General features: G+C 38.9%; 5 protein-coding genes and 1 long non-coding RNA gene across 9 annotated transcripts in view; 1 reads left to right on the top strand and 5 right to left on the bottom strand.

Annotated features, from left to right (window-relative positions):
• Nucleotides 1–14,928, bottom strand: part of LOC103035253 (arf-GAP with dual PH domain-containing protein 1) — a 53,226-nt gene extending 38,298 nt beyond the window's left edge. For 2 of the 3 annotated variants that reach the window (XR_007427094.1, XM_049467647.1), the window contains exons 1-2: nt 14,753–14,928; nt 4,743–4,873 (exon numbers count right to left, since the gene is read on the bottom strand). Coding sequence is in view for 2 of the 3 variants with exons in the window: in XM_049467647.1 (XP_049323604.1) it covers nt 4,743–4,873; nt 14,753–14,843 (222 nt within the window). In the remaining variant the exon portion in view is untranslated. Of the gene's footprint in view, nt 1–4,742; nt 4,874–5,195; nt 5,459–14,752 lie in introns of those variants that run through there. The other variant, XM_049467648.1, reaches the window with a different exon arrangement.
• A 2,240-nt stretch (nt 14,929–17,168) lies between these two features.
• On the bottom strand, nt 17,169–28,372 carry LOC103034929 (RNA-binding protein with serine-rich domain 1). 2 transcript variants are annotated; one of them, XM_022665116.2, is made up of 7 exons: nt 28,281–28,372; nt 25,157–25,324; nt 24,811–25,002; nt 22,607–22,712; nt 22,345–22,498; nt 19,492–19,633; nt 17,169–17,659 (listed from the first exon to the last, which is right to left on the bottom strand). In XM_022665116.2, coding segments are annotated over exons 1-7 (870 nt in total). In that variant the 5' UTR covers nt 28,283–28,372; the 3' UTR covers nt 17,169–17,553. The 2 variants fall into 2 exon arrangements, with proteins under 2 accessions (XP_022520837.1, XP_022520838.1); XM_022665117.2 differs by having other exon boundaries at nt 24,811–24,996; nt 28,281–28,371.
• A 42-nt stretch (nt 28,373–28,414) lies between these two features.
• Nucleotides 28,415–36,263, top strand: LOC103030162 (uncharacterized). The gene is made up of 4 exons (XM_007232187.4): nt 28,415–28,618; nt 29,885–30,539; nt 30,640–30,783; nt 33,175–36,263. The coding sequence occupies exons 2-4, from the start codon at nt 29,916–29,918 to the stop codon at nt 34,060–34,062; spliced, it is 1,656 nt and encodes a 551-aa protein (XP_007232249.3). The 5' UTR covers nt 28,415–28,618; nt 29,885–29,915; the 3' UTR covers nt 34,063–36,263.
• A 1-nt stretch (nt 36,264) lies between these two features.
• On the bottom strand, nt 36,265–56,804 carry LOC111191063 (cytochrome P450 2K1). The gene is made up of 10 exons (XM_049467643.1): nt 56,494–56,804; nt 53,569–53,731; nt 51,785–51,934; nt 45,424–45,584; nt 45,166–45,333; nt 44,915–45,056; nt 42,686–42,870; nt 42,463–42,604; nt 40,340–41,181; nt 36,265–40,239 (listed from the first exon to the last, which is right to left on the bottom strand). Exons 1-9 carry the CDS (start codon nt 56,698–56,700, stop codon nt 40,994–40,996), a joined length of 1,506 nt encoding a protein of 501 aa, XP_049323600.1. The 5' UTR covers nt 56,701–56,804; the 3' UTR covers nt 36,265–40,239; nt 40,340–40,993.
• An 8,163-nt stretch (nt 56,805–64,967) lies between these two features.
• Nucleotides 64,968–71,465, bottom strand: part of LOC103034605 (cytochrome P450 2K1) — an 11,433-nt gene continuing 4,935 nt past the window's right edge. Inside the window, exons 4-9 of the mRNA XM_022665115.2 lie at nt 69,816–69,976; nt 69,537–69,704; nt 68,846–68,987; nt 67,516–67,700; nt 67,293–67,434; nt 64,968–65,544 (exon numbers count right to left, since the gene is read on the bottom strand). Coding sequence (XP_022520836.2) covers nt 65,357–65,544; nt 67,293–67,434; nt 67,516–67,700; nt 68,846–68,987; nt 69,537–69,704; nt 69,816–69,976 — 986 coding nt within the window. The 3' untranslated portion in view covers nt 64,968–65,356. The remainder of the gene's footprint in view (nt 65,545–67,292; nt 67,435–67,515; nt 67,701–68,845; nt 68,988–69,536; nt 69,705–69,815; nt 69,977–71,465) is intronic.
• Nucleotides 65,641–66,967, bottom strand: LOC125784351 (uncharacterized). The gene is made up of 2 exons (XR_007427137.1): nt 65,935–66,967; nt 65,641–65,810 (listed from the first exon to the last, which is right to left on the bottom strand). It is a non-coding gene; the product is annotated as an uncharacterized LOC125784351 (long non-coding RNA).

The raw sequence follows: 71,465 nt of genomic DNA, 5'->3' as shown, positions 1-71,465 counted from the left end.
CTCAGCAAATACTCAGCCTGTACTTAGCAAATACTCAGCCTGTACTCAGTTTATACTCAGCCTGTACTCAGCATCCACACACAGCCACTGCCCTCACGCCCTGATACCACTCAGAAAAACTCATACTCAGCCTGTACTCAGCAAATAATCAGTCTGTACTCAGCATCCACACACAGCCATTCACACACAATTACACAAGGGGTACTGGCATCACGCCCTGATACCACTCAGAAAAACACGTTCTCATCCTGTACTCAGTGTGTACTCAACCCTGTACTCAACCCATACTCAACCCTGTACTCAGCTCGTACTCAACCCTGTACTCAACTGATACTCAGCATGTACTCAGCGTGTACTCAACCCTGTACTCAACCCATACTCAACCCTGTACTCAGCTCGTACTCAACCCTGTACTCAACTGATACTCAGCATGTACTCAGCGTGTACTCAACCCTGTACTCAGCTCATAATCAACCCTGTTCTCAGCTCGTACTCAACCCTGTACTCAACTGATACTCAGCCTGTACTCAGCGTGTAATCAACCCTGTACTCAGTGTGTACTTAACCCTGTACTTAGGTCATACTCAGCCTGTACTCAGCTCATACTCACACACAGCCACTTACACACAGTTACACAAGCTACTGTACTCAGCCTGTACTCAGCATGTGCTTAGCCTGTACTCAGCTTATACTCAGCTCATACTCAGCCTCTACTTACCCTGTACTCAGTGTGTACTCAACCCTGTACTCAGGCTGTACTCAGCATGTACTTAGCCTGTACTCAGCCTGTATGTAGATCATACTCAGCTCATACTCAGCCTGTATTTGGCATATACTTAGAAATTACTCAGCATGTACTTAGCCTGTATTCAGCAATTACATAGCATGTACTCAGCCTGAACTCAGCTCTTACTTAACTTGTTCTTAACCCTTTGCTCAGCAAATACTTGGCTCATACTTATTCTCTATATAGCCTGTACACAGCATGCAAGCAGCAAATACTCAGCTCATACTCAGCTTATACTCAGCCTGTACTCATCTCATACTCATCCAGTACTCAGCTTGTACTCATTCCATGCTTAACCCATACTCAGCTCATAGTCAACCCCTACATATGCCGTACTCAGCCTGCATTCACGTCATACTCAGCCTGTGCTCAGCTCATACTCCTCTTATACTCAGCCTGTGCTCAGCTCATACTTCTCTCATACTCAGCCAGTTCTCATTCAATACTCAGCTTGTACTCATCTCATACTCAGCCTATTTGTTCGTCTCCCTCTCTCTCTGTCTCTCTCTCTCTCTCTCTCTCAGAGAGAAACACACACTGTGCTGCTGCTTCTGGATTGAGACTAATGACCTGCCTGATTCTCTGTGCTGCTCTGCAGGGGGAGGAGACCTGCGCCTGAGCCAACAGAGCCAAGCCTGAAACACAGAGACGGCACAGGTCCAGCAGAGATACTGGGTCAGATCTAGAACCTGGGCAATATGACAATACTTTATTATAGTTATAGTGATGCATAATCTAATTTTATTTCTAAGTTTATTGCTGTGCTTATAGAATCAACCAATCAGCTACAGGTTTCATTATAAAGCAGGGATGCAGAGAAATAAAAAGACTTGGCTGAAGCGAAACTTAGGTGTAGAAAATAAGGTCTTTCAAAATAACAGTGGAATAATATATTGATAAATGGAATCTATAAAATGGGTCTATATCTATGGCTTTGGAGAAGAGAAATAATTCTGGATTGATTCACAAATGACAAAAATGATTTTCTAGACAATAGGGCTGCAACGGTTAGTCGGCGCAATCAACAATGTCCAGGGTTCATACCCTTTTTAACCAATAATCTTCCATGGTTTTTCATGGTTTTCCGTTCCCTCAAGGCAAATTTTGACCTTGAACTTATGACCATATTAAATAACATTACATTACATTGCATTACATTACATTACATTTGGCAGACGCTTTTGTCCAAAGCGACTTACAATAGTGAAGTACAAAAATAATAGAAGTTAAAGGTAAAAACATCTTTAGATAGGGCTTAAAGGAGGTCGAAGGGAAATAAGGGGATAGAGAAGTGAAGGAGGGGAAGAAGGAAATGAGGTTAGAAGTAGTTAGTGTGTTAGAGGTGTTAGGAGAGTAAGTGCTCTTTGAAGAGCTCTGACTTCAGGAGTTTATTAAAGATAGCGAAAGATTCTCCTGATCTGGTAGTAGAAGGTAGTTAGTTTGAGGTGTTAGGAGAGTAAGTGCTCTTTGGAGAGCTCTGTCTTCAGGAGTTTATATTAAAGATAGTGTGAGATTCTCCTGATCTGGTAGTAGAAGGTAGTTAGTTTGAGGTGTTAGGAGAGTAAGTGCTCTTTGGAGAGCTCTGTCTTCAGGAGTTTATATTAAAGATAGTGTGAGATTCTCCTGATCTGGTAGTAGAAGGTAGTTAGTTTGAGGTGTTAGGAGAGTAAGTGCTCTTTGAAGAGCTCTGACTTCAGGAGTTTATTAAAGATAGCGAGAGATTCTCCTGATCTGGTAGTAGAAGGTAGTTAGTTAGAGGTGTTAGGAGAGTAAGTGCTCTTTGAAGAGCTCTGTCTTCAGGAGTTTATTAAAGATAGCGAGAGATTCTCCTGATCTGGTAGTAGAAGGTAGTTAGTTAGAGGTGTTAGTAGTGATGGGACGATACGCTTTTTTCAGCTCCGATCCGATACCGATACAAAACTGATAAAATTGCCGATACCGATACAAATACCGATACTTTTAGTTTATTAATAGTACTATGATTAAGGTTTCATAATGAGGCTGAAACAGACCACACAGCCCTTTGAAGAGTATACACAAGTGCATTTAATGTAAATGCATTCAAAAGTCATTTATTTGACATACTTTATATGCAAATACACAGTAGTTTCCTTTCAAGTTAAATGATTTAATTTTTATTAAATATTAAAAAAAGGTAAATATTAAATACGCTAAATATTAAATTCAGGGCATTGTTTTGCTACGGTTGCACAGGAGACTTTTATTTTGACAAGTAGCATAGAGGATTAGCTGCAATAGCTAATGGCTAACCGGTGGTGCTAACTGTATTTCCGAGCTGAATTAATCACTGTTTTTTAATAACTGATTGATTTCTTAGTGCTGGTTAGGGTTGGTAGGATCTGTGGTTTGATATTAGATGTGGATTATGGCTGTAGTTCACTTAATATAGTTATTTATTACATTCACAATGCCGGAATTCATTTGCTAACGGCTAACTGGTGTGTTTGTGCTGGTTAGTGTTTGTAGATCCTGTGTTTTTATAGGATATGTGAATTATAAATATAATTTGCTGTCAGTTCAGTGCTAGCTAGGCTAACAGACTGCTGGTGTTAATCTGTTTATTTGGACGCTGACTTTACGTGTACCGTTCTGCTGTACAGCGTTTTCAAAGTTAAAACTCTCCAGATAATTGAATTTTTATTGTAGACAAATAGCTAATGTTTACTCAGTCAGCTGCAGACTGAAGCTGCTGGATGTTCAGGGTAAACTGTGGATCTGGAATCCGGATCAGTAATGTGTTTCGTGTTAACGTTACGGCGGGTTTACTGTCCAGCTCAAGCTGTGGACTGGAATATGGATCGGTAAGTGGATCAGACGCGCTCGCCCGATATCCGATATGTCGAATTACGTCAATATCGGCCCCGATACCGATATTGTATCGGATCGGTCCCATCTCTAGGTGTTAGGAGAGTAAGTGCACTTTGAAGAGCTCTGTCTTCAGGAGTTTATATTAAAGATAGTGAGAGATTCTCCTGATCTGGTGGTAGAAGGTAGTTAGTTAGAGGTGTTAGGAGAGTAAGCTCTTTGAAGAGCTCAGTCTTCAGGAGTTTATTAAAGATAGTGAGAGATTCTCCTGATCTGGTAGTAGAAGGTAGTTAGTTAGAGGTGTTAGGAGAGTAAGCTCTTTGAAGAGCTCAGTCTTCAGGAGTTTATTAAAGATAGTGAGAGATTCTCCTGATCTGGTAGTAGAAGGTAGTTAGTTAGAGGTGTTAGGAGAGTAAGTGCTCTTTGAAGAGCTCTGTCTTCAGGAGTTTATTAAATATAGTGTGAGATTCTCCTGATCTGGTAGTAGAAGGTAGTTAGTTAGAGGTGTTAGGAGAGTAAGTGCTCTTTGAAGAGCTCTGTCTTCAGGAGTTTATGAAACATATGATTTTTAAAACAGTGCAGACATGGACAATAGAACCAAAAATTTACTAAAACTTTAGTTAAAATTGATTATAGTATATATAAAAAAAACTATTATAACCTACTTTTGGTTCAAGCTGGGAACATTTCAGGTTCCAAAATTAGGTGTGTGAACAGGAATGGAAAGTTTATTGTCTTTAAAAGGGTGCAATTCCTTTGTTATGATATTTTGTTATCTTTATATCAGTGCAATTAAATGGTCTTAAAATGCAAACAATATTGTTTATCGCAATAATTTCTGAGGCCTAGCGCACCATGGATTTGTTTTTTAAATAAAGGATTTTAGGCACGTCCAGAAAATACAGTAGTAATCCCACAAGTGTGTAGAAGAAAAAGATGCATTAAGATGCACTGATTAAATAAATGGTTTAATAATCACATTGCAGGTCAAAGCGGATTGTAATTTAATTGATCTGAAGGTGCCTAGAGATTCCCACAAGTAGTTGTGAAGGTCTTAGATTAAAAAAACAGTTTAAATATTAAATAAAAATTATCACAGTATTTTATCACAGGAAGCTCAGCTGCCCACCTCGACCTCTGACGCCTCCCAGGGGTCCAGGAGGACAGATTTGACCCGGCTGATGTGAGGGATGTTGCGGTGGAACCCCGAGCAGCTCTGACACATGAAGACGCCGAGGGTAAACGACGCCCACTCCGGACCTGTAGAGCACAGAGCAGAGCGGGAGAGGAATTCAGAAATACACTGGGTTTAGATTCACACTGGAGATCTTCAACATCATCAAAGCCCATCTGTTACTGAACAATCTATTATCCAAGATAATGTGAACATTAGGGTTGTGCCATATCATATCGTACGCATTAATGTCAGCAACATTTTTGAATATAGTGAACAATATTAGATCCTGAAATATGGTGCCATTTTTTTAGAGATGGAACCGATCCGATACAGTATCGGTATCAGGGCTAATATTAATGTAATTTAACGTATCGGATATCGGGTGACCGCGGCCGATCCACTTACCGATACATATTCCAGTCCACAGCTTGAGTTGGACAATAAACCTGCTGATCCGGATTCTAGTTCCACAGTTTACCCTGAACCCCCAGCAGCTTCAGTCTGCAGCTGATTGAGTCAATTTTAGCTGTTTCTCTACATAAAAATGTTGATTGTCTGGAGAGTTTTTACTTTGAAAACTAGTGCTGGGCGATATGGGAAAAATCATATATCACGATAACGATATATATCTTGATATACCACATTTGATTATGTTTTCAGTTATTCTTAGAAAAATATGAGAAAATAATATCATTGATTACTTTTTTTCCAACTTTATTTTAAAGTGACATTAAAGCAAACTTTCACAAATGAGAATTACTACCTTTTAGTGCAGCAATATATATGTATCAAATGAAAACAGATGAGGTAGATCCAGTAGCTAATTGTTTAAAAATTATACAGGTATTTCAATTATTAAATTAACTAACATTTTTAAAGTGTCCATCGAATAAGGTAAAGCAGCATCATGTCGCAAAACCACATTAGGAAGCTTTTTTTGCGAAGATGCATTTTTGCCAATACATTTCATTGTAGACTACTTCATATATTTGCATGAATAATCGATGAAATTACTGTAGAAACGATAGTTTATCATCATTATCAACGATATTTATCATCATATCGCACAGCACTATTGGAAACGCCAAACGGCTACATATAATATTTGTAAACTCAGCATCCGAGAGGTGAACAGATTAACACCAGTCTGTTAGCCTAGCCTAGCACTGAACCCAAAGCAGCTGCATTTCAGTGTTATAAAGGTATTAAACTACAGACTGGAGTAAACTATAGTCGTAATCCACTTATACTATAAAACCACAGGATCTACAAACATTAACCAGCACAAACACACACATCTGTTATTAAAAACAGAGATTAATTTAGCTCGGAAATACAGTTAGCATTGCCGCTAGCCATCTCCTTTAACATCTGCAGACTGTTAGCCTAGCTAGCATTAGGCCGACAGCTTAATTCAGGCTTTGTGAACGTAATAAATAACTTTCTCAGGTGAACTACAGCCATAATCCACATCCAATATCAGACCACAGATCTTACTCACTCTAACCAGCATTAATAAATCAATCAGTTATTAAAAAACAGTGATTAATTCAGCTCACAAATACAGTTAGCATCGCCGGTTAGCCGTTAGCCATTGTAGCTAATGGACTACCCTACGTATCAAAATAAAAGTTTAAAAACCAGTTTAAAAAATTTGTCTAGAGCCCTGTATTTAATATTTAACATATTTAATATATATATATATATATGTTTTTTTAATTAAAATAAAATGTAAATATATTTGTAAGAAAACTAATGTGTGTTTGTATATAAAGTGTGTCAAATGACTTTACTATAGTCTTCAAAGGGCTGCGTGGTCTGTTTTAGCCTCATTACATAACCTTAATTATAGTACTAATAATAAAAAACTAATAGAGCCCTTTTATCGGCAGTTTTATAAAGGAATCGGATCGGAGCTGAAAAAAGTGGATCGTCCCATCACTAAACTTTTTTTACTGTTTTTAGCAAAAGAAAAATTCAAACTGTTTTTCTTTCCTATTATATATCTACTTTATTATACTACTTATTATATCTGTCCAGTATCATTTATTTTACTTTAATCCTGGATATATGGAGATATTTGGAGAGCATTATTATTAGTATTATGACATTCTGAATCATTGACTTCTGTTACAAATTTGATACAATTCTTGTATTTTTTAATATCTCAGTTATTAGGGGTGTGTCATATCATATCTTATGCAATAATAAAATTAAATTTTCATTTTGCTGCAGTAGTGTATTCTTGAAATACCCTGCCCAATAGATCAGTTGAAGATTTTGCATTTCGGTCAGCTGGTTGAAAACCTCAAACAGTACACAGCAGAATTATCCAGCAGACTTCGTCTGAGGGTGGGATCTGTACCTACTGTACATGGCAAGTCAGCAGATGAGTGAGATGGAAAAAATTTCAAATAATTAATAAGCTTTGTGCTTCTATCGCAGTTAAGCATGAACTAGCTTGTTTATGTTTTGCTATGTGTGTTAAGTAAACACCCAGCTAGGGTTGCAACTGTATGAGATTTTCACGGTATGATAACCGTCTCAGAAAATACCGCGGTATCACGGTATCACAGTTTGTTACATATATTATTAAACTGACCCTTAAGGAAATTACAACAAAGGTTTTTTGTTCAATTAACTATTTATTGTAGAAACCCGGAACAATAATATAGATAATGTCTCCTTAAAAAAAAGAAGCTGTACACCATCAGGTGAAGAAAACCAGGTTTTTCCACTACTCTTAAGGACATTAAGGGTGTATATAAAAAAAATATATATATACATATGGATTATAATATATATATATATATATATATATATATATATATATATATATATATATATATATATATATATACATACACACATGTTACACACATTACATGTACTCTTAAGAAGTAAAGATCCTGTATTTAAAATATTCAGTACAATTATTTAAGTTTAAATTATTTAATATCTGATAAACTGAGCCTGGGTCAGTGTCTGATCAACAACTGTTGTAAACGTCCGTTTTACTGCTGAGTTGGTATATAAGCAGATACTGCAGAAAGAGGGGATTTATTTCTGACATGATCCTCACAATAGAGATTTCTATTTTAAGGCTTTCACACCGAGTCTGGTTTTAACATATGAAAAACAGGCACGTCAGAATTTGAAAATGAACGCATGTAAATGAATGGCGTCTTTCACATCCAGTCCGGCCAGGACCTTTACACGGACACGTGAATCCATCGTAGGACGCACTTCACGCCTGTACCTGCGTGCCCAAATTTCGGATAACTCAGCGCTTTTGCGGGCGCTTACCGCATGCGTTGTGCACGACTACAAAGAGGTTTTATTTAGGTTCAGATTAAAATTATAAACTAAACACATACTTCGCGCTGCACAACGGGGTGGTGTTCTCGGAGATGGGAGAACAGGTTTGGCGTATGTCCACCTTTAGCTGTGACTTTACGGCCACATTGATTACAAATCAGATAACCATCCTCAGGTGCGTTCGGCGGATATCCGAAATAGTCCCACACTGCTGAGTTTTAGTTTAGCCTTTTTTTAGGCGGACGGAGATTTGTTTAGTCTGATGCACTTTCTGCCGTTCTCACCGCTGTGTGCTGAGAAGCTGAAGCGGAGCAGAGTTGCGCATGCGCGGGTGAGTTTCTCCGCTGGCTTGCCTTTTACCGGTAATAAGCAAACACACACGGTATGATAACCGTGCATTTTAATACCATGGTATACCGTGAAACCGGTTACCGCTGCAACCCTACACCCAGCAACTTCTTATTTGCATAAAAGTGACAGAGCCCTTAAATGGCTCATTCTGAAAAGGGATTAAAACTGACAGGAATAGAGCTGGTGTTAGCCTATAGTGAGGTTATCACTGCTCTGTTGTAAACCTCACTCACAAGATAACACCTGGCTGAAATGTGTGTGGTAGGCTGGATTTAATAGACGGGTTTCCTTGAACAGATCTTTCCACACTGTTATCAGATAAGACTGTGCAATTAATCATTTACTAAAATATACAGTAGGTATGAAGAAAACTGAGGGTAATACTGTAAAAAGCTGAATCATAATATTCAACATTAAAATCAATTGACACAATTGCAGTATATATATATGTGTATATATATTTGTGTCTATATATTTGTATAATATAAATTTCTAGTGGAATAAGAGTCAGCCGGAGTTGTAAGCCATCGAACGAGCTGAAATTAAACAGCAGAGCTCACTCAGCACATGAACAGCAGAATGAACCTGAGGGATTTGTGTTGATTGTGCTGAGGACGTGCTGACCAATCACAGCCCATCCCGCTGACCATGCTTTAAACAGACTCTACTACTGCCATTACCTCACTGTGCGCTCTGAAACAATCAAATATACTGCTTCCTCATTAATCTGAAACTTACAAAATCTAAAAATAGAAATCTGAGTGTTAAACTTTATTATTCATTTTTCTACTATTCCATTAGTATAGTATAGAAGTTTCTTTTCTAGTTTATAATTTCTGCCCATGACAATCAGAATATCAAGAAAAATTTAAAATATGAATATAAGTTTATATTAAAAAAAAGTAGTTTGGACTGAACTAGAAAGAAAGAAATTAAAGAGAGGGAGATATAGAAAGAGAGAGTGAGGAGTGAGAGAGAGAGAGATAGAGAGAGATAAAGGCACTAAGAAATAGACAAAAAGAGAGAGAGAAAACGAGAGAAAATAAAGAGAGATAGAGGTGGAAAGAAAGAGAAAGATGAAGGCTATTAGCGAGAGTGATAAAGAGAAAGAGTTGGAAACAGGGAGATATAATAAAAGTGAGAGACAGAGAGAGAGAGATGGAGGCAGTGAGAGACAAAGAGAGAGAGAGAGTTGCAGGCACAAAAAAAAGACAGAGACAGAGACGAAGAAAGAGAGAGACAGGAAGGTAAAAAGAAAGAAAGATGAAGGCTATGACCAAAAGACTGATAGAGAGAGAATGAGGGACGGAGTTATAAAAAGAGAGACATAGAGAGAGAATAAAAAAAGAGAATAAAGAGAGAGAGAGACAGAGAGGTATAAAGAAAGAGAAAGATAAGAGCAATAAACGAGAGTGATAGAGAGAGAGATAGAAGGAGGGAGATATAAAAAGAAAGAGAGAAACATGCAGACGGTGGGAGAGTGAGAGAAGGAAAGAGAGATAGAGAGAGAGAGAATAAAGAAAGAGACGGACAATTAAAAGAGAGACAATAAAGAGAGAGAGAGGGGAGGAGAGAAAGAAAAAGATGAAGGCAGCAAAAGAGAGACAGTGTGAGAGAGAAAGAGAGTGAGAGAGACACAGAGAGAGTGAAAAATTTAAAGAGAAACAGAATTAAAGGATGGAGAAAAATATGAAAGCAGTGAGAGTGAGACAGAAAGAGATAAAGACAGAGAGGGAGTGAGGGAGAGGGAGAGAGAATAAACGAGTAAGATAAAGAGAAAAAATGAAGGCTAGAAAAGAAAGAGTGATAAAAAGAATGATACTCAGAAAGAGAGTATATTAACAGGGAGAGAGAGAGAGAGAATAAAGCAGTAAAAAAGAGAAAGATGACGGCAAAAAGAGAGACATAGTGACATGAATAATTAGAGTGATGGAGATAAAAAGAGATAGACAGAGAGAGAGACAGACAGAGAGAGTGATAGAGAGAAAGAGAATTAGAGAGAGGGGGATAAAAACAGAAAGATAGAAAGAGATGAAAGCAGTGAGAGAGACAAAAAGAGAAACAAAGAGAGGGAGGGAGGGAGGGAGGGAGAGAGAAAGAGAGTAAAAGAAAAAGAGAGATATAGGAGGATAAATGATAGAAAAAGAATAAGAGAAATAGAATAAGAAGGAAAAGAGAGTTGCTGTTGCATCTGTTGCTGCTGTAATGGGTTGTTGCTAAGGTGTCACTAGGGTAAATGTGCTGGTTCACAAGATGATGCAAGGTGGTTGATGTAGTAATGGGTAGTTGTGTTGTAATGGGTGGTTGCTAAGGTGTTGCCACGCTTCAGCTGCAGGGAGCTGGGCGGTGTAGCTAAGTGGTTGCTAGGTTGTTGCTATGGTAGTTATGAGATAGACAGAGAGAGTGATAGAGAGAGAGAATTAGAGGGAGGGGGATAAAAAACAAATAGTGAGATGAAAGCAGTGAGAGAGAGACAGAGAGAAAAACAAAGAGAGGGAGGGAGGTAGAGAAAAGAGAGTAAATGAAAAAAAAGGTGTAGGAGGATAAATGATAGAAAAAAGAGAAACAGAATAAGATTGAAAATAGATTTGAGGTTGCATCACTAGGTCACTAGGGTAAATGTGCTGGTTCACAAGATGTCTCAAGGTGGTTGTTAAGGCGTTTTTTTCATGTGGTTGCTTTGGTAATGGGTGGTTGCTAAGGTGTTTGTTGTAGTAATGGGTTGTTGCTTAGGTGTCACTAGGGTAAATGTGCTGGTTCAGAAGATGATGCAAGGTGGTTGATGTAATAATAGGTGGTTGCTAAGGTGTTGCCACGCTTCAGCTGCAGGGAGCAGAATAAGAATGAAAAGAGAGTTGCTGTTGCATCACTAGGTCACTCGGGTAAATGTGCTGGTTGACAAGATGTTGCAAGGTGGTTGTTAAGGTGTTTTTTTCATGTGGCTGCTGTAATGGGTTGTTGCTAGAGTGTCAGTAGGGTAATTGTGTTGGTTCACAAGATGATGCAAGGTGGTTGATGTAGTAATGGGGGGTTGCTAAGGTGTTGCCACGCTTCAGCTGCAGGGAGCTGGGTGGTGTAGCTAAGTGGTTGCTAGGTTGTTGCTATAGTAGTTTTGAGAGAGACAGACAGAGAGAGTGATAGAGAGAGAGAATTAGAGGGAGGGTGATAAAAAAAACTGAGATAGAGAGAGAGATGAAAGCAGTGAGAGAGAGACAAAAAGAGATAAAGACAGAGAGGGAGGAAGGGAGAGAGAAAGAGAGTAAAAGAAAAAGAGAGATGTAGGAGAATAAAATGATAGAAAAAAGAAAGAGAGAAACAGAATAAGAGAGAAAAGATGAATGGGGCTGAACGCCTCATCAGGTCACCTTGGGACAGAAGCTATCGGCCATCTGTTCTGCTGCAGACGTTGATTACAGATTCAGATAAACAAACCCAGAGTTAATCCCGGTGTGATCACGCCTGACTGAGTCTTATTAATAATCATATCATTAATAAACTGAATATCTCTGAATCTGAGCTGCTGATGGTGTAACTGAAACAGAGCTTCAGACTTCAGTTTCAGACGTACCTGCAGCTCGTGACAGATCACCCACAGAGTCTACTGAAATCCAGCCAATCAGGATCTACAACAACAGGTTTTACAGGAACAGATACTGTTTCTAAGAATTTAAAGCAGCTTTTCTTCCCCGAAACTCAAATCAGTATTATTCTTGAATTGGGAGGAGACAAAGTGTTGCAACACATTAGAAACCACTTAACAATACCTTACCATCTAACACCTATATCATATCAACACTTTACCAACAACTTAATAACACCTATACCACATCTACACCTTAGCAACAACTTAACAATACCTTAATATCCAACACTTATACCATATCAACACCTCAGCAACCAACTGACAACAACTTACCATCTAACGGCTATACTATATCAACACCTCAGCAACCACTTTCCAACACCAATACCATTTCAACACCTTAGCAACCGCCTAACACCTTAGCATCCAATGCTTGTACCATATCAACACCTTAGCAACCACTTAATACTGTACCATTGTACACCTACACCATATCAACAACGTAGCAACCACCTAACATCTTAACATCCAACACTTGTACCACATCAACACTTTAGCAACAACTTAACAATACCCAACAATCTAACACCTATACCTTAGCAAAAACTTAACAACACCTTACCTTCCAACACTTGTACCACAGCAACACCTTAACACTACCTTAATATCCAACACCTTAGCAACACTGTAGCAACTACCTAACACCTTAGCATCCAACACCTGTACCAATCCAGACCTTAGCAACCATCTAACAACTTAGCATCCAATACCAATACCATAGTAACACCTTATCCAGTACTTAACAACATCTTACCATCCAAAACATACCATAGCAACACTGTAGCAACTACGTAACACCTTAGCACCTGTACCAGTCCAAATACCTTAGCAACTAGTTAACAACAACTTAGCATCCAATACCTATACCACAGCAAAACCTTAGCAACCACCTAACACCTTATTATACAAAACATATACCATAGCAACAACGTAGCAACCACCTAACACCTTAGCTTCCAACACACCAATCCAAACACCTTAGCAATTGCTTAACACCGTAGCATCCAACATCTAAACCAATATAAAATCTTAACAACCACCTTGCAAGCACCTAACACCTTAGCATCCAACACCTATTCCATAGAAACACCTTAGCAACCACCTAACAGCTTAGCATCCAATACCAACACCATAGTAACACCTTATCCGCTACTTAACAACACCTTACCGTCTAAAACATACACCACATCAACATTTGAAACCACATTAGCAACTATGTAACAACAGCTTAGCATCCAATACTTATTCCATAGCAACACCTTAGCAACCACCTAAGAACACCATGCCATCCAACACCTATACCAATACAACACCTTAGCAACCACCTTGCAACCATCTAACTCTTTACCAACCAACACCAAAGCAACATTAAAGCAATTCCGCTGAACTGAGGTCACACTTGCACACAGACAGAAAGGCGTTCTGAACTGTGAATATTATCTCATTACACATCGTATCAGAGATCTCAGCCACAGGAAGTGGTTTACTCTGGGAAAAAGATTATTTATCATTATACACCACATTACGAGAGAATACATTAGGAGCCTGAAAAAACAGAAACACAGCTGATACAGACTGCAGCACACGCTACATTCAATTTGTAATGCATGTGTAATTGCATTACAAATTGAGTAATGCATTTGTAATGCATGAGTAATGCATGCGTAATGCTTAGCAACCTAGCAGATGCCTCAGCATGTAGAGTTGTAGAGGTTCCTAAAGAAGTTTTGTGATAATCCATCCCATACAGCTCCAATATTTTCTCACAGTTGGTATATGTGTGGTTTGCATTATAATGGGTTGGATGGGGTAATGTGTTGCTATGGTACAGTGAAGCCGAGGTATATGCGTTGGTTGCTAAGGTGTTGCAAGGTGGTTGCTCTTGCAGTGAGTTTTTTGCTAGGGTGTAACTACGATAGACGGGTGACAATGTGTTGCAAGGTGTGGTTGCTAAGGTGTTGATAGGGTATATGTGTTGGTTGCAAAAGTTGTGATACAATGTGTTGCTATGTGGTAACTATTACAGTGGGTTGTTGCTAAGGTGACACTAGGTTAAATGTGCTGATTCACAAGATGTTCCAAGGTGGTTGTTTAGGCGTTTCTATGTGATTGCTGTTGTAATGGGTGGCTGCTAAGGTCGATGTTGTTGTCATGGGTGGTTGCTGTGGTAATGGGTGGTTGCTGTAGTAATGGGTGGCTGCTAAAGTGGTGCTAGGGTATAAATGTTGGTTGCAAAAGTTGTGCTAAAGTGTTGCTATGTAGCTGCTACAGCAGAGGGTTGTTGCTAAGAGGTCACTAGGGTAAATATGCTGCTTCACAAGATGTTGCAAGGTGGTTGGTAAGGCGTTTTTATGTGGTTGCTGGTGTAATGGGTTGTTGCTAAGGCGTCACAAGGGTAATTGTGTTGGTTTACAAGATGATGCAAGGTGGTTGATGTAGTAATGGGAGGTTGCTAAGGTGCTTGTTGTTGTAATGGGTGGTTGCTAAGGTGTTGCCACGCTTCAGCTGCAGGGAGCTGGGCGTTGTAGCTAAGTGGTTGCTAGGTTGTTGCTATGGTAGTTATGTTTTAAGCTAAAAACTTTAGGCCTTTACCTAGAGCGACCTTGCTCGTGCTCATGCTCGTGCTCGTGCGGAGGAGGAGTGGACTCACCTGGAGCGCCGCAGTCCGCGCAGAGCTCGTTCCCGGCCAGGTCCAGCAGCGCGAGCAGCCGGCGCCGGTTCCGGTCGGTCTCGGAGGCCATGCTGGAGAAGAGCAGCTGAGCGGAACCGACAGCAGCGCGCGGGTCTCCTCCCGGTATCTCCCGGTGTCTCGCGCTCTCTGTGTTTCTCGTGCGCGCGTGCTCAGGGGAGCTGCTGGCAGCGAGAGCTCGGGACGTGCACGCGCGTCAGACCGCTCGCGACTGTCAGCGCATTGTCCGCGTGCGCGCGAGCGCCCAGCAGCAGCAGCAGTCCCGGGAGGCGGTTCGGTAAATGTTCCGGTAAAGGTTCCGGTACGGGAAGGCAAGCCGAGCTCCGGAGCGCTGAGCGCGAGGCGGGGAGTGAGTTCCGGCGCGCGCTCGTCCAGCCGGTTCCTCTCGCGCGAGGACGCGCCTCTCTCTGAAACAGAGACCTCCAGCGGTCACGCGCTCGCTCGCAGCATCCCCAACACCACGCCCCCCGAAACACGCCCTCCTCCCCCCAGCACTGATGGTCACCACAGCACGAGCTCTGGGTATTGGCCAGAACCTGCCAGTCACGATACTTACACAATACTTACAATCACAAGAAAGCGGCTACAATTACATATATATGTTTTTGTTGTCTTTTTTTTTTCATATCAAATTTTACAAGAACTAAGTAAAAGAAAAGTAAAAAATATCCAATCAGAACAGCAGAAATCATACCTTGAAAAATAAAATAAAATGACCTGTCAGACCTCTAAGGCTACATTCACATTACCAGGCTGAAGTGACTCAAATCTTATTTTTTTCTTCATGGCTGTGTGAACGTGCCAAATCCGATTTTTTCACTTTCATATGTGGTCCTAAATCATATCCCTATCCGATCCGTGGACATGTTACATGAATGTGAACGGCCAAATCTGAATTCATGCATTTTTTTTTTTTTTTTGCCTTTACGCATTAGCATTAGCGCTACATGCTTCTCTCTTATACCCACAAACACATCTATTGGGGCAGCTGTGCAGCTATTGCTGCATAAAAACAGCAAAAGCAAACAGCCTGGCCTTTCTACACCTCCTCTTTGACCTGAGCATGAACTTCAGAGCAGCTGTTTACTCTCCACTCCAACAAAAGATGCTCTTCCCTTTATAAAGCTACGAGTCTCTCGTCTCTCTAGTATGAGGGTTTCTGTTGTTGGTGTAGAAGCAGACGTTTATACAGGTTTGATACATGTGCAGCATGTGAGACGGTGTTTTTTTTTCTCCAGTTTCCAAGAGTCTTTATTTGAAGGTGTAGGAAACAGTTCTCACCGCTCTCTGGCTTCATCTGTAATTTCTCTAAAGAAAATAACTTCTACTTTTAATAGTTTTAACAGAGTCCTCTGTGTTTGTGTCTTTTTCTAGTGATTATGATGATGGAAGTGTGAATGTGCTGTAAGTGTGTAAATGATGCAGTAGAGGGTAACAGCAGTAACTCCATCTGTTCCAGCACTGATGTTCTACAGACAAAAACTTTGGAAAAATTCCTCCTTTTTTTTAAAACAATATATATTTGTTTTCAATATTTTCTCAAATACTTTCAGTTATTAGTTAATTGTTTTACTTTAAGGAGCCCCTATTAAAATTAGATACAACACTGCCATCAAGTGGCCTGGATATATATTGACATTCATAATTATGGACATTGCACCAGCACCGTGCATTGCAAAGCACTAACGTATACAACACAGGGAGAGCCGACAAAAGGCAGGTTTAAGTTCATTTTTACTCTCTACTCTACTCTGTTTTAATTTAATGTAGTACTGTCAAAATGCTGTGTGGGGTGCTGTGGCACATAGACAAACATATACAGTGATCAAGAATGACATTATGAACACAACACCAATTGTCCATTTTATCAGCTCCACTAGCACCTGGCACCACCCCTTAAACCCCACCAGAGCCCCACTAGTTGAAGATCCACCATTTCGGTCTGCTGGTTGAGAACTTAAAAAAAAATGCACAGCAAGATTAGCTAGCAGACTTCTTCTGAGGGAGGGATCTGTACCTTCTGTCCGTGGCAAATGAGCAGATGAGGGAGATGTAAGACATTTTAAATAATGAGTTTTGTGCTTCTATCACGGTTAAGCAACAGTGCATTTGCATAAAAGTGTCAGAGCCCTTAAATGGCACATTCTAAAAAGAAACTGAAACTGGAAAGAATAAAGCTGGTGATCTTTATCTTTATGTGAGAGTAAATTTGTGCAAAGAAACTCATGAATACGTTTTGTTTTCGACCCACAGATCTACAGTATTTCTAACTTGTGTAAAAAAAAGTATAATAAATACCCTTTATTTTTTTGTTCAAACAACAGAAATCTTTTAGAATTTAAAAGTAGTCCAACTAAAGTAAAGACAATACACTCAATTTGTAAAGAAACGTTTTAATTGATGATCCAAAATACAGAAAAAAATCAAGTCTCATCAGAGTTAGGTTTAACCTCAAAGTTATGTAAAAATATGATAAAATGCGAAACTTCCACTCAGTACGCACAGTAGGCTCACAGAGGAAAAGAAAAAACTACGCTCTTTCACTTCAGTGGGTACGATAATGTGATGACAGGGGATTTCAGGTACAAATAAATCCTGAAGGGGGAAAAATATGGATTTTTACGAATGACTAATCGTTTCTGATGCAACGTTAACGGTTTCTGTCCGCGTTCAGATCAGGCCCTGCAGTTTCAGCTCTGTTGGTGGTGAAGTGAAGGTGCATCGCTGCACTAAAAGCTTCGTCAGGTGTGAGAAGAGCCTCTCTATCGTGAGGAGTTGGAGCTGGAGCGTGAGCGATGGCGTCGGCGGCCCGGAGATCTGGAGCGAGAGCGTCTTCTCACTGGAGAGCGACGACGAGGCGAACGAGACCTGAAAAAACAAAATCACAGAACAGAATCACTCAGCTATGAAGATACACACATACACACACTATTACACTGAAAGCTTTACACTCAAGCTTTCCCCACTAAACACATTCTAAAAAACATTCCATAATTGCTAGTGGTGACGGACAGTTCTGGTGGAAACAGGAGAGTTGAGGTGAACATTGAATTCTGCCGTGATTTGATCAGCCGTGGTTTTATGTTTTTTTTGGATACAATCCGGGTTAGCACCCGAACATCCCTTTCAGACAGCTTCCTCTTACAGCGTCCACAGTTAATCCTGTTGGATGTGGTCGGTCCTTCTTGGTGGTATGCTGACATTACCCTGGATACCGTGGCTCTTGATGCATAACAAAGACTTGCTGTCTTGGTCACAGATGCTCCAGCAAGACGTGCACCAACAATTTGTCCTCTTTTGAACTCTGGTATGTCACCCATAATGTTGTGTGCATTGTAATATTTAGAGCAGAACTGTGCTCTTACCCTGATAATTGAACCTTCACACTCTGCTCTTACTGGTGCAATAATGTGCAATTAATGAAGATTGAACACCAGGCTGCTCCAATTTAGCCATGAAACCTCCCACACTAAAATGACAGGTGTTTCAGTTATAGTGTGACACAGTAATAGCATCTAATATTGTACAAATAGCGCTATCCTGCTCTAAAAGCAGATTTCTGTGAAGCTTTAATGGTGTCCTTTGTATAACTGTTTATGCTTTAGTATACTGCATATAAATACTTTTTTTTGCATTACATTACACTACATTATTTCTGTTACATTATTATTAAATATAAAATCTGAATCTTAGTAAGTTATTGTTAATAAAAAAACAGTAAAGATAATAGATTGGTTTGTTTATTAAATGTTTAATTGGAATTATATTTGTACTAAAAACTCAAACATTTATTTTGTTCCATTAGTATATTCTTATAATTAATAAAAATATATAATTATATATTTGTGAATATAATCTCAGAAATTAAATAAAAAAAACATAACAGATGCAGTTAAAGCACTTAATTGCCTCAAATAAAAAAGTAGATAAGGTAAGTCTCAAATAAAAAAGTATACATAGGTATATGTAATAGTAAAATTAACATTGTTGTTTTATTCTATAAACTACAGACAACATTTCTCCCAAATTCCAAATAAAAATACTGTCATTTAGAGCATTTATTTGCAGAAAATGAGAAAGGTCTAAAATAAAAAAATGGGGCTTTCAGACCTCAAATAATGCAAAAAAACAAGTTCATATTCATAAAGTTTTAAGAGTTCAGAAATCAATATTTGGTGGAATAATCCTGGTTTTTAATCACAGTTTTTTTCATGCATCTTGGCATCATGTTCTCCTCCACCAGTCTTACACACTGTTTTTGGATAACTTTATGCTGCTTTACTCCTGGTGCAGAAATTCAAGCAGTTCAGTTTGGTGGTTTGATGGTTTGTGATCATCCATCTTCCTCTTGATTATATTCCAGAGGTTTTCAATTTGGTAAAACCAAAAAACTTTTTTTCTGCATAAAACTATAGGAGTTTCTGATGTCTGTACTCCGTCCAAGCACAATCGAGCCGCTCCCCACTTTCCTGCTGGCCTGTGCTCACACTGCGCTTAACACTCTGCGCACAGTAAAGCTTACATCATCATGATGCAGCTTTTCAAGTTTAAGAAAAAAAGAAAGTGTTGCTACTGCATCTGCATCTCTCACTGAAACAGAACAGTGCATGCAGAGACTTTCACTTCTGCACATTTTATTACTCTGATGCTGAACTGGAGCGATTTTTGGAGCAAAAACACACAGAGCTCCTGACACTGACCTTCTCCTCATGCGTGGTGGAGTTCGACGCCACATCGGGGGCGGAGGCGGCATCCTGCGTGGAGGAGTCATCCTGCGGGGAGCAGGGCGTATCCTGGGGGTCAGGACAGCTGTAGCTGTTATCTCCTGACCATCGATCTGACCTATAGAATAGAAGATAAACACACATCTTATTGTCTGAGTCAATTAAGTTCATGATGCTCACTAGGGGTTTCACGATTCTCTAAATCCTCGATTCGATTTTATTTCCGATTTTAGGGTCACGATTCGATTCGATTCTCGATTTTCTTTTTTCTTTTTTTTTTTACAGCAGAGAGGCCTATGCCAGTTTTAGATTATTCTTTGGTCAGTCATTGGTTTGATTCATCAAATTTACAATATCTTATTTCAAAAGGTGGGCTTGATATAAGTGATGCAATGTGATACAAGTGATCTGTAATACACCACATTAGGCACTAATGGTCAAATTTAAATAATTTAATTAAGATATATATGTAATGCCATCTAGTGGCTTTTTTGGGTAGCAGCAGTGTGCACTATTAAAACAGCAATGTGCAACATAACAAAATAAATAATACAAAAATACAGGAAGAGTCATGTACAAAATAATAGAACAATTAGAGCCTTAACAAACTGAACTCTATCCTACTATAACAGTTAAACATGAAAAATAAGACTAAGACTTTTTTTGGTCCCTGAGAATGAGAAGTTTTTTTCTTTAATAAAGATATATTATTAACTTTATCTGAGAGAAAGATGCTCCTTAAGGTACCAAAACTATCATATTTGATTCTAGACAAAACAACTGTTAATTTTATATTTTTAAGTTTTTCTTTAAGAAGATGAGAATGTCCACATTCTCTGGAGAAAGAGCTGCTCTTTGAGCTACAGTGTGCTGCGCTATTTGCGGGAGGGATCGTCGATCCTCTTTTTGACTTCGATGCTCGAAACCATGAAATAATTTCAATCGATTTCGATGAAATATCGAAATTGTGACACCCCTAATGCTCACCCAGTGAAAGACAATAAATCAGTAATATCAAAGAATATATCGTCTCTGTCCAATGACAAACAAGAATCTCCATTTTTGTTGATTTTAAGTTTACTACATAATTCAAACTGGCAGACTGTCCTTTGCACTGTGCCCAAATTTCTTGATGAATGGACCAATAGAAATACTTCAAAATGACCTAAAATAAACTATTTTTATATTAACTTCCATTGTAAGTTTAGAATGTTTTTTCGTTCTCCCGAAAAAGTTGCTGTTTTGCAAATACTTGTTTTTCATTGGACAATATACAGTATACGATATACAGTACCAGTCATTATAATTACTGAATAGTAAAGTGATCCAGACTATGAAGGAACACATAAGGAATTGTGGTAAAATACTCTGATTATTTTATCCTAACTTTTGCTCTTCCTGCACTTTCCAGAGATAGCCCTGATGAGTGCCCGTTTCATCATCATAACATCACAATGATGGTCTTTTTTGCGACTGTACTTGAGAATGCTTTCAAATTTCTTGAAATTGACTTTCAGCTTGACTGACCTTCATTTCTTAGTAGTTTTTTTTTTCTTTTTTACTTTTCTTTACTTGAGAAGTTGAGTAGTTCTTGCTTCTCATAATCTGGATTAGAACATTACGCAAATAGAGCTTTTCACTGTATACCTGTAACTCTACGGCCCAATCCCATCTCACCCCTTGGCCCTATCCCTTATCCCTTACATTATCCCTGTTTTGCGTGTGCATACGTGTCCTTATTCTTGTTAGGCTGGACTTATAGGAGGAGGGCTTGTTATCCCTTCAAACGGAGATTTTCGAGATGCACACTTCAAACGAAAGAGGTATAAGAATCACTGATAAGAAATCCACAGATGTATTTTTCTTGTTAAAAGTGATGATTAGCACTATATTACCATAGTTTAATGTGTAGTTTCAATGTTTTATTTATTATTTTTTCATAACAAGCATAAAACGGATCGCTAGTAGTTTGTTTCAGTAGCTAGCTAGCTAGCTTATTTTCCCGTTACACCTTAAATGTTGCAACAGCCGGCAGGGGCTGCAGCATTTTAAGGCGGAATGATAAAATAACCTAAAATAAAAGCTAATCAAAGCCAATTTTAGCTCCCCATCACAGAGGTCCTAAGAAACAGAGAGTAATAATTAAAGCAGCACTAGGTAGGATTTCCTTGATTACTGATCTTTAAAGAAGTAAAATTACAGCTTGAAACTCACTGCAGCGCTGCATTGAGGTGTAATAGGAGGAATAGCGGTGCTCTCGTGTCTGTGCCGGAGCTCCTCTGAGCTCAAACCAGACTCTGTAAGTTTTCCGAGGCGGCCGCGACCAACTCTCGCGAGAACTGCGACCTGCTTTCCGACCTTTAGTTCTAACAGTTCTACAAGGACTACTGGTTCATTCTTTACAAACTAACATACAGACACTCTGGCAGAAGCTGGAAAGAGACCAAATATGTCTGTGAAAGCCAGAAAACGAGAAAGAAAAACTAATCCGCCTGAAACATTTATTACATTCTACAACTGTAGGGGGAGCCCCCGAGCACAAAATCTCAAAATCCTACCTAGTGGAGCTTTAAGAGGAAAGAAATTCAAGTAATTAACTCTTGATGAGTTCAGCACAGCTGTTAACTGAAAGCCTGACGCTACCTCATAAAACTGACTGAGAAAATACAAAGCAACATGTGCAAAGATGTCATCTGAAAGCAAGAGGAGCTACTTTGAAGAACGTAAAATATGAAACATATTCTGGTTTGTTTAACACTTTTTTGTTGATCTCTGTAGAAAAAAACTGATAAACAAATACTTTAAAAATATGCAAATCCTTCTATTTACCTCCATCCATGTGCTTCAGAGCCTTCTGGGCCTCCTCTGGGGTCTCAAACTCGATATAGGCGTGGCCCCTGGACAAGTTTGGATGTAACCGGTCTTGTGGCATATCAATAATTTTGATCTTCCCGTAGGTGGAGAAAATCTCTTGGATGTGATCCTACAAATAAACACGTAAATCAATCCGTGAATAAGTAAACAAACAAATAAGTAAATACAAAATAAAGAGATGGGAAAATAATAATAATCTATATCCATCAGATTTTACCTTCGTGACATTCCTGGTCAGTCTTCCCAGGCAAAGTTTGGTAGGTTTCGGACTCGGACTTCTCCTCTTCCTTTCCTTCTCCTCTCCCCTTTTCTGCGATTTGGACCTGAAAAGCAGTTAATTACAATTATAAAGTAACTTAAAATCCTTTAATTTTCCCCAAAACCGACAGTGCACCTTTTAATTCGGTGCTCTTTGTGTCTACCAGTCAGGTATTAAGGAGCAGTAAAGCCACTCTGGTGAAGTACAGTATTATAAGAGTGGGTTTTCTGTCAAGTTTCTCCAGCACTAAGGCTGGAGCAGCATTAGCGCAAAAAAAATGAAAAAAAGACAATAAAAACAAGGAACTTCCATTAAGTAGAGCAGGGGTCAGCAACAGGCGCCCAGATGTGGCCGCAAGCATAAAACACCCGGCCCATGAGGTTGTTTGAACTATAATAAACGATAATGAAAAAAAAAAACTAAAAAATAAAAAGCTTCTCTGGTGAGCTCTTGTTTACATTCATCCCTTGTCTCTTTGTCACGCTTGGCATGACTTTAGTTTAGTTATTTCCTTATATAGGATCAGTTTCAGTAAAGACAGACTCAGGACATCCTTTGTTCCGAGAGCCATCAGACTCTTCAACTCCTCCCAGTGGAGCCGGAAGAGAGAGGACAGATGAGGAACGAGTCTCATATGTGCTTTCTTAATCACAGCCTTTTTTTTATTTATCTGTACTGGGAATACACTTTGTATTATGTACATCTACACCCTGTGACTTTATTGTAATTTTACTGTACATCCTGTACATTTGCATCCCTGTACACTACACTATGCACCTAACTTAAATACAATACTTGTACATGTACAGGTTTATGTTTAATATTTGTCATATCTGCTGATACCTGCTATCTCCTATATTTAATTTATTCTATTACTGCACTACCTCATATCTACAACTGTTTACTTCCACATTTATAGTTTAGTTTTTGTATTCATATATTTATGTATATATTTTTAAGTCTCAGTTTAGAATTTTATTTTATAGTTTAAGAGTCTAGTATCCCGTACTCTGCTCTCTTATTGTACTACACTTATTGTTTTTACTGTGTTGCGTAACTGCTACTGGCTGCTAAATTTCCTTCGGGATCAATAAAGTATCTACCTAACGGCATTTTTTTCCCGGCTGTGTCCCAATTTACTAGCCGGGGCAGCGGTAGGTGAATTGGACCGCGACCCTGTCGATACGGGTTTAATAATTTTTTTTTCCTTTCTTCTGAGGTTTAACTGCTTTGTAGGGGTGTCACGATTTCGATATTTAATCGAAATTATGTCATGTTATGTCTCGAGCCTCGAAGTCAAAAAGAGGATCAACGCGCGCTACACAAATGGCGCAGCACACTGTAGCTGCATTGTGACTGCTCAAAGAGCAGCACTTTCTCCAGAGAATGTGGACATTCTCATCTTATTAAAGAAAAACTAAATAAAAAAATAAAATAAAATAACAGTTGTTTTGTCTAGCCTCAAATATGTTAATAGTTTTGGTACCTTAAGAAGCATCTTTCTCTCAGATAAAGTTAATAATATATTTTTATTAGAAAAAAAACTCGTCATTCTCAGGGACCGAGTCTTATTTTTCATGTTTAACTGTTATAGTAGGATAGAGTTCAGTTTGTTAAGGCTCTAATTGTTCTATTATTTTGTACATGACTGTTCCTGTATTTTTTTATTATTTATTTTGTTATGTTGCACATTGCTGTTTTATTAGTGCACACTGCTGCTACCCAAAAAAGCCACTAGATGGCATTACATATATCTTAATTAAATTGTTTAAAATTTGACCATTAGTGCCTAATGTGGTGTATTACAGATCACTTGTATCACTTTGCATCACTTATATCAAGCCCACCTTTTGAAATAAGCCTCTCTGCTGTAAAAAAAAAATAAAAAGAAAATCGAGAATCGAATCAAGACCCTAAAATCGGAAATAAAATCAAATCGAGGATTTAGAGAATCGTGACACCCCTACTGCTTTGAGATCAACTGTTCTGCAATTGGGTTTAACAACCCTCTGGGCTGGAGAGCTACTAGTCTGTAGCACTCCATCCCATTGCACTTCATTTTCAAAAAACCCGTAATGGCTTGGAAAATATCTTGTCCGTGGCCAAACCTAATTGCCGACCCCTGCTGTAGAGAAAGTGTAGTGAATGAGAATGCTGTGTACTTTGACCGTGAGCGTCTGCGGTTGTCGTGTCGGCGGCGACTGGGGCTCGGCGACCCCGAGGAACCAGAGGAACTGGAGGAGCGAGAAGAGCTGGAGGATCCAGAGCGGCTGGAGCCAGAGGAGGAGCTGGAACCACTGGATGAACCAGAGCTGGATCCAGAGCTGCTGCTGGAGCTGGAGCTGGATCTAGACATGCGAGCCAAAGAATTAAGAGAGTAAACCATGAGAAAAAGCAGATATTTAGAACTGCTTTAGGAAAGTAAAGTGCTGTAGAATTACAGAAAATGCACTGTAACCTCATTTACTCACACAGACACTAGTGTATTCTGCATTACACTGATCTCACCTGCTGCTGCTGCTCCCAGTAGAGTTACTGCGGCGTTTGCGGTTCTTGTCCCTGCCCCTCTCCTTCTCCTTCTCCTTCTCAGCACCTTCCTTCGCTGCAGCCTTTTCTTTGCCCCTTTCTCTGCCTTTATCTTCTGAACGTTCCCTGCGTTTGGTAGGTGATGGGGCCCTGTATATATAACAAAAGAATGACAAAATATGTAAAATAAAATAAGGATGAAAATGCAGAAATGTAACAGAAAGGCACGGTCAGACAGTGGACAGCATTAGAGATTAATAGCTGGTATGTCAGCAGACTATTGGTGTACATGGATGAAGATGGTGTAAGAAAATATTGCTAAAATATCGATATTGCATTAAATTGCATTGTTTTGTTAAGCAATTAAGTACTCATTTTTACTAACACTTTCAAATACCAGAAATGTGCAAAAATTTCATTATTTTAATAAGCTAAATGTTGCTATTAAAAACTTTTTTGTTTGCTAAATAATTCCTCATGTGTTTTATTAAAGTCTTCAATACTAAATTTACAATGTAAAAAATAAACCATAAAAAGAAATATAACATAAAATGAGAAGAAATGTGGCCAAACTTTTTTTTTTTTTTTTTACTGTACCATAGCTTAGCTAACAAGCTAACCATAAGCTAGCAACTCTGGCTAACGAGTCAATTTCAAGCTAAAGAACCTTTTTTTTTTCATGAAAAGCTTATTCTGCAGGTAAAAAACATATTTAGCTAAATGTGAAGTTTTTTATTTTTGCTATTACTTGGCTATGCTCTGACGGTTCCAAGGAAGTAATGTAAACCAGCTCTTAAAAAAATTAAACAATTATTTAGCTAGCTAACTAACTTTCTAACATAATCTCATGTAAGTAAACCCATATCTGCATACCATTTATTCACTCACTCTTTGGATGAAATAAAACAGCTTATTCTGCATGTAAAACATATTTAGCCAAATGTTTTATGATACTTGGATGATCTATGATTGATGCTAATTTTAATCTAGTTAGATAACCTAACTAGCTGGCCAAATAACGTTACATTAAACCGGCTTTTTTATATTAGCTAGCTAACCTACAGAAGTCTCACGTTAATTAACACTTACAGCCATATATTAGCTACACTACAACTGTAATAAAGAGATTAAAGCAGTAACTTAATTTGGTTAAAATAAACGTACATGTTCCTCCACTGAAGCTATTAGCTACAGATGCTAATCTTAAAATAGCTAGATAGCGTTAGCAAGCCAAGTAATGTAGTTTAGTCAAGTCAAGTCAAGTAGTTTTATTGTCAGTACTGCAGGACATACAGAGAATTGAAATTACGTTACTCTCCTTTCCAATTTTACAGCAAGTACAGATAATAGATATAATAAAGGAGAATGGGAGACACTATGTGTACAATACAGCAGGGACACAAATAGACATACATGAGACAAAAACAAGGTGCAGTAGTGTGGGGGAGAAATAGATATATAAATATAAGTAAAAAGAAATAAGATATATAATCGAAAAGAGTGGGAGACACTGTATGTACAATACAACAAGAACACAATAAACATACGTAAGACAATAGTGCAATATTGATGGTGATTGAGATGGAATGACAGTATAAATAGAACCCGTATAACAATAGTGCAAATGTGGTATATAGCTTAAGGCTGGTAAAGTGAATGAGTGCGTAAAGTTCTTAAAGTTCACAGTTTTTTGGGGAATTAAAGTGCGAATTGACAGTGCAAGTATAGCAGTAGTGCAGGTACTGGGTATGTAGTAGGGGTGGGCAATATGGCTCTAAAATAATATCACAATATTTCAGGGTATTTTTGCGATAACGATATACTTGACGATATAGAAAAACAGAAACAATTAATTAATTTCAGGAATATAGTCTAAGAGTAAAACAACAATCATAATGTGGCTAAATAAATAATATAGCACAAAATAATATAATGCAGCAAATAATATTGCAGAATATTTAGTGCATGCATATAAACTGCAAACTAAAACAATTATACAATAAATACACCTAAAGCTTCACAGTAAATAATAGACTACTTTTAAGACAGAACAGCCCTGTTATCACGATATGGATTTTTAATATCATGATATTTCTGTCTCACGATATATTGTATACGATATAATATTGCCCACCCCTACTATGTAGTGCAAGTTCGTTTGGAAGGGTCCAGTACTTTGTGTATTGTAGTACAGATACACAAAGTACTGGACCCTTCCAAACGAACTTGCATAATTTAACTAGATAATTTAACTGTTAAAAAGATACAAGAAAGCTAACTAACTAACTTAACTAGATAAAATACACTAACATAGGTTAATATAAAACATACATAGCTTTCATTTAATTCATTTATTCATTTTATTCATTCATTTGATTCACTGATGGGCTAAGTTACATAAAGTACAATAACACTAACGTTAGCTACTTTAGCTTAGCTTAGCTTAGCTTATCAGCTTTCTTTCTTTGGATGAAATAAATTATATTATTCGGCTTTTAGGTTTGATTACATGCAGTCATATTATAGAGCACCTTCTAAATGAAATAAACATGTAGAATAAACCTGTTATAAAGAGATTAAAGCAGTGATTTGGTTAAAAAACTTCTTCAATTATGCTGCTACCGGTGCTAATATTAGGCTAGCTAGCGAGATAGCGTTAGTAAGCTAAGCACCGTAGTTTAAATAACGTTAACCTAACGATTAGCTAGCTAGCTAGCTTAGGTTAACTAGTTAGTTAATCTACTAACACAGGTTAATAAACATTACATTAATAACTTTTATTTATTAATTTGTTATTAATTCCTAACAGCAGCTACAGCTAAATTCATCCAGCCAGAGTCATCCATATATAACTAAAGGTTATTTAGCTTAGCTGAGTGAGCTAACTATATAAACTACAATAACACTAACGTTAGCTACCTTAGCTTAGCTTAGTTTAGCTTAGCTAATCAGCCTTCTTTCTTTAGATGAAATAAATGATATTATTCGGCTTTTAGCTTTGATTGCATGCAGTCAGATTATAGAGCACCTCCTAAATTAATTAAACATGTAGATTAAACAGGGTATAAAGAGATAAAAGCAGTAATTTTGTTAAAAATAAACTCACATGTTCCTGTACTGAAGCGCACTCTCTCCGTGCTGCTACTGCGCCTGCGCCTATCCGCTCCAGAGGGGGTGTATTTCCGGCGCTCTGAGCGCTGCGTCAGCAGCTGTGCGACGCTATTGTTTATCCAGCAGGGCTGTTTCTCAGTGTTAGCAGGTTTATTAGCCGTTTGAGCGCTAATAAAGAGTATTAAACAGTATTACAGAGTCCGGGTTGGGGTAAATATATTAGTAAAAATGTGTATGTTATATGAGAAACTGTATAAATGTGATTTAACCGGCGGAGAGAGCGTACCTGCGCTTATTATTATTATTATTAATACTCCCCCAGCGTCGAATTAGGTGAGTAGCTACATATGCTAAAAAATGCTAACATGCTAATGCTAACGATCTCCTGGGTCTGTTTAGTAAACATTGCCAACGCTAGATAACTATACAGCTCTGGAAAAAATGAGATACTTAAAATGATGAGTTTTTGTGATTTTACCAAATTGAAAACCTCTGGAATATAATCAAGAGGAAGATGGATGATCACAAACCATTAAACCAAACTGAACTGCTTTAATTTTTGCACCAGGAGTAAAAAAGAGCATAAAGTTATCCAAAAGCAGTGTGTAAGACTGGTGGAGGAGAACAGGATGCCAAGATGAATGAAAACTGGTATTGAACAAGTATTGATTTCTGAACTCTTGAAACTTTATGAATGTGAACTTTTTTCTTTGCATTATTTGAGGTCTGAAAGCTCTGCATCTTTTGTTGTTATTTCACCCATTTCTCACTTTCTGCAAATAAGTGCTCTAAATGACAATATTTTTATTTGGAATTTGGGAGAAATGTTGTCACTAGTTTATACAACAATAACAACAATGTTAATTGTACTCAAACATAAACCTATAAATAGCAAAATATGAGAAACTGATTCAGAAACTGAAGTGCTCTCCTAATTTCTTTTTCCAGGGCTGTATTTATATTTTAGCTATAGTTTCCCTGCTGACAAATTCAGTTTAAGATCATTTTTTTCTGTTTGTATGTTTCATGGTATTTGATGGTTTGGGGTGTTAAAAGGATGTTAATAATACAGTAATTCTGTATTAATCTTGTAGTTTCTAGCAAGACTCATGATTTTTACTCTGGAAACTCACTTGAAAATCGGACTGTTCGTCTTTCCGATTTTCCTCCAGACTCTGCTCCCTTGATTTCCAAATTAAATGTAAAATATACTGATGATCAGTGATGGTTTGGAGAGCCATGTCACCGCTGGTGTTGATCCACTGTGTTTTACTATCAAGTCCAAAGTCAGTGACAACTTTTATGGAGATGTGGATTTCATTTTCCAGCAGGATTTGGCACACTGCCCACATTGCATACAAAAAGTACCAATTGCTCTTGATTTCTGGGTTTTGTTAATTGGCTGTAAGCCATAATCAATAATCAACAATAAAAGAAATAAACAGATCACTCTTAAAATAGATCACTCTGTGTGTAATACATCTATATATTCTGAGTTTCACATTTTGAACTTTATTACTAAAATACTGAAGTAACTTTCCATTGATATAAAATTTTTTTGAGATGCATTATTATGTCACAAACCTTTATGTCTTGTAGTTTAAGCAGACCTCAGCGGGCAGAAGCGATCATGGGCAGACTGGATGACGCTGCCAAGCGTAAGGTAGTGGAGCTGCGAGAAGCAGGCCTGAGCTTCCGCAAGATCAAAGCTGTCCTGGAGCTGGAGAACATCAAGGTGTCTGCACAGGCCATCTACCTCTTCCTGAAGGAGTTCCACGGGAGGACCCGGCCGAAAGACTCCGTCCCCGGCGGCAGTGGACCCTCACCGGCTTCGGGGCTGGCTCTGGCGAGGGAGGTGGGTCTGAGCGAAGTGAGGCAGAGCGGCTGGAACGAGCAGCAGCTGAGGAGTCTCCTGCGAGAGGCATCTCGCGTCACAAGCTACCCGTCCCCTACAGACTCTTCAGGGAAGATCGGGGTTCCTCAGGAGACCAGGGGACAGTCCTCTGGGACGGGGAAGGGGGGGCAGGAGCAGCAGCAGGAGGGGGACGGGAAGGACGAGGACGTTCGCATCGTCAGCGTCACCTCGCTGGTGCAGAACGCCCAGCATGAGGGCATTAATACAGTGCGCTCAGGGATTAGTGCAGGAACTATGGCTACGGCTTTTGCACGGAGAAGATTCACGCCCTCTCCAGCCAATCCGGTTCTCGTGGCTCGGAAGAGACTCCTGGATAAGGCTCTGTTACACAGGGCGAGGGTACGAACCATCTATTAGACAAAAGATTCACTTTATTTAACACTATTTCTTTATTTGTTTAACTTTCTTCATGCATTCTACTCCCGTTGGGTGTGTTTAGGTAAGGGACAGTGGACCTCAGACCAGCCCACAGGCAGTATCGTTACTGAGGAATCAGTCTTGTTTCACTGGCGCTGATGGAAGGAAAGTCATGTTACCTCAAGCAGCTTCATTTGAGATCTCAACAACCCGACCTCCTAATGTGGTGAGTTTAGAAGCAGAAGAGAATATAAGTATTTAAGTTTTTCCACCAAATTACAACACTGGAGCTATTTTGTTTATTTTTTCACTCACTCAAAGGTCCTAGAGCCTGCTAGAGTAGTTAAACAAGATGTTTTACTTATTCTTAGTTAATTAGTAAAATTCCACCTTAAATATGGCAGATCGAGCAGCAGTTCCAAAACAAGCCGTGGTTTTAGTAATTTAGTCAGGCTTCTCTCACTTAATGTTAAGAGAGTCTGCTAGAGTAGTTAAACAAGTAAATAATGTGTATAATTTGTAAATCGAATTGTATTGTAATCAATGTATAGTTTACTAAATAGTAATAGTTTACTTTAATTTACATTAAAGTTTTATAATAAAATAATGATGATAAAATAAATGTAACTCTGGCTATTTTTTTGTATTTAAATACTAACTAATATTCTATGTATTAAATAAAATGCTTTAAATTGAATTTAGCTTTTTCCCTTTTTATGCAATTAATGTGATTAATCGAAAACAATATTGACAGATCATTTGATTTTCAAAATAATTGTTAGTTGCATCCCGTAATAAAAATATTACAATATCACAATATGTATAGGTGTTTTCACGATACACAGTTTTATCTCTACCGTATTTTGGCACACAGACCAAATCTATTAGTAGTGACAAAATCTGCTATTCTTTTGTGAACAGTACAGTGATTCTTATTTTAATTTGCTACACATCCTATACAATCCAAATTAAAAATGAGTTTATACACTCTCTGTAATTAAATTAATTGAAATAAAAAAAAATGAAAATATGGAATTTATTAATAAACAAAAAAACTAACGAATAAACACCGGAAATACATAAACAACCGGGGAGGCTAACAAACGAGAAATAAACCAGGCTGAGGAAACAAGGAAGCTGAACGGCAGGAAATTACCTAGAAATAAACTGTCTAGAAAACCAAGAGCATGCAATCAAGACAGATGTAAAATGTACAAAAACTGACAAACGAAACACCAGGACTATGAATTAGGGTTGCAGCGGTAACCGGTTTCACGGTATACCATGGTATTAAAATGCACGGTTATCATACCGTGTGTGTTTGCTTATTACCGGTAAAAGGCAAGCCAGTGGAAGAAACTCACCCGCGCATGCGCAACTCTGCTCCGCTTCAGCTGCTCAGCACACAGCGGTGAGAACAGCAGAAAGTGCATCAGACTAAACAAATCTCCGTCCGCCTAAAAAAAGGCTAAACTAAAACTCAGCAGTGTGGGACTATTTCGGATACCCGCCGAACGCACCCGAGGATGGTTATCTGATTTGTAATCTATGTGGCCGTAAAGTCACAGCTAAAGGTGGACATACGCCAAACCTGTTCTCCCATCTCCAAGAACACCACCCCGCTGTGCAGCGCAAAGTATGTGTTCAGTTTATAATTTTAATCTGAACCTAAATAAAACCTCTTTGTAGTCGTGCACAACCCATGCAGTAAGCGCAAAAGCGCTGAGTTATCCGAAATTTGGGCACGCAGGTACAGGCGTGAAGTGCGTGCTACGACGGATTCACGTGTCCGTGTAAAGGTCCTGGCCGGACTGGATGTGAAAGACGCCATTCATTTACATGCGTTCATTTTCACATTCTGGCGTGCCTGTTTTTTATATGTTAAAACCAGACTCGGTGTGAAAGCCTTAAAATAGAAATATCTATTGTGAGGATCATGTCAGAAATAAATCCCCTCTTTCTGCAGTATCTGCTTATATACCAACTTGGCAGTAAAACGGACGTTTACAAGAGTTGTTGATCAGACACTGACCCAGGCTCAGTTTATCAGATATTAAATAATTTAAACTTAAATAATTGTACTGAATAGTTTAAATACAGGATCTTTACTTCTTAAGAGTACATGTAATGTGTGACACGTGTGTGTGTGTGTGTGTGTGTGTGTGTGTGTGTGTGTGTGTGTGTGTGTGTGTGTGTGTATGTGTATATATATATATATATAATTGTTCCAGGTTTCTACAATAAATAGTTCATTGAACAAAAACCTTTGTTGTAATTTCTTTAAGGGTCAGTTTAATAATATATGTAACAAACTGTGATACCGTGATAACCGTGATACCGCGGTATTTTCTGAGACGGTTATCATACCGTGAAAATCTCATACCGTTGCAACCCTACTATGAATACACAGGGAGGGTAAAGGAGACAGGAAACACCTGGGGACAGGTAATGTGGGGACGGAGCTACAGATATTTACGAGGGAACACACAGACACGATGCAATAAAATATCAATATATCGTCCAGCTGTATTGTAATCTAAATGATTAAATTATGCAGAAATATTGTGTAGTTAATACATTTTTTAACATTATATTATGGCTTATATGTCTTTTTCAGAGAGGTCTTCACCCGGGGGCCAGCCTTTTCCGACGAGGACTTCTCCAAAGGGGAAACCTGCCCACTCGCTCCCCTCAGCAGCAGCAGCAGCAGCCTCGCGTCGGCATCCGGCTCCCGACCCCGACCCAGTCGAGTCCCACCCCCCAGAACCCAAACTCCTCGATCCGGGCCCCGGCTCCGCCCAGCCAGCCCTCTCCTCCGTGTCAGCAGAGCGGCGCTGACACGGCGGCGCCCAGCGGCCTGCAGGAGCAGGTGAAGAGCCTGGCCTCGGAGATCCGCAGCCTTGGGCTGGCGCTGCGGGTGATCGTGGAGCAGCAGGGCCGGCTGGAGAGGGAGCAGAGCCAGCAGACGCAGGTCCAGAAGCAGATCCTCAGCACCCTGCAGGAGGTAGCGTCAAAACTGGGTCCCTGCAGCCTTCAGCACCCTCCAGCTTCCACCGTGCCCCCGTGCCCGTTCTCCTCCACCAGCCAGAGCATCTACACCTCCTGCAGTCAGGCCCAGCCGAGGTTCAGCGAAATCGACGGGTCTGCGCTGGAGAACATCGAGCAGTTTTCTCTGGACAGCCTTGGCTCCGCCTCCATCAACGGCTTCCAGCCGTGTAGCACCTCAGACACTCTGACCTTCACCCAGACCCACACGCCATCCTTCACCCAGACCCACACGCCATCCTTCACCCAGACCCAGGCTCAGACCTACACGCCGGACGGGCTCTCCTACACACAGTCCCACACAGACACCTTCACAGGGCTGGACAACAAGTCTGTGGAAATGGCCTCCACCAGCACAGACCCAACTTTCCAAACCAGCAGCTCTTCAGCCCAGGCCTCGGCCCCGCCCATCTCCCCCCACGACGCCCAGCTGACCATCATCAAGGTGGAGAACGTTTAGAGAACGTTAAGGGAACAGTTTGCTCTTCATACCTTAAGAGTTAAATAAATGAAGAGTTAAATAAGTGAAGATGATTGGTCTTGACGTCCTGCAACTTCATTTAAATATTTTTTTTTGTGGGTACCACTTTAAAATAAGGCTCCTTTATAAAGGGTTTATGAAGAGTTCATGAATGGTTTTAAATTAATATTTAGCAAGTACATAAAGAAAACATAAAGAGAAAGGGATACTGTAGCCTGAAGTTTGCCAAATAGTGATTCAGTTTCCACATTCATTTATTTATTTTCATACAATACCAGTTTAAAATCAGGACACACATTAAATACAGTGGGTATCTTTTCATCATTATTTAAAAGTGTTATACATTGTGGATTAATACTAAACTCATTCAAACTATAAAGAAAAATATATGCAATTAATTAGCAAACAAATGTGAATATGTTTTAAGATTTTATGGCTTTCAGTTAACAGCTGTGCTGAACTCGTCAAGAGTTTAATACTTGAATTTCTTGCCTCTTAATTTTAAGGTTTGAGAGCATCAGTTGTAAGTAGTTAAGAGGTAGGCTGCGTCCAGAAACCCCAAAAATCTCCTCCGTGACCCAGAAACTGATTTCGTGACGCCATCTTGCCGCCTGTCCAAAAACCGTAGGAGACAAAAGTAGCCGCTTAAAATCCTCCTGTAGGAGGCTTCCAACGGAGGGTACATCAGTGCATCCTACTCCGGTAGACTTTTAGGGATTTTCGAATGACGTCACTGCATCCACGCCCACAGAGCACGCGAAAATGGGGAAGGCAACGCCCAAATATACGTCATAAACATATTAATTAACTAGGTTCCTTATCTAATTAAACAGTCAGTAAAGCAGTGATATAATTTATAGTTTAGATAAGCTGTATGTTCAGTAAAAGTATATTAATGATCCCATATGTAACATGTTGTTGTACATGTACACATCACTTCAACATGTATGAAAAATATAATATTTATTATTATATTTATTATTTATTAATTTGTTTTTTTGTTTTATTACATTCAGTGAAATCAAGTCAAGTCATTTCACTATTAAAATAATTTAATATTTACATATGCAAATCAGGCTGTTCTTTAAAGCTTAATATGCTTGTTAAAGTTATGATCTCTAGAATTTGGAATTGTGTTTATTGATCTCTCATTTTAATTTTTGTATGCGGAGCTCGATCCAGAAGCTGTGATTGGCTGTGCAGTATTCATGTGCTGAAAGTGAGCGTTGTGATTGGCTCAGTTCATCGGTAGTCAACGTCCTATCTAAAAGGGATCAGCTGTCCCATTTCCCCAGTTACAGCTCCTTCCCTCCATTCCTCTTCCTCCTCTCCTCTCCTTGATTCCTCCACCTTCTTCCAGGGTAGGAGAGGAGGAGTAGCAAAAGTTTCTGTACGCAGCCGTAGAGTTACAGGTATACAGTGAATAGTGAATATTTGAGTAATGTTCTAATCCAGATTATGAGAAGCAACAACTACTCAACTAAATAAAGAAAAAAAAACAGTACAGTCACAAAACAGACCATCAAAAATGTTATGATGATGAAACTGGCACTCATCAGGAGCATCCCAGGAGAGTCCAAGAGGAGCATAAGTTTCCTCTGTTGTACAGGATAAGTTCACCAGAGTTACCTGCCTCAGAAACCACAAGTTAACAGCATCTAAATGCTTCTTCACAGAGTATTTTAGCTTGTTTAACACTGATTTTAAGTTACTAAATGATTCCTTATGTGTCCTTCATAGTCTGATAGATCACTTTACTATTCATTTAAGTACCCAGATTTATTTATTTATTCTTATTTATCCAGTAATCATAATTGTATGTATACTAACATATTAAATGACTAAACTGACTGTTATTAATTATGTTAAAAAAAGATGTTTTTATAAAGGAGTCTTATTTTAAAGCGGTACCCTTTTGTGGATACGCTAATGTGGTCTTCCTTAAAATAGGCTTCACCTGAGAGTGAATCATTGTCAGTAGTACTGTAGCTGCAGCCATAGTGGACTGTGTGATACCTTTGGCTGTTTAATTTCCCTCCTCTTCTTTATTTTATGCTTGCAATATATATTTTTTACTGTAATGTATTTTTTAAAACTGTTATTGTATTTACCAAAAGTCAAACTCAGATCACCCATTGCTAATAAACTGTGTGTTCATTTACACTCACTGACAACAAAAACTGAAAGGATTAATAATACGTTTATTGGCTTAAACTGTTGAAATACAATAAAAATGAGGCTCTAGTTTAGACGCTGTTGGTTCCTCTATTCTGGATATAAGATGATATGAGATTGGAGGAGGTTCTACAGGTTCTGTTTGGATCCTGCAGGACATTTACCCACAGATGATGTTGCTACAGCTGGGCCTGTAGATCCTGTAGCTCTTCACTCTACACACAAAAATGCAGCACACGTGTCTGGAAGAAGTTGAAGGGTTGGTCCTACAGTTGGCCCTAAAATAATATCACGATATTTCATGGTATTTTCGCGATAACGATAATGATTCTTGGCGATATGACTAAACATTAAAATATTATATTAAAAAAGTAATTTTAATTATGCACTACTGCACCAAAATTAAAATAAAACTTATTATAATTATTGCATATGATATAGCAATATGATATGGCACATACCCCTAACTGAGATATTAAAAAATAAAATAATTTTATCACATTTGTAACAGAAGTCAATGATCCAGAAAGTCATTATACTAATAATATTAATAATAATGCACTCCAAATATCTCCATATATCCAGGATTAAAGTAAAATAAATGATACTGGACAGATATAATCTGTCTCTAATAGATATATAATGGGAAATTAGAACAGTGTTCATTTTTCTTTTGCTAAAAACGGCAAAAAATGAGTAACCTGATGTGATAATTAGGGCTGGGTGATATGGTATGGTACGATATTAATATTGTTCACCATATTCAAAAATGTTGAAGATATTATATATATATATATATATATATATATATATTAGTTGCAGCTCTCACCAAGAGGTACACTACCCAAAAGCAGCATCTGAAAGCCTTTTTTGTGGAAAGACCCAGTGTCTAATCAGAACACGGCTGTATTTATCCCTATCCAGACAGGATTAGTTTCTCAGGGGAACATAAGTGAAAAATAAATATTTCACACTTCTACTCTACAGTGATAAAACTCCTGCATCCGGAATTGAATTGAAAAAACAGGAGGACCAGTGAGTTTTTAGGCTTTTTTCTTGGTCACATGACATCATAGCATTCAGTAGCTCCTCCATTTCTACTCGCTGCTGTGTTTACATGGATCTCCATGGAAACATGCGGTGGTGAAAGTGTAATTACGGTGTGCGGCAGTGGACAAATAGCTGAACTATTAATAGCTAAACTATAATTAAAATTACCAGAGGAGCACAGATTTCAGAGAAAAACAGTAGATAATTCAGCCTGTAATTTTTTTTATCTCAGAGGACGTCTAAGAAAAACACGCACATGGTCGTTCTGGACGGGAATAAAATCATAGAGAATCCCCCATAAAAGAGAAAACTACCTCAGGACCCCCTGAGAACCTGATCCCATTCAGATAGGGCTATAATTTACATATAAGTATCCTAGAATCTTTTGGTTAATATGGGTACATCAAACTATCAAAAGGTACCGCAAAATAAGTCTATGGCCCTAAAAGTTTAGCTGTTAATTTACTGGAAAGCATGCATTGGTTCAAGAGCTCACTGGGAGGTAGCATAAATCTGATGATAAAATAATCACCAAATTAGTCGACATCTAAAACAGTCGTTTTTGCAGCCCTACAATCAATGTTTCCTCACTAAAAGGTACAGTAGATCAGGCCACATCTATAATAGGGGTGGGCAATATTATATCGTATACAATATATCGTGACACAGAAATATCATGATATTAAAAATCCATATCGTGATAATAGGGCTGTTTTGTCTTAAAGCTTCACATTAAATAATGGACTACTTTTAAGTGTATTTATTGTATAATTGTTTTAGTTTGCAGTTTATATGCATGCACTAAATATTCTGCAATATTATTTGCTGCATTATATTATTTTATGCTCTATTATTTATTTAGCCACATTATGATTATTCTGTTATACTATTATACTGTATTCCTGAAATTATTAAATTTTTCTGTTTTCCTATATCGCCAAGTATATCGCTATCGCAAAAATACCCTGAAATATCGTGATATTATTTTAGAGCCATATCGCCCACCCCTAATCTATAATCAGTTATATATCAGCCATAAGAGAGACGTGACTGCATGCCAAGTTTTGCACTAATCCAGGTTGTGTAGCACTTTTTGTCAGTGAGTGTAAGATGATGCTAAAGCTAAAATGCTAATTTTTGAATGATTAGCATTACAGGTTCGCAAAGAGAACAAGAAAACTGTGTTCAGAAGACAATTAAAAGGGTATTTATGTCGGATCTGTAACATGTAAAACAGCGTGTACCTCAGGGGACGTTAGCTTAGCTTGGGAACACCCACACCTGTGTAAGTTGTGAGGTGCTATCTTGTGAGTGAGGTTGGTATATATACATATATACGATACATATGATGGTGACCGGCAGCTTCTGGCTTGAATTGTCCATATGAACAGATTGAAAAGATGAACAAATCTGTCAGAAATCATTCAAATTCCACATCCAGAGCTCAGTTCATAATTCCTTAGCTTCCATGCAATGTGCCAAAAGTCATGGGACTCAATATATATGGTTTTTTTTCCGTTACCATGACGTTTGGCGTATCAGTGTACGAATGTGCCTGTTGGTCTTGTACTGTTCCTTACGCTCATACACAGCAAAGGTTCACTGAATTCCTCTATAATTAATACATTAGATAATAAAATGATGTAATTAAATGATGTAATAAATCCAACCCAAGAAGAAACACTGCCATTTGACGTTTTATTTAGAATTTTTTTATTTATTTGTATTTTATTTGTCTTATTATTAGTTAGAATATTTATATACGTGTGGTTTTCTGCACACATCAATCAATTAAAGGTATTTATGGAGACGTTTGCAGGTTGTTTAGCACCGAGTGTGTGTTATATGTTCCTGTTCATCAGCCCTGAGCGTTAAAATGTAACGTCTGTATTTTGTTAGTTAGCTTTTCTTTAGTATTTACTGTCATGTTTAGTTTTTTACTCTGCCCCACATTAACATATTAAAAAAGGGTTTGCTGTGTCTGAGAGATTACGCCTGTGGCTGACTCTGTGCCTCTGTGATAACTGTTTTTTAACCTTTTAAAATGTGTAATAATTTGAGTTTAATTTATTTATGTATTTACCTACTACCTTGATTATTTAATTACTTATTTAATTATTATTTTTTTCTGTTTTTCTCCCTTTTTTTCCTGGCAACATGAAAACTTAAGCCTATTCTTAGACTATATTTTATTTTTAATGAAAAAAATCTCCAGTCAAAATGCTGTGTAGTCCAAGACTAGGCTTAATTCCTGTCTGGGAAACTGCCCCCATATTTCAAAATGTTTGGAAACACCCCTTTCTAATCAATGTTTCTTTAAGTTATCTACTTTATGTTGCCTCCTTGGCGATACAGTACATATCACAATACAGGAGTTACAATTTAATAAAAAAAAAAAAAAAAACATAAGCAAGGCGATACATTTTGATTGTTAAAATCAAATTTTAGAAAACCCCTCAAAATATATATTTATAAAAATCTAAGTAAAAGAGAGCACCAAAGAACAACAACACTTATATCTAGTGGACACTAAATAAACCACTTCTGACACCAATCTTTACACATAAACTGATCATCAAAAACGGGTACTGTTTTTAAAAAATGTATAAAATTTTGCAATTCAAATTGTTGCGATACATTTTTGATACATTTGAAATCCCAAACCTAAACAAACCCCCAACCAAAACTCAAACCCAGACCCAAAATTCAAACCCAAACCTCTAATCCAAACTAAACTCAAACCCAAACCCAGACGCAAACTCAAACCCAAAACGCAAACCTGAACTAAAGTCAAACCCAGACCAAAGCAGAAAAACACAAACCCAAACAAAACTCAAACCCAAACAAAATGTAAACCCAGACCAACGCACAAACCCAAAACTCAAACCCAGACTCAAAACTCAAAACCAGACCCAAAACACAAATTCCAAACTTTAACCCAGACCCAAAACTCAACCCCAAACTCAACTCAAACCCAGACCAAAACACAAATCCAAAACTCAAAACCAGACCCAAAACACAAACCCAAAACTTTTAACCCAGACCCAAAACTCAACCCCAAACTCAACTCAAACCCGGACCTAAAACTCAGAACCAAACTCAACTCAAACCCAGACCTAAAGCTCAGACCCAGACCACAAACACAAATCCAAAACTCAAACCGCAAACCCAAAATCAGTTTAAACCAAGACCCAAAATTCAAACCCAAACTAAACTCAGTCCCAAACTAAATCTCAAACCCAACCAAACCTCACAAATGCAGGATAAACCAAACTCTTTGAAAACAAACCAAACCCAGGGGAAAGCAAACCAAAAAAAAACAGCTATTTTAAACAATAATTGTTGCTCCACATTAAACCACATTAAACTATAACGAATTTGGAATATTTGCAGGTGGTTTAAAATGTGATCATAATCAGATTTGTAGAAATGTGTCTCAGTCTGGACGCTCTGAACTCTCTAATCAGGTTTTAACGTGTCTTTTGTTTCACAACACAACAAACAACGACCTGCTCAAACCCAGAGTGAGGAAAATGCAGGGGTCTAAAACCTACAGCAACATCTGCAGATAGGTTGTGATGTCCAGACAGGTAAATCCAATCACTCGATCACAAATAACAGTGTGAACAGCATCTCAACACAAACAATCCAGATTCGCCTGCAGTCTCAGCCTCAGATTCAGCAGTCAGATCCTGGGCACGGCACAGAGCCCCTGATTGGCCGGGTTCAGCGTGAAGCCGACCACTGGAGTGAGGTCCAGCTGATCCTCCGTCAGGCCTGGTGGAGGAGTGAAGCGGAAGTGTTGGAGGAGGGAGGTGAAGAAGAGGAAGAGCTCCATCCTTGCCAGACTCTCCCCCAGACACACCCTGCGCCCTGCAGATTAAACACACATATAATATCGTCTATATTCTATATAGAAAAGATTATATCAAACTATTTCTGCGTTCCATACATACAGTATTACATATATGATTATATAAGATATATAAGTACTGTTCATGTTCTTTCCAAACTCAAAGCCTAACTCAAACCTAAACCCTAAAATCAAACCTAAACTCAGACCCAAACCAAGAGTTTGGTTTGAGTTTGTGCTTTGTTTTAAATTTAGGTTTTGGGATTGAGTTTGGGTATTAGGATTGGGTTTGAGTTTAGGTTTTGGGATTAAGATTAGGTTTAGGTTTGGGGTTGAGTTTAGGCTTAAATTTGGGATAGAGATTGGGTTAAGGTTTTGGAATCAGGTTTTGGTTTGAGTTTGGATTTGCATTTGAGTTTAGGTTTTGGGATTGAGTTTTGGTTTTGTGATTGAGTTTGGTTTGGGTTCAAGTTTTGGGATTTGAGTTTGGGTTTGGGATTTGAGTTTGGGTTTTGGGATTTGAGTTTGGGTTTTGGGATTTGAGTTTGGGTTTTGGTTTGAGTTTAGGTTTTGTGATTGAGTTTTAGCTTTGGGATTGAGGTTGTATTAGGCTTGAGTTTGGGTTTGTTTTGGGACTGAGTTTGGGTTTTAAAATTGAGATTGGGTTTGGGTTTTGCGATTGAAAGTGAGTTTGGGTTTTGGAATTAAGTTTGGGTTTTGGGATTGGAATTGGGTTTTGAGATTGAGAGTGGGGTTTGGGTTTTGGGATTGAGTTTGGGTTTTAGGTTTGAACTTGGGTTTTGGGATTGAGATTGGGTTTTGAGGTTGAGAGTGGGTTGGGTTTTGGGATTGAGTTTGGGTTTTGGGATTAAAATTGGTTTTTGGGATTGAGATTGGGTTTTGGGATAGAGATTGGGTTTTGAGGTTGAGAGTGGGTTTGGGTTTTGGGATTGAAATTGGGTTTTGGGATTGAGAGTGGGTTTTGAGGTTGAGAGTGGGTTTGGCTTTTGGGATTGAAATTGGGTTTTGGGATTGAGAGTGGGTTTGGTTTTGGGACTGAGTTTGGGTTTTTGAATTGAGAGTGGGTTTGGATTTTGGAATTGAGATTGAGTTTTGGAATTGAGATTGAGGTTGGGTTTGGGTTTTGGAATTGAGATAGAGTTTTGGAATTGGGATTGAGATTGGGGGTAGTGTTTTTGGAATTAAGATTGAGGTTGGGTTTGGGGTATGTTTAGATTTCTGAGGTAAATGTAACAGTATAAAATCCTGATGTGTTATATTGTCTGTAAATCTAGAATCACCTGCAGAAAAGGGCATAAAGGCGTCTCTAGTAACAAATCGACCGTCTGCGTCGAGGAAGTGAGCCGGGTTGAAGCTTTTGGGCGTCTCCCATTCGCTCTCGTCCCACAAGACTGAGGACAGCAGGGGCATCACTGAGGTTCCCTGAAGATGAGAAATCACAGGTATAGGATGCATTTAAATGTAATAAAACCAATAAAATCTAGATATTTGCCAGCATCCTACTTTTTTGATGAAATATCCGTTGAAGGTGACGTCGCAGCTGGTGACGTGAGGGAGACTCATGGGTACGATGTTGGCGAGTCTCTGGGTTTCGTGAATCACTGCGTCTGTGTACGGTAAGTTCTTCCTGTCCTGGACTTTGGGTTGACGATCTCCAATCACTCGATCGATCTCCTGCTGGACCCGCTCTGCAGATAAACAATATATATTAAATATATATATTTTTATTGCAAGTAATTACTTGTTGGTAGGGATTATTTGTGATGAGTTGTATTTTTTTGTGATTAATTGTGTTTGGTTGTGACTGGTTGCAGGCAGTTGTTATTTATTAGTTGTGATTATTCATTATTATTTGTGGTTTGTTCTGATTATTTGTAATTAGTTGTAATTGTTTGTGATTAGTTTTTATTTGTGATTAGTTGTGATTGTTGTGATAATTTGGGATTAGTTGTGATTATCTGATTTGTTGTAATTACTTGTAATTAGTTTGTGGTTATATTTTATTTGTGATATGTCGTACTATGTGATTATTTGTGATTTATTAGTTGGGATTATTCATGATTATTCTTGATTATTTGTGGTTGCTTGTGATTATATTGGATTAGTTGAACTAATTTGTGATTATATATGTTGTACTACATTGTAATTAGTTGTAAATATTTGAATTACTTGTGATTAGTTGTGATTATTCATTATTATTTGTGGTTTGTTCTGATTATTTGTAATTAGTTGTAATTGTTTGTGATTAGTTTTTATTTGTGATTAGTTGTGATTGTTGTGATAATTTGGGATTAGTTGTAATTATCTGATTTGTTGTAATTACTTGTAATTAGTTTGTGGTAATATTTTATTTGTGATATGTCGTGTGATTATTTGTGATTTCTTAGTTGGGATTATTCATGATTATTCTTGATTATTTGTGGTTGCTTGTGATTATATTGGATTAGTTGAACTAATTTGTGATTATATATGTTGTACTACATTGTAATTAGTTGTAAATATTTGAATTACTTGTGATTAGTTGTGATTATTCATTATTATTTGTGGTTTGTTCTGATTATGTGTAATTAGTTGTAATTGTTAGTGATTAGTTTTTATTTGGGATTAGTTGTGATTAGTTATGATTAATTGTAATTATTTGTGCTTAGTTGTATTTTTTGTGATTAATTATGTTTGGTTGTGACTGGTTGCAGGTAGTTGTTATTTATTAGTTGTGATTATTCATTATTATTTGTGGTTTGTTCTGATTATTTGTAATTAGTTGTAATTGTTTGTGATTAGTTGTGATTGTTGTGATAATTTGTGATTAGTTGTGATTATCTGATTTGTTGTAATTACTTGTAATTAGTTTGTGGTTATATTTTATTTGTGATATGTCGTACTATGTGATTATTTGTGATTTATTAGTTGGGATTATTCATGATTATTCTTGATTATTTGTGGTTGCATGTGATTATATTGGATTAGTTGAACTAATTTGTAAATATTTTAATTACGTGTGATTAGTGTAATGCAGGAGCAGACGGGAGGCGGACGTAAAAGCAGGTAAGACCGAAGAATTTATTAATAAACAAATAAATATATAAACAAACAAACAGGGAAAGAACTAGAAAATGTATAAACATAAACAAACAGGGGGAAACACAAAGAGCTATACTAAACAGAAAATGAATAAACAGGGCTAGGGAATATATACAAGGATAAATACGTAAATATGTACAAAACAAGGAATAAACAAGGGAATAAACGTGATAAACGAGGAACTAGAAATAAACAAGAGATAAACCGAGCGTGACGAAAACCGTGAATAAACTATAGAAACGTGGCAAGACAAACGACAGAGGAAGGTGCAAAGACCGACCGCAAACATAGACTAACAGGTACTATTTATACTAACATAAAACAATGAACACCTGGGGAAAGGGCGGAGCTACAAATTACAGACACGTGACGGAAAAATACAGGAGAAACACACTAGGAAACGCTGAAACATAGGGGAACAGAGCAAGATCGTGACAATTAGTTGTGATTATTTGTGATGGTTTGCAATTATGAGAGATGAAGAAAAGAAAATAAGATAGTAAAGGATATTAGTGTTTTTTTTTCTTTTAATTATAATTTATTATAACTTTCTGTTAGAAATAGAAATAAACCTGCCTCAGTATTTCCTGTATAATTTGTTTTAACAACAATTATTACAACATTGGATCAGTCTTAGTGTTTTCTTCTTACCCTGGATCTGAGGGTATTTTGCCATGTACTGTAGCCCCCAGCGGATGGTTGTACTTGTGGTATCGGTTCCAGCGATGAACAGGTTGGAGACAGTAGCCAGAAGATTTTCCTCATGCAAGTGAACACTGTTCTCCCCTGATGCCTGAAAAAAATGGAGCAAAAATAGTTAAAATATAAGGAAAAACACTTATAACGCCTAAGTTATTCCTAAAACTAAAACTAAATCTAAAGTTCTAAAGAATATCTCCTACCTTACAGATGTAGAAGTAGTCGATGAAGCCCCGGCAGTCCTCCACGTTCAGACTGTCCTTCAGACCCATCACCAGCTGCTTCATTTCACATCTATTAATCCTGTAGTCCTTCATAACCTTCACCCACATCTTACTGTTTTTAAACAGTTTGGGAAACACGTTGTAGAGCTAAAATAAAAATCCAAATCAGAAAAACATTAGGCTTTATTTTACTGTAACAAAAACACACAATTTCCACCTTAAATCTGATCACTGTACCTGTATTGGAACAGAGCCAGCATTCTTCATGTTCTCGTTGGACCGCTGGACCATTGCCTTAAATAAAGGATCCTCATAGTCGAATCTGCTGCCGTAGATGATGGCACAGATGACGTTGGAGATAGCGACGTTGACTGGCTGAGTTGTTTCGAATGGTTTACCTATTAAATACAATATATTATTAAAAATATATTCAGTATTGGAATATATATACGCTTATGTGTTGTAATGCTATGTCACCTTCATCTCAACCAATCACCAACTTCCACCTTTCCCCTAAAATACCTTGATGCTGATGTTTTGTCTTTTTTGACACAAGCGGCTTGAGACGGTTCCATATTATAGTCAGCAACCAGGGTGTTGACACATGTGGCTCAACCTAAATGCCATATTAGCCTCAACAACCAAACTGTTGGTACATGCGGCTAAGCCCAATTCACATATTATACTCTGCAACCAGAGTGTTGGTAAATGTGGCTTGGGCCAATTCCCATATTGCACTTAGCAACCGGGGTGTTAACACGTGATAATCAACCCAAATGCCATATTAACCTCAACAACCGGGGTGTTGGTATATGCGGCTCAGCCCAATTCCCATATTATACTCAGCAACCAGGGTGTTGAAACCTGCAGCTAGGGATGACTCCATATTATACTCAGCAACCGGGGTGTTGGTAAATGTGGCTTGGGCCAACTCCCATATTATACTCAGCAACCAGGGAGTTTGCTAAGTGCGGACCACGCCTTATAGAAGTAGAAAAGGAGGAAGAAAAAGGGGAGGGAACTCGGGGAAATTTGGGCTGGAGTTCTGAACTGCGTGCTGAAGAAGCGTGCAGTTATATCCCCCCCTTTTTATTTAATGAGAAGTGGAAGAGTAGAAAAAAGGGGGTTGTTGGGGAGGAGGTGGGTTGCGAAGTTTTCGTCACGAGAGGTAGTTAGTTAGGGGAGGTATTTATAGGACGGTTGATTGATACGGGGTGGAGTTAGAACGTAGAGTTCGGGCGTGGTCCTTCTCCCAAACTTTTGTTATTACATAACATCATTTTGCTAAGTGCGGACCACGCCTTATAGAAGTAGAAAAGGAGGAAGAAAAAGGGGAGGGAACTCGGGGAAATTTGGGCTGGAGTTCTGAACTGCGTGCTGAAGAAGCATGCAGTTATATCCCCAAAATATGGAGCTTATAATGAAGCTAGTTTAAGATGAGCCTGTCTCAAATCGTCTGGTTTGGAACGGATGTATAAGTGGTACGCCTGAGAAGACCACCGTCCGAGAAGCTTGATGACGTGCTCGGGGATTCCTTGTCTGGAGGCGTTGGATGCTGCACCGATGCGGAATGAGTGGGCGGAGAATTGGTCTGGTGAGTAACCGTTGACTGAAAGGATGCGGCGGAAATGTGTGTGGAACCAGTGCCTTGTGATTATACTACCAGATTCCGTAGTGAACAGAGGATCCGAAGGCGATGCTTGTTGAGAGAGCCGGAGATTTAGGTGGTGGACGAGTGGTTCGCACGGGCTGAGGGGTGAGACAAGTTTAAACAGATGGAGGATCGTGGTTTTGCCAAGTTGGTCAGTTTTGCTTCGCTTGATTTTAAAGGTGAGAGTATCCGAGTCCAGGATGCTGAGATCTGATATGAGGGGGTATGAAAAGGAGTTGTGGGAGATTTTAAGTGAAGTGAATTCTGAGCATCTGAGGAATCCGACGTATGCCAGGAGAAATAGCGATTGGAGCGTGGAGGATGTTGTGAGAGGGTAAAAGCCTGATCGGAGGGTTTGAATGCAACGATGGAGGATTTCTGGTGAGATGGGAGCTCGTTCGTGTGAGGATGGAGTTTCTGATTTTTGGATTCCTTTCAGGAGAAGGGAAATTTGAGGGTGATTAGAGGAAGGGTGTGGTATGCCAGTAATTAGTTTAGTGAAAATTGATAGCTGCCAGATGGACTCTGAGTGATGAGGAACGGGCTGAATGTTGAGTGTGAATGAAAGTAATATAAGCTGCTATTACGGATGGATGATGAGAAGGGAAAGATATATTATGTGTGGAGTGGAAATTTTTGTATGCTTTCCAGCTTGACCAGTAAGTAGAGAGTGTCTGTGGGGAAACGGCTGAAAGGATGGTTTGTTGTGCTTGGAGGATTAGTTCGTTCAGACGGGGGTTAGGTGAAGTGTAGTTAGTGAAAATGGAGGTACCGGCGTTGGGTTGCAGTCTGCATGCGGAGCCAAGGATCTCAATTTCTGGAATTGAAAGCGAGAGAGAGAGTCAGCAATAGAGTTGGATAAACCTGGGATGTGGACAGCTTTAATTATAAACTGATGCTTAATGGAGTGCCAAGTGAGGCGACGGATAAAAGGCATTATGTCTAGCGATTTTGATCGACTTTTGTTGATGATGTGGACCGCTGCGAGATTGTCTGAATGGAGTAAAATTGATTTCTGACCATTCATGTCCCCAAAGGAGGGCAGCGACGAGGACCGCATATAAGTCCAGAGAGCGCAGAAGAATCGCGCGGCTGCGCAGATGAAGTTCTCCGGCCAAGCAGAAGCGACCAGAGGAAGGAGCGGCATCTGTGAATAGCTTAATATCGAAAGAGCTGGAAGCTGCGTTGGCGTAGAAGAAAAGCAAATCCAGCAGAGCGCCTTAGCAAAGGAGTCGAAGTTTGGGGTTACTTTGCACCCGAAAGCAAGGTGAACTGAAAAACGGACTCTGAAAAGGCGCCAGGAGTCAGGATGGAGAGGGAGGATTTTGAAAGCCGAAACCACGTCAGCCTTAGACAGCCAGGCCCATCGCGGGATGGGGAGCTTCGTCCCGCAAACACACGTCAATGAAGTTCCAGATCCGGGCGTCTTGGAATGTAGCAGGGTTCCAGTGGTGGAGATGAACCGCAGCGCGAGCTGAGAGGGGGCGGCGCTGTAGATGGAGAATGAAGGTCATGAAGCTCCAGCAAGGAGCTGAGCGGGTGCTGCAGCCCGGTGAGAAACGGCGAGAGAGGAGGCGGGGAGAGAATTGACGGAGTAAAGGAAGGAGAAAGGCTGGCTGGAAGGGACGGGTTGGAGAATAGTGTTGCCAACTGCTCAGTAAGGAAAGTAGCCATTGGCTGCAATTTGTGATTAAAACCCCTTGAATGTTAGAAATGTTACAAATGAACTCTAACAAATGGACTACGTATGTTGCTTTTATAAATAGGCAGAGACTTCCGAAAATAACTCCATTTTAACGTAAATTACATTATTATTTATTTATTTATTTATTTATTTATTTATTTATTTATTTATTTATTGACAGTCAGCAGCGGCTTTAGGTATGCGCAGTTTGTTGCAGCGTGTTTGAAGAGCGGTGTGAGTGTGTGGTCTGACTGAGACTGCGCTGTGAGTGTCGTGGGCGGGGCTCGCGGCAGCACCTGCTGCTCGCTGAGGAGAAACTGAAGAGCATGTGTGTTCATTTAAACTCTCAATAACAAACAAACTACGTTGGCAAGTTGGCAACACTGTTGGAGAACAGCAGGAGGAACGCAGAAATGAAGAAGGAGGATGACAGAGAGGGGGTTCGAACGACTGAGGGGAAGAGGGAAACGAGAGAGACGAGAGAAACGAGGCGCTGAGGCGAAGTTGGTGCCGCGCCAGGGGTGCGAGAGCTGCAGCAGCGGCGAGGGGGAGTTGGACGACTGAGGGAGGGGGAGTTGGACGACTGAGGGAGGGGGAGTTGGACGACTGAGGGAGGGGGAGTTGGACGACAGAGGGAGGGGGAGTTGGACGACAGAGGGAGGGGGAGTTGGACGACAGAGGGCGGGGGAGTTGGACGACAGAGGGAGGGGGAGTTGGACGACAGAGGGAGGGGGAGTTGGACGACAGAGGGAGAGGGAGTTGGACGACTGAGGGGAAGAGAGACGAGAGACGAGGCGCTGAGGCGAAGTTGGTGCCGCGCCAGGGGCGCGAAAGCTGCAGCGGCGGCGAGTTGAGCGGGAGACGTCATCAGGCCGCGACGCCGGTGCGGCTCATGTGCGCTGTTCAGAGGTTCAGTGAAAAGTTCCGCTTTTGGAGCAGAACGGGGGAAAGGGACGCCGCGGCCCTTCAAAAACCCGCTGCAGCTTAACAACAGTCCAATCGGACACGCGAGGAGGCTGGGACTTACTAGGAGAGAGGGGCCCAGGGCCGGCGAGGCCGGCCGAGGAAGACAGGCGTCCGGAGCGGCGAGCCCGCGCAGGAGGAGTAGGGGAAGGGGGAGAAGAGCGGCGGGAGTGCCGAGATCCGGGGGTGCACTGGTGAGGACGACCGACCCGGGAGGAAGAATAAGCAGTAGCCGGAGTAGAACCAGGAGTAGCCGGAATGGAGATTACGGAATTCAGACGACGAGCCCGGCGAGGTGGAGTAGGGGAAGGGGGAGAAGAGCGGCGGGAGTGCCGAGATCCGGGGGTGCACTGGTGAGGACGACCGACCCGGGAGGAAGAATAAGCAGTAGCCGGAGTAGACCCAGGAGTAGCCGGAATGGAGATTACGGAATTCAGACGACGAGCCCGGCGAGGTGGAGTAGGGGAAGGGGGAGAAGAGCGGCGGGAGTGCCGAGATCCGGGGGTGCACTGGTGAGGACGACCGACCCGGGAGGAAGAATAAGCAGTAGCCGGAGTAGAACCAGGAGTAGCCGGAATGGAGATTACGGAATTCAGACGACGAGCCCGGCGAGGTGGAGCAGGAGTGGAGACAGGCTGGCCAGGAGGGAAGAGGTCCTCGTCGGAGGCGGTGAGTTAAAGGTCCATGACGGAGAACAAGCTAATGCTAGCAGGCGGGTACGGCAGATTCGACTGATGCGAAGTTTTCGTCACGAGAGGTAGTTAGTTAGGGGAGGTATTTATAGGACGGTTGATTGATACGGGGTGGAGTTAGAACGTAGAGTTCGGGCGTGGTCCTTCTCCCAAACTTTTGTTATTACATAACATCATTTAGTGCATGCTGCTCAGTCCAATTCCCATATTATACTTAGCAACCAGAGTGTTGTTACATACCAATCAACCTAAATGCCATATTATCATCAACAACTGGGGTGTTGGAACATGTGGCTCAGCCCAATTCCCATATTATACTCAGCAACCAGAGTGTTGGTACATGCGGCTTGGGACAATTCTTATACTATACTCAGCAACCGGAGTGTTGAAGCACGCAGCTAGGGATGACTCCATACTATACTTAGCAACCAGGGTGTTGACACATGTGGCTCGTTCCAATTCACATATTATACTCAGAAACTGGGGTGTTGGTACAAGCAGCTCAGCCAGATTCCCATATTATACTCTGCAACCAGAGTGTTGGTAAATGTGGCTTGGGCCAACTCCCATATTATACTCAGCAACCAGGGAGTTAGTGCATGCTGCTCAGCCCAATTCCCATATTATAGTCAGCAACCGAGGTGTTGACACATGCCAATCAACCCAATTCCCATATTATACTCAGCAACTGGGGTGTTGGTACCTGCAGCTTGGGACAACTCCCATAATATAGTCCGCAACCGGGGTGTTGCATATCGATTTCCATATTATAATCAGCAAACAAGGTGTTAGCGCATGGTGATTAGTCCGATTCACATATTATATTCCGGGGTGTTGATACACACAGCTGTATTATACTCAGCAACTGGGGTGTTGGTACATACTGCTCAGCCCAAATGCCGTATTATACTCAGGGGGGGTGTTGGTACAGGCTGTTAGGGATGATTCCATATTATACTCAGCAACCGGGGTGTTGGTACATTTAGCTTGACCAGACTGCGTGTTATTCAGCCCAAAAATGTCCTGAGTGATTTTTGACAGGACCTATGCTAAGGATATTTGATCAGGATTTTGACAAACATTTTACTTAATATATGTATTATATATTTTTTAATTGGCTTAACTCAAAATGTCTTGTTGACCAAACTGAGATACAGAACTAAAAATAAGAGTAAAGAGAACTGTGTGAAAGTTAAATGCACTCAGGAAAAAAAAAATGTAAATAGTTTGTTTATCATTTGATTGGACTGGTTATACAGTTATTTCTGTGAATCAATCCAAAGCTGACCTGGTTGTACATTAACTATAGAGACGAGTTCTTATCTCTATTCCCTTGAACGTCTGACCAGCACAGATATCTGATATATCGATCAATTACAAACTTTTACAGAGCAGTATGACCAAGAATGTTCATTCATATTTGAGTTGGAATATAAAAATGTCTAAATATCCTATCAAACAAACATTATAACAGAAATATTGAATAAAAACTATGTTTTAATATAATGATTGAGACACCAGCTTGATCACTTCATCACCAGTATCTGATTAATGGCTACAAAGAAAATCTATCCTATCCTCTATCTGTTCCTCTGTTATTTTACTCACCATCAAAACTTTTAAACACTGCTTTCAGGTGCTGAATCTCTTCTATAATTTTCTCCTCCACCCCTCTTTTACCCATCCCCAGATCTCTCAGAGCAGTGAGGGTGAAACGCCTCATCACCTTCCAGTTCTCTCCATTCGCCCACAGGATTCCTGTAGATATCATAGTTATATTAATATTAGTAATATTAGTAATACACTTTATTTATACACTGAAAAAAATAGTGTGCTTGATCTACTTAAAAACATCATGTCAACTTTTTGCATCAGATAATTGGTACTCATTGTATTTACTACTTCATTTTCTCCAGTAGTGCTAACATACTTTTCAGGTAGTATCAACTTAAAAGAGTCCATTGACACTACATGGGAAATTTAAATATTGTCAACTTAATTTCCTCTTGTACACTGCTGACTTAAAAAGCTGAGTTAACTCAACTTAAGTGTTTAATTTGTTCTTTTTTAAAAAAAATGATCTGTTTAGTCAAATAAACTAACAATTCATCTTTATTTTAACACACACTTTCAAGTTAATAAAACTAAATGCAGCTTTTCTATAGGCTCCTGGTACCATATATTTGCATATTGGGTGTGGCCTCTCCCTTACCTACCATCTTTGTGTTGTCTGTTGCCCAAAGCTACCTGATCCTGGGCGTGCAGTAATTATAATATACATGTTGATTGGCAGGTCTCAGTGTTGCCAAACATTCACACAAAGCAATCCAGACTGTTCTCATACAGAGTTCCCCAATGGTGGACCATCTACCTTCCACTACCAGATCAGGAGAGTCTCTCACTATCTTTAATAAACTCCTGAAGACAGAGCTCTTCAAAGAGCACTTACTCTCCAAACACCTCTAACTAACTACCTTCTACTACCAGATCAGGAGAATCTCTCACTATCTTTAATAAACTCCTGAAGACAGAGCTCTTCAAAGAGCACTTACTCTCCTAACACCTCTAACACACTAACTACTTCTATCCTCATTTCCTTCTTCCCCTCCTTCACTCCTCTATCCTATATTCCCCTTTGACCTCCTTTTATCCCTATCCAAAGATGTTTTACCTTTAAACTTATTTTACATTGTACTTGACTATTGTAAGTCGCTTTGGATAAAAGCGTCTGCCAAATGTAATGTAATGTAATGTAATGTAATGTTGTAGAGCTGTAAGAGCACATTAACTTTATTCTGTGTTTCTAGTGATCACAGTATGCTGACTCTGAGCTACAGAGTTCACTCTTTACTGAGTTTACTCCTGTATTGCTCCAGTATTATACTATAATATAATATAATATAATATAATATATAATATACTAAATATGTTGAGAATACCCATGGTTAATTTAAAATGATAAGTTATGTGAATATAATAAAGTTTTACTAACTTGAAAGTTTGTGTTAAAATAAAGATTAATTGTTAGTTTATTTAACTAAACAGATCATGTTTAAAAAGGACAAATTAAACACTTAAGTTGAGTTAACTCAGCTTTTTAAGTCAGCAGTGTACAAGAGAAAATTAAGTTGACGATACTTAAATTTCCCATGTAGTGTCAATGGACTCTTTTAAGTTGACACTACCTGAAAAAGTATGTTAGCACTACTGGAGAAAATTAAGTAGTAAATACAATGACTTCTCTTGCTTGATCTACCTAATTATCTGATGCAAAAAGTTGACATGATTTTTTAAAGTAGATCAAGCACACTATTTTTTTCAGTGTAATAGACAACAGGTCTCAGTTAGTTTTATGCCACTGATATCCATTGTAAAGTGTGTTTAATTCTTACCCAGCTTATTTGACATATCGTGGAATACAGGTAAGATGTCCCTCTCTCCGAACTCTTCAGCGCAGTTCACCAGCGCCTGCTTTACCATCTTGTATCCGGCCAGAACTACGATTTTTTTGGGTCCAAAATGTATCTTGAAGACTGGGCCATATTTCTTTGACAGCTTAGAAAAATGAAATATGAAAAAAATAATAATGAGGATTATTAATTAAAATACATATCTACAGCTCTGATTTTGCTATTTATAGGTCTATATTTCTGCATTTATTTGCAGAAAATGAGAAATGTTTAAAATAACAAAAAGAAAGATGCAGAAAAGCTTTCAGACCTCAAATAATGCAAAGAAAACAACAAGTTCATATACATAAAGTTTTAAGAGTTCAGAAATCAACAGAGGTGGAAAGTAATGAATTACATTTATTCAAGTTACTGTAATTGAGTAAATTTTAGTAATTTGTCATATTTAAAGTCGTTTTTAAAATTAATTTTACTTTTACTCAAGTACATTTTGAGTAATTTACTTAAAGTAATTTACTTTGCTACATTGGAAAACTCCTAATTACTGAGTAAAAAAAAAAAAAATGGCACGGATGCTCGCACGTGGAATAAAGAGGCAATAACGTCCTCATGCAATACAAAATGTGCCCCGCCAGACGGAGCTGCCAGCTTTCAAAACTTCCACATCAAACCTGGGAAAGCATGTGGTGGTGAGTATTTTTAATCATTAAACATTAATCTGCTTAAATGTTGAAAAAAATGTAAATAGCAGTTAAAGCATAACAATGGCAAGTTAAAAAATAATAATGACCTGTAAAACTATAAAATACAGTTTATAGTCGCCTATATTACCATAAATGTTTAACAGTAAAGAAAAATAAATGGATAATAGAAACCTATACCACTTGTTCTTGAAAATGTTTTATGGGGTGATCTGAACAAATACTGCCTGAAAGATCTAAATTATCATGTGGAATAATAGTTCATTAAAAAAAAATCAAATCAATTTTAAATCAAATAATTAAAAGTAACTATGTAACTTTTACTTAAAGTACATTTTAAATTGAGTTCTTTTTTACTTTTACTCGAGTAGATTTTTAGATGGGTACTTTTACTTTTACTTGAGTAGAATTTTAGCAAAGTAAAGGTACTTTTACTTAATTACAATTTTTCAGTACTTTTTCCACCTCTGGAAATCAATATGTGGTGGAAAAACCCTGTTTTAATCGCAGTTTTCCTGATTTTGAGGTTTTCAATTTGGTAAAATGAAAGAAACTCATCATTTTTAAGTGATCTCTTATTTTTTCCAGAGCTGTATATAGATATTGACACTGATACCTACATTCCTGCTAAACTCGACATGCAGGTACTGCACGCCCCAGGCACTAATGTAAATGTAAATGGATACGGGTGTGGTCTGATTAGAGTCTGAATCTTCACCCAAGAAAGCATAAAAAATGTTTTTTTTTTTTCTGCTGCCTATTTTTGGGTAGGGTACAACTTGGTGAGAGATTGCACTCAAATATAGATTGTCCAGTTTTTGATTAATAAATTACCTAATTAGAAATGCAGAGATTCATCAATATTAAACTCATCACTCTTCATTTTCATAACTTTGACTCTTGTAGAGTCAATTTTTATTAACATATAAAGGGATGATTTTAATCTTTTGGCAACAAAAACGTCCATCTGTGAAACATTATAACAGATGTCTAACAGATCATTTAATAAATGTATTGTAACAGTTTTTCTTGCATGTACACGCATTCCTTGTTTTTTGCTTTTGTGTTATATTGCCACCCTAAAATAAAGCCTTGCCAGCCCTGCTACCTGCTACCACCCCAGAATTAAAAGAAAAGTTATTATATCCAATTTAACATTTATGAGAGCGAATATCTGATGCCAGACTGCAGTCAATTATATAATAAATTATATATATATATATATATAACAGCCATTTCAGTTTGATATATCTAATAACTGATGGACACAGTAATATTTAGGATTGAAATGAGGTTTATTGTACTAACAGAAAATATGCAATATGCATTAAACCAAAATTTGGTTAACAAGAACTGTCCCTGTGCTCTTCCATTTCCTTACTATGTTCCTCACAGTGGAAACTGACAGGTTAAATCTCTGAGACAACGTTTTGTATCCTTCCCCTGAACAACTATGTTGAACAATCTTTGTTTTTAGATCATTTGAGAGTTGTTTTGATGAGCCCATGATGCCACTCTTCAGAGAAGATTTAAATAGGAGAACAACTTCCAATTGGCCACCTTAAATACCTTTTCTCATGACTGGATACACCTGGCTATGAAGTTCAAAGCTCAATTAGTCAACCAAACCAATTTTGTGCTTCAGTAAGTCAGTAAAAAGTAGTTAGGAGTATTCAAATCAATAAAATGATAAGGGTGCCCATACTTTTGCACCGGTCAAATTTTGGTTTAATGCATATTGCACATTTTCTGTTAGTACAATAAACCTCATTTCAATCCTGAAATATTACTGTGTCCATCAGTTATTAGATATATCAAACTGAAACGGCTGAAACACTTAAATATTTAGAACTAAAAATGATTAAGATTAATAGGGGTGCCCAAACTTTTTCAAATGACTGTATATATATATATATATATATACACATTTATTTGCAGTATTTAATACGTCTGCCATAAGTTGCCACCCTTCAACAATTCCTGCCTCCCAAGAAATATTTTTCTAGATCCACCCCTGGTTACAATATTTTTTATATTACTAAAGTAGAGGCTTTATAAAAGTCAATACCTGCACTGTGTGTTACGCTTTTTGCTTTCTGTGAGTTTTTATTTATTGTGCAAAAATAAAATTCTAATTCTATTTCTACCAACTTCTTGGAATTGCTAAAAAACACCATTACTAAAAGGTCTCATCAGCAACACTCACGTCACACAGGCTCAGATGAAGAGTCTTGAGGTTGAGCTGCAGCAGATTTCCCAGGATGGGCAGCGGTCTCGGCCCTGGAGGCTCCTGTCCCTCTTTTGGAGACTCGGATCCAGAAGAAAGGAGGTAAAGGAGGAGAAGCAGCAGCACTCCGAGTAAAACCACCGTGCTGCTCGACTGTACCAGAAAAAGACCCTCCATCACACCCATCGCCTGAGACCCAGTACCATAAAAACACTAATATTATCCAGTGAAGAGAGGGAGGTATGAGTTCAGCTTCAGATCTGTCTCACCCTCACTCTCACACACAATCATAAATACTCTTCCCCAGGGTTTAGAGGAGTGGCTTCTGCTGCTACTGTGCAGGAACTATAGGGACTGAGGTTACTGAAGGACACTTTTAGGCTCAGGGTTTGTTTAGTTACTAGTTGTTCCTGTGTTTTATGTACTATTTGTTATTGCATCACAAAACCTACTTTGTACTTTGGACAGGACGCTTTAAAGAACACATAATCTACGCTTTATCGATCTATATCTAAGAGAGCACTTAAAAATGATGAGTTTCTTTGATTTTACCAAATTAACCCTTGTGTGATAAACCCTAGCAGCCAATCACATTGAAGGATTGAAACTAAGTGTGGTATAAACACTGCAGTTTTATTCTTTAACGGCACTTTTGCATTATGTTTTATTCATGCTCTATTCTTATTTTATTTTTATTTTCAATTCTTTGTTGTTCTTTTACATGTTTTTAACTGGAGTTTTCTTGTTAGACGAGTGCTCAAATGTTTAGTAAAAAGAGGTAGAAAACTAAAGAAAAGCCCACAGCTAGTGTTTGGATTTTTTAAGGAAAAAGAGAACACAGCCTTTCTTCCACAGTTAAATGATGTATTTAATTTTTTCTGTCTTTGTTAAGAGGAAAGAAAAATAAACTTTAGAATAGTGTAATTGTAGAAATACATTGATAGCAGTTAAATAACCACTTAGCCTTCGGTTACTTTTGACTCGTTTCCAGTGAGCTGGAAGGTTGTTAGCAAGCTAAATAGCTAAATGCTAGCATGGAGACTCAGTGTGTGGATGAATACTATGTGTTAATAAATGATAAACTGAGTATAATAAAAGTGAGTTTTTCTTTTACTTTTTTTATTTTATCCATTTCATCCTTTTATTTATTTTATTACCTGTTTTACTTTTAGCCTTTTATTTATTTATTTATTTATTTTGTCCTTTTATTTATTGTTCTCCTTGTTTTACTATTGGCCTTTTACCTTTTTATTTCATTAATTTGATCCTTTTATTTATTTTGTATTTTATATATTTTATTATTATAATTATTTATCTCTATTTTATTTCTTTACATTCTAGCCTGTCCACTTATTTATTCTTTTATTCTGAAATTGCAGAGAGCAGATTGAGTTGGACTGAAGATGAACTGGAGTATTTTTGTTAGACAAGTGCTCTTATGTTCAGTAAAAAAAGGGTAGAAAACTAAAGAAAAGCCCACAGATAATGTGGGGATTTTGTCAGGAAAAAAAAAGAGAAAAACTGGTTAGATAACTGTTTAAATAACGAGTTAGTCCTCGGTTACTTTTGGCTTATATTTGAGTTTCCAGTCAGCTGAAAGGTTGTTAGCGAGCTAAATAGCTAAATGCTAGCATGGACACTCAGTGTGTGGATAAATACTGTGTGTTGATAAATGATAAACTGAGTATAATAAAAGTTATTTGTGTATAACCAGCCGAGCAATTTGCTTGGTTAATTATTACTGCTCTGTTCATGTTACGTAACCAATGTTGAGAACTGTGACTTTTGTCTCTCAATAAATGCAGATGTTGTTTAAGTCTGAGAATTGATTTATTTTAATGGTGAGTAAGTGGCTTTATATTTTAAACGCGTTACTCTAATCTGACCCTTTTTTTCAGTAACGTGTAATCTAACGCGTTACTATTTCCAATCCAGTAATCAGATTAAAGTTACTTATCCAAGTCACTGTGCGTTACTCTCTCTCTCTCTCCACCTCACACTCACACACACACACACACACACACACACACACACACTCCCTTCCCCAACCCCTCCGCTCCAACCTAGACCATATACACGGTTTTGTTTTGTAAAACCACTCCTTGCTGCCCTGCTGAGAACAACAGGTTCAGTGTTCAGATTTAAAGTGTTTAAATATATCAGGTCAAGAAAGAATTTCTTTATTTTATATTTTTTTATAAGAAGAAAGACCATATTTTATTTTTTATAAAAACAATTATTTATGTTAAATTCATTCAAGAATTTTTTTTTCAGGAAATAGTTCAACTATTGTATGTCTAGATGTATGTATGTCTATGTATGTCAATGTATGTCTAGAGATACATTGTTGCTGTTAAAAATGCATTTTCCAATAAAGGGAGTATTGGCAAAACTGGTTATAATGTTTATGTTAAGGCGGCGGGAGGTGGTGTCTGCAGCTGCTGAAAGTAACTAATAAAGTAACTTGTAAAGTAACTTAGTTACTTTTAAAATCAAGTAGTCCATAAAGTAACTAAGTTACTTTTTAAAGGAGTAATCAGTAATCTGATTACTTTTTCAAAGTAACTACAGTATACCATCACTGATTTTAAGAAATACAAAGGCAGAAAGAACACAGAGGAACTGTTGATGTTCAGCAGGTGGTGGTTACCTGGTGCTCACCTGAAGTCAACATTCCATCTCTGGTTTTATCCACAATTAAAGATTGTTGTTGGTTGTTGGGTTGAGCTGCCCCGTTTTTTGTTAAATCAGCAGCACAATTTAATACTGAATTTGGGTGTTTGTTAAACAACAGTTACATCTAGAACTCTAGATGTATTATTCAGTTTTTAATCCTAATGCCAAAACAACTGTGAATTATTTGTTAACTGTTTAACAGATGCTGATAAAGCTCAGGAAAAAATTAAGAGAGCACTTCAGTTTCTGAATCAGTTTCTCTGATTTTGCTATTTATAGGTTAATGTTTGAGTAAAATGATCATTGTTGTTTTATTCTATAAACTACAGACAACATTTCTCCCAAATTCCAAATAAAAAATATTCTCATTTAGAGCATTTATTTACAGAAAATGAGAAATGGCTGAAATAACAAAAAAGATGCAGAGCTTTCAGACCTCAAATAATGCAAAGAAAACAAGTTCATATTTATAAAGTTTTAAAAGTTCAGAAATCAATATTTGGTGGAATAATCCTGGTTTTTAATCACAGTTTTTTTAATGCATCTTGGCATCATGTTCTCCTCCACCAGTCTTACACACTGCTTTTGGATAACTTTATGCTGCTTTACTCCTGGTGCAAAATTCAAGCAGTTCAGCTTGGTGGTTTGATGGCTTGTGATCATCCATCTTCCTCTTGATTATATTCCAGAGCTTTTCAATTTAGTAAAATCAAAGAAATGTATATGCTGTGGGATCCCACAAGGTTCAAATTTGGGGCTTATGGAACTGATAATAATTTTGATAAATAATGATAGTATTCTTAATGTAAGTGAGAGCTTACATACAGGGTTTAATGTAAGTGGTTTTAGGAAAAGCAGTTTGATTGGTTTTACTCTGTTCATGCAGTACACACATTTTCCCATACCAAGATTTGTATATTTGTAAATTTTACACAACATATATAATATGGAAAAATAAGGAAATGATTAAACTTCTTTAGTAGGCAACAGCAGAACAGTAGAAAGTGCCTGCAGATGTTTTACCAATCTACCATTTGCTTGAGGCATCAGGTCAGGCGTCAGGACCTTTTAATTCCTCCAATTGTTGATAAGACACTCTTACAGACTGAGGAGATCCTTTATCCCAAAAGCATCTGGCTTTTAAATCCTCCCATGTGCCATTCATCTGTTATCAAACATCAGCCATTAATTTATCTCGGAAACCAGTTAGCATCATCAGTTAGCAATTAGCCATTGTGACTAATCTGCCATTGTGGGCTTCATAATAAAAGTCTCATGACAAAGTGTATTTAAATGCAATAAAACAATCATTAAAGAACAAAAAAGTCAGTATTTTAATTTATTTCAATGCACTACTGACTGGATCACCAGGTCAGGATCCTAGAGTTTTTAGTGAGCTGGAAAAAATATGCTTTTAGCTACAGAGCAGCAAATCAGAAAAATAAAAAAAATCAAAAACAAATAAAAAAAAAAAAATAAATAAAAAAAATCAGAGATTCCCACCCACCCAAGATGGCGGCGTGTTAACACGCAGCGGTCGCTCCGGGTCCGTTAAATGGTGCTTTTGTATTACTATTTGTCGTTTTTTCCGTTTATTTCCTGCAAATATGTGCATCGGAACACCCGTGCACATGTTCTACCACCGCCAGACCCTGCTACAGTGGAGAAACCAGCCAGAAAACACGCTACCGGACGAGGTTCTGCAGACGCTACTTGAGCTTAGCCTGCTAAGAGACCCAGGCCGCCAGCCCGCGGTGTTTCCTGACGCCGGAGCCCAGCGGAAGTGCCATCGCAAGCGGTGCGAGCGTAAGCGTAAGCGTGGAAAGAGAGCCGGGATCCGCACAAGGCTAAAGGCTAGTCCTAGCCGGCCGGCTATACCATCGCTTTTTCTGGCAAACGTCTGTTCACTTGACAATAAACTGGACTACATCCGACTCCATTCGAACAACCCAGAGTGAGTTCAGAGACTGCTGTGTTTTGGTTTTTGTGGAATCGTGGCTGAACGACAACATTCCGGACGATCTGCAGAACAAACACCCAGACGGACTGTTTATTATCGCCGGAGATTTCAACCACGCAAATCTCAAGTCAGTGCTCCCTAAATTCCATCAACATGTGGACTTTGCAACGAGAGGAGCGAGCGCGTTGGATCTTGTTTACACAAACATCCCCAGCGCGTACCGGGCGGAGCCCCGCCCCCACCTCGCTTTCTCGGACCACATGTGTGTTTGGCTGACTCCAACATACACACCACTCATCAAACGCTCCAGACCAGTTCAGAAGCAGGTGAAAACCTGGCCGGCAGGCTCCATCTCTGCCCTTCAGGACTGTTTTGAGTGCACTGCATGGGACATGTTTAGGGAGGCTGCTACTGAAGGCGATTCTGTTGATTTGGAGGAGTATGCAGCATCAGTCACTGGCTACATCAGCAAGTGCATTGATGAAGTCACTGTCTCCAAGACCATCACTACACGCCCAAACCAGAAGCCTTGGATGACTGCTGAGGTACGTGCGCTGCTGAGGACCCGCGACTCCGCCTTCAGAGTGGGTGACAAGGTGGCCCTGAGGAAAGCGAGAGCCGACCTGTCAAGAGCCATCAGAGAGGCAAAGCGCGCACACGCCCAGAGAATCCACAGCCACTTCAAGGACACGGGTGACGCGCGGCGCATGTGGCAGGGCATCCAGGCAATCACCAACTACAGGACAATGCCACCGTCCTGTGAACGTGATGCCTCCCTCCCTGATGCCCTGAACAACTTTTATGCACGGTTTGAGGCACAAAACAACACGATGGCGAGAAAGACCATGCCCAAGCCGGATGAGCAGGTGTTGTGCCTGACTGCAGTGGATGTGAGGAACACTCTGCGCAGAGTCAACCCTCGAAAAGCTGCAGGACCAGACAACATCCCCGGCAGAGTGCTCAGGGAGTGCGCAGACCAGCTGACAGATGTTCTCACGGATATCTTCAACATCTCCATGTGCAGCGCCACTGTCCCAACGTGCCTCAAGTCCACCACCATCGTTCCCGTGCCGAAGAAGTCCACAGTGTCCTGCCTCAATGACTACCGTCCCGTTGCACTTACACCCATCATCATGAAGTGCTTCGAGAGGCTAGTCATGAGGAACATCAAGACACGACTGCCCTCTTCACTGGACCCCCTGCAGTTTGCGTATCGTCCCAATCGCTCCACGGACGATGCCATCACCACCACCCTTCATCTCTCCCTCACCCACCTGGAGAAGAAGGACACTTACATCAGAATGCTGTTTCAACACCATCATCCCACAGAACCTCATCAGGAAGCTAAGATCGCTCGGCCTCAACACCCCCCTCTGCAACTGGATCCTGGACTTTCTGACGGGGAGACCCCAGTCAGTCCGTTTTGGGGGCAGCACCTCCAGCACCATCACACTGAACACTGGGGCCCCCCAGGGCAGTGTCCTGAGTCCTCTGCTGTTCACCCTGCTGACTCATGACTGTGCTGCAAAACACAGTTCTAACAGCTTTATCAAGTTCGCCGATGATAAAACCGTGCTGGGTCTCATCACCAAAGGCGACGAGTCAGCATACAGAGAGGAGGTGCAGCGGCTGACAGACTGGTGTACAGTCAACAACCTTCACCTGAATGTGGACAAGACAAAGGAAATGGTTGTTGACTTCAGGAGAGCACAACACACCCACTCTCCACTCAACATCGACGGGTCCTCTGTGGAGATTGTTAAGAGCACCAAGTTCCTTGGTGTCCACTTAGCAGATAACCTCACCTGGACCCTGAACACCAGCTCTATAGCCAAGAAAGCCGAGCAGCGTCTCTACTTCCTCCGGAAGCTGAGAAAGGCCCGTCTCCCTCCACCCATCCTCACACTCTTCTATAGAGGGACCATTGAGAGCATCCTGAGCAGCTGCATCACTGCCTGGTTTGGGACCTGCACCGTCTCTGACCGCAAGACCCTCCAGCGTATTGTGAGGACAGCTGAGAGGATCATTGGCGTCTCTCCCTCCTGCCTTCGGGAAGGAGGTACCGCAGCATCCGGTCCAGCACGACCAGATTCTGCAACAGCTTCTACCCCCAAGCCATCAGACTCCTTAACTGCAGAGACTGAACTGATGGTTTTTCTGTACATGCACACACACTCTTACCCCACTTACCCCAGAAATGGAAAGCAATAAAAACCGTACTACCTCACTGGACTCTATTGCACACTGTGTAATAGAGGTAATTACTACCTCACTGGTCTTTTTTGCACACTTTTTGCACACTGCATAATTTGCACACTGTCTTGTTATTTATTATTCTTTGTCTGTATTGTGTTGTATTGTCTGTCTGCACTTTTGTACTGTTGCACTATTGTTCTGTCTACACTGTGTTTATGTGCACCATGGTCCCTGGAGGAACGTTGTTTCGTTTCACTGTGTACTCTGTATATAGCTGAAATGACAATAAAAACCACTTTGACTTTTTGACTTTGAAATGATTTAGTGGACTTTTAGTTTCGAACCACCTTCAGACAGACTGTAACTGTTTTAGCTGAGTTTTTCTTTTACCTTTTTTCTTTTATTAATTTCAATTTATTGTTTTTCTTGTTGTCCTCTTGGCCTTTTACCTTTTTATTTCATTATTTCATTTATTGTATTATTTTATTTATTTTTTATTTTATATATTTTATTATTTGAATTATTTATCTTTTTATTTTATTGCTTCACATTTTAGCCTGAAATCCACAACAGGAATTCCAGGCTACACTTATCCTTTTATTCTGAATTACTTTATTTATTTTTAATTAAAACGTGTTGTCGCTGTCCAGTGAAAAACAAGTATCTCCAAAACAGCAACTTTACAGGAGAGAGACTTCTAAAAAACTTCTAAACTTTTAATGAAAGACATTTTAAATTTTTTAAGTATTTATTTTGGTCCGTTCATTAAATTTTTTTGACACAATGTAAGGAACAGGTTAACAGTCATGATATATATATATATATATTAATTACTGCTGTCAGGTGATTAATCAATCAAAAAATCAACCTTTATTTTCAGTCAGTAAAACATTGTGGGTAACTCCTTATTTTTATTGCAGCCAAGCATTACATTTTGTTTATTGTTTTTTTATAAAGTTTCTTATTTCAGTTCAACCTGATTAAATACTTGATTTTAAATGTACTTTTAGTTGTAAATGCCCGGCTGCATTAAAAAATGAGGGTTACCCACAATGTACTAAAGAGTAAAATAAAGGTTGATTGATTGCCTGATTGATTAATTACCTGACAGCATTAATTAATATAGTATTTTGTGAAATATACCTTATTTTAAATATTGTTTTTAATGTCGCCTAGGCCTTCACATTGGTCACCACTTTGACAATATAAAAGTCCCCCATCAAACGCCGGTCCTGAGCTGGAAACAAACAGCAGAACCGATTAGACTCACGGCGGGGAGGCTGAGGGAGGGTCTCCTGAGGTCTGGATGGATTTCCCTGGAGCTTTCTTCTTCTTCTTCTTCTTCTTCTTCCTCTCGTCTAATAACGATCAGAATCAGCAGAGAAGAGATAAATAACCAGTAACACCATCAGCACCAAACCCAGCAGTATACCAGCACTAATCCCAGGCTGCAGGAGCATCTCCTCCAACACAGCCATCCCTGAACAACAGCAGCATCAATACATCCTCATGTACAGCTGTCAGGGGATTAACTCCGCCCCTACAGGTGGTAGTTAAGGAGAGGTGAGAGCAGGGGGTGGGGCTAAGCTGAAAAACTGGTTCTACAGAGAGACAGAGAGTGTTTACTTATTTATCTGTTTGTTTATTATGATTTTATCCATTAGTTTTAGTATAAAATGTATTAATATAAAATTTTATGAAATTTCCTTACTACAAAATACAGTAATCCACAGCCAACTGTCAGTGGTATTAAAACACAGAGGAATCGAATGGGAACAAAAGCGATTTAGCTTCAGATTAGAGCAACAACACTAAAGAGTAGACTCGTGGTTGTGACCTCTAATTTTCCTCAGCCAGTCGACCTCCAAACCACAGCAACCCCTGTAGATACGCTTGTGATGTCCAGACAGGTAAATCCAATCACTTGATCACAAATAACAGTGTGAATGGCATCTCAACACAAACAATTCAGATTCATCTGCAGTCTGAACACAGCATCAGATTCAGAAGTCAGATTCTGGGCACGGCACAGAGCCCCTGATTGGCCGGGTTCAGCGTGAAGCCGACCACTGGCGTGAGGTCCAGCTGACCCTCTGTCAGGCCTGGTGGAGGAGTGAAGCGGAAGTGTTGGAGGAGGGAGGTGAAGAAGAGGAAGAGCTCCATCCTCGCCAGACTCTCCCCCAGACACACCCTGCGCCCTGCAGATTAAACACACATATAATATAGTCTATATTCTATATTTCAGTAGAAAATACTATATCAAATTCTATACCAGTTATTCATTTATTCATGTGTTCCTCTGGTAAATTTTTATTGAACTGTACCATTTAAAATTCGTTCTTAGCAAAAAGTGTCACATAACATATAATTCATTAAGATTCGTTTTTAATCACCTGACAGCACTAACAGCACTAATATGTATAACCCATCAAAACCAAACCCAGACCAAAACCAAAACTTAAACCTCAAACCCTTAAATCAAACCCAATCTGAAATCCAGAGCAACCCAAACTAAAACTTCAAACCAACCAAAACCCAAACTTAAACCCAAACTCAAAACCAAACACAGACCAAAACCAAACTTAAACCTCAAACCCTTAAATCAAACCCAATCTGAAATCCAGAGCAACCCCAAACTAAAACTCTAAACCAACCAAAACCCAAACTTAAATCAAACCCAGACCAGAACCCAAACTTAATCCCAAACTCGAATCCAGATCAAATCCCAAACTCAAATCCAGACCCAAAACCCAAACTCAAATCCAGACCAAAATCCAAACTCAAATCCAGACTAAAACCCAAACTAAAACTCCAAACAATCCAAAACCCAAACTTAAACTCAAGTTTTTGGTTTGGGTTTAGAGATTGGGACTGAGATTGGGGTTGAATTTGGGTTTTGGTTTGAGTTTGGTGTCAAATTTGGATTTTTGGATTGAGATTGGGTTAAGGTTTAGGTTTGAGGTTGTGTTAAGTTTGAGTTTGGGTTTGGATTTTGGGATTGAGATTGGGTTTGGTTTAGGTTTAAGGTTGTGTTAAATTTGAGATTGGCTTTTTGGTGTTTGAGTGTTACTAATGGCCCAGTTGTTGCACCTCCACACCTCAGGAGGTCACTCTTGTCTCAGTTTTAGTATTTGTACAACTGCATTATTTTGCTCATTATTCTGTGGCATCTTGTCTGGTTATTCTAGCATTTTTAAGCATTTTGTGAACCTTGTCTCTTCTGGTGATTATATCTCAGCAATGATTTTTTTACTTTAATTTTTGGAATTCCCCTGTCTGTATTTGTCTGCCTGGACTTTGTTATTTTTGCTAATAAAAGCTGCTTCTGGATCCTTACCCTGGTCTTGTGTGACATTGAGCTTGGGTTTAGGTTTGGGTTTTAGAATTGAGATTTAGGTTAGGTTTTTGTTTTGGAATTGATGTAGAGTTTTAGAATTGAGATCAAGGTTGGGGGTAGGGTTTTGGAATTGAGATTGAGGTTGGGTTTGGGTTTTGAAATTGAGATTGAGGTTGGGTTTGGTTTTTTTTTAATTGAGATTGAGTTTTGGAATTGAGGTTGGGGTTGGGTTTTGGAATTGAGATTGAGGTTTGGTTTGGGTTTTAGAATTGAGATTGAGGTTGGGTTTGGGTTTTGGGATTGAGATTAAGGTTGGGTTTTGGGATTGAGATTGAGGCTGTGTTTGGGTTTTGGAATTGAGATTGAGGTTGGGTTTGGGTTTTGGGATTGAGATTGAGGTTGGGTTTTAGAATTGAGATTGAGGTTGTGTTTGGGTTTTGGAATTGAGATTGAGGTTGGGTTTGTGTTTTGGGATTGAGATTGAGTTTGGGTTTAGGTTTAAGTTCAGGGTTGAGTTTGGGTTTGGGGTTCGTGTATGTTTAGATTTCTGAGGTAAATGTAACAGTATAAAAGTCTGATGTGTTGAATTTTATGTAAATCTAGAATCACCTGCAGAAAAGGGCATAAAGGCGTCTCTATTAACAAATCGACCGTCCGCGTCGAGGAAGTGAGCCGGGTTGAAGCTTTTGGGCGTCTCCCATTCGCTCTCATCCCACAAGACTGAGGACAGCAGGGGCATCACTGAGGTTCCCTGAAGATGAGAAATCACAGGTATAGGATGCATTTAAATGTAATAAAACCAATAAAATCTAGATATTTGCCAGCATCCTACTTTTTTGATGAAATATCCGTTGAAGGTGACGTCGCAGCTGGTGACGTGAGGGAGACTCATGGGTACGATGTTGGCGAGTCTCTGGGTTTCGTGAATCACTGCGTCTGTGTACGGTAAATTCTTCCTGTCCTGGACTTTGGGTTGACGATCTCCAATCACTCGATCGATCTCCTGCTGGACCCGCTCTGCAGATAAACAATATATATTAAATATATGTAAACTCTTTCTGTTATGTAAAAGAAAAGTCCTTGATAAAATAGATTAATATTGTTTTGAGAAGCTTCTACCTGTGTCTGGAAGCTACTGGAATCTGTGTGGATTGTTTTCTTTAATTTGAGAGATGTTAGCTTACCCTGCTAGTCTAGAAAACACACACTGGTGTTTTAAAGCTGGTTTTGTTGTTTTAGAATCAACATTTTGTTTTGACGGACAGATTTTCTGAAATCCTGCTGGACACCCAAATAGAAACCTACATACACTACGTGTATATGGCAAAGCTCTCCATTTACTGGTCGATCTCTGTTCCAACCCTCACCTTTGGCGAAGAGCTTTGGGTAGTAACATGAATGTATGATATTGAGAATAGAAATGGCGTACTATTACAAACTGTACAGAGTGGAAGACTTTCACTGTTTTTTTTACTTTTACCAGACATGGATATACTTTAGAGTAGTCAGAGGTGAAATTAATTTTGATGGGAGCCATGATGCTCCTGAATGCATCCCATCCAGGAGGGACAGTTGGGTAAAAAAAGTCTGTGTCACCTGAGTGTGTGTGATAGATTCTGATAGATTTTATCTGATTTGTGGGCATCAGGGAGCCGTTATTGATATGCGGTAGACTCCCGCGACTTCCGGGAGACCTGAGACGTCTGGGTCAGGATGCCTCCTGGATGAATGCCTCCCTGGTGAACAGTTTTGTGCATGTCCGACTGGGACAAGACCCCAGGGATGACCCAGGACACGCTGGAGAGATTATATCTCTTGGCTGGCCTGGGAACACCTTGGTATTCCACCATAAAAGCTGAAAAGATATATACTAGCTGGGGAGAGGGAGGTCTGGACCTCTTTGCTTAGACTGCTGCCCCTGGATAAGCAGTAGACGTTGGAATGGGAGAAAATTTAATGGAATTTGTGAAAGCACAGTGCTTCACAGGATCTCAGCTGATATGTATTAGTGGTGTATTTGTTCAGCTTTAAACTTCAGTATTTTCTGTATAGTTTGTTGAAATGATAATGCTTATAAAAGTGTCAAATTTACTAAAAATGTTTATTTCTCTGCAGTAATAATACAACATTGGATCAGTCACAGTGTTTTCTTCCACTCTTACCCTGGATCTGAGGGTATTTGGCCATATACTGCAGACCCCAGCGGATGGTTGTACTTGTAGTATCGGTTCCAGCGATGAACAGGTTGGAGACAGTGGCCAGAAGATTTTCCTCATGGAAGTGAACACTGTTCTCCCCTGATGCCTGAAAAAAAAACAATGGAGCAAAAATAGATAAAATACTGTATTTTTCATACTATAAGGCGCACCGGATTGTAAGGCACATTATGTGACACTAGTAAGGAACAGGGGTGTCACTATCACCATGTTTTCCTTCTAATTCAGCAGGTGATGGGGGAAAACTAAAAGCTAAGTTAAGTAAACAAAACTGTAATTATTAAAAAAACATTTGCTTTATTGCTACACAGATTTTTCTCCTGAAAACTGTTTATTTCGATGAGTAAAACACTTTCGTATATTTACAGTAAGCTTAGATTTCCAGATTTCCACTAAGGCTGGGTGCAGCAGACTTAGCATTAGGGGCGATATCAGGTAGCACCTTGTCCCACGTAGCCTCTTTTAACACGGTAAACACACAGACTACAGTACGATTATAAGGCTCACTAACGACTTTTGAGAAAATTAAAGGATTTAAACCATATAGTGTGAAAAATTTGGTAGAAGGAAAACTAAGGCCTAATAATCCCTGAACCTAAAACTAAATTAGCTCTGTGTTACAGTGAATATTTCCTACCTTACAGATGTAGAAGTAATCGATGAAGCCCCGGCAGTCCTCCACGTTCAGACTGTCCTTCAGACCCATCATCAGCTGCTTCATTTCACATCTATTAATTCTGTGGTTCTCCATAACCTTCATCCACGTCTTACTGTTTTTAAACAGTTTGGGAAACACGTTGTAGAGCTAAAATAAAATATAAATTCAAATAAGAAAAACAAGCACACGGGTGAAAATAATATATTTATATTACTGTAACAAAACACACATTTTCCACCTTAAATCTGATTATTATACCTGTATTGGAACAGAGCCAGCATTCTTCATGTTCTCATTGGACCTCTGGACCATTGCCTTAAATAAAGGATCCTCATAGTCGAATCTGCTGCCGTAGATGATGGCACAGATGACGTTGGAGATAGCGACGTTGACTGTTTGAGTTGCATCGAATGGTTTTCCTTTAAAACACAATATATAAATATATTAAATATTGGATTATATATACATATGTGTTGCAGGGATTTTATCTTATGACCTCCTCACAGTTCTGATTAAACTTGTCTTTCGGTTCTTTTTCTGACACTGAAGTAAAAACTTCTCAACTCTACTTACTTGGTGTGTTTTTTCTCCATTTTAGTTTTCAGTTCCTCTTTTTCAGGTCTTATAACACAGTAATTATATCAGACAGACACATGCCCTGATCTTTTTTACTCCAGAAGACATACGGCTGCTCAAAAATAGAATCATTTAAAATGTAAAAGGAAGCAGAATTGTTATATTTTCCTGGAACTGATCATGTTTTGGTCAAAATTTTACCAAGCGCCTGTTTTTTTTACTTATTTTTTAATGTATAGACTTTAAATATATTTACACCTAAGATATATTTGCATGGTTTAGATATATTTAAATGGTTAGATTAAAGTGTTTATGAGCTGAAAGCATACGAATATTGATGATTAATTATTACTTTGATAAAATACATGGAGAAACAGCATCAGGCGGATTTATTTTGTTTTTCTTGATAATCAATAATCACACCTCTAGGATACATGTAGATACTAAAAACCTGACACTCAGAGCAGCCTATGCCTTTCAGTATTTTAATCAGGAAACACAAAGAAAAATAGATACAAAATGTAAACTTTTTAGTCTAAATAAATAAAAAAATGTTCAGTACAAAATAACTACTTAGTAAAAATGTGCAAGTAAAATAATAAAAACTATATAAAGTAGTGCGCACACCATACCTAGCTTTAGTTTGAGTAAAGCAGGTAGTTTCACACTTTTTTTCTGTGGACACTTTTGAGTCTTTATTTACTGATATTATTTGGTTTGAAACATCATATAAATATGTTTGAAGAACTAAAGGTAAATAATATTGGTTGGGGAAGGAGATTTTTCACTTTTTTAGGTGTTTTTCTCAATGGGTTTCCTGTAGATTTAGCTTTACCGCACTGGGATGTGATCACTATTATCAATATTTTAGAAATGGTAAGCTCCGCCCTTTCTAACCATATATGGATTATGTTTATGTGTGATGTTTAGGGATTCCTGAGTAATTAAGCTGAGAACACAAGGTGTGATTTTGGACAAAAAAACTGTCTGTAGAGTTTTAAGGGTTAAATATCGACCCAACCTCGTCGGATGTATAGCAGCATTGGCTGAGACTCAGGATTGACCACATGTAATTGGGCTAAAAGTGGTTTATGCTCAGTTACCAGAGTTGGTAAAAGCAGCTCTGGGTTAATTGGCGTATTATACTCAGCAACCGGGGTGTTGGCACAAGCCAGTTGGCTAAAATGGCGTATTATACTCAGCAAAAAGATATGGCACAAGCATATTTGAGTAATTTAGTGTATTATAATCAGCACATGGCACAATCGGAATGGGATGACTCCTTTTAGCATACTTGGGAATTAGGGTTTTGGCACAAGTGGTTCAGTCTGA

The sequence above is a fragment of the Astyanax mexicanus genome, chromosome 19 (genome assembly GCF_023375975.1).
Source record: "Astyanax mexicanus isolate ESR-SI-001 chromosome 19, AstMex3_surface, whole genome shotgun sequence".
Taxonomy (NCBI): Eukaryota; Metazoa; Chordata; class Actinopteri; order Characiformes; family Acestrorhamphidae; genus Astyanax; species Astyanax mexicanus.
This window is presented reverse-complemented; position numbering and strand designations above follow the sequence as displayed.

Coding starts and splice junctions, on each gene's coding strand:
- LOC103034929 (XM_022665116.2), bottom strand. Junction 22,713..24,810: donor CGCAGACGCTCACGGTCAAA/GTACACAGCATT, acceptor ACTGCTTTTCAG/GTCCAAATCGCAGAAAAGGG. Junction 22,499..22,606: donor TGACCAGGAATGTCACGAAG/GTAAAATCTGAT, acceptor GTTTATTTGTAG/GATCACATCCAAGAGATTTT.
- LOC111191063 (XM_049467643.1), bottom strand. CDS start 56,700: ATGGGTGTGATGGAGGGTCTTTTTCTGGTACAGTCGAGCAGCACGGTG. Junction 45,057..45,165: donor ACTACTTCTACATCTGTAAG/GTAGGAGATATT, acceptor CATTTTTTTCAG/GCATCAGGGGAGAACAGTGT. Junction 41,182..42,462: donor CTTTATGCCCTTTTCTGCAG/GTGATTCTAGAT, acceptor TTTAATCTGCAG/GGCGCAGGGTGTGTCTGGGG.
- LOC103030162 (XM_007232187.4), top strand. CDS start 29,916: ATGGGCAGACTGGATGACGCTGCCAAGCGTAAGGTAGTGGAGCTGCGA. Junction 30,540..30,639: donor CTCTGTTACACAGGGCGAGG/GTACGAACCATC, acceptor GGGTGTGTTTAG/GTAAGGGACAGTGGACCTCA. Junction 30,784..33,174: donor CAACCCGACCTCCTAATGTG/GTGAGTTTAGAA, acceptor TGTCTTTTTCAG/AGAGGTCTTCACCCGGGGGC.